General features: G+C 47.7%; 8 protein-coding genes across 14 annotated transcripts in view; 3 read left to right on the forward strand and 5 right to left on the reverse strand.

The window, feature by feature from the left end:
• Positions 1-268: 268 nt before the first annotated feature.
• LOC120705520 (2-hydroxyacyl-CoA lyase-like) lies at positions 269-4,401 on the reverse strand. Its single transcript, XM_039989904.1, has 2 exons — positions 2,613-4,401; positions 269-953 (listed from the first exon to the last, which is right to left on the reverse strand). The coding sequence occupies exons 1-2, from the start codon at positions 4,017-4,019 to the stop codon at positions 639-641; spliced, it is 1,722 nt and encodes a 573-aa protein (XP_039845838.1). The 5' UTR covers positions 4,020-4,401; the 3' UTR covers positions 269-638.
• A 136-nt stretch (positions 4,402-4,537) lies between these two features.
• LOC120705521 lies at positions 4,538-8,126 on the forward strand. The gene is made up of 2 exons (XM_039989906.1): positions 4,538-7,407; positions 7,575-8,126. Exons 1-2 carry the CDS (start codon positions 6,791-6,793, stop codon positions 7,903-7,905), a joined length of 948 nt encoding a protein of 315 aa, XP_039845840.1. The 5' UTR covers positions 4,538-6,790; the 3' UTR covers positions 7,906-8,126.
• A 5,694-nt stretch (positions 8,127-13,820) lies between these two features.
• On the reverse strand, positions 13,821-16,756 carry LOC120705522 (S-type anion channel SLAH2-like). 2 transcript variants are annotated; one of them, XM_039989907.1, is made up of 5 exons: positions 16,566-16,756; positions 16,310-16,434; positions 15,616-16,218; positions 14,756-15,526; positions 13,821-14,671 (listed from the first exon to the last, which is right to left on the reverse strand). In XM_039989907.1, the coding sequence occupies exons 1-5, from the start codon at positions 16,588-16,590 to the stop codon at positions 14,267-14,269; spliced, it is 1,929 nt and encodes a 642-aa protein (XP_039845841.1). In that variant the 5' UTR covers positions 16,591-16,756; the 3' UTR covers positions 13,821-14,266. The 2 variants fall into 2 exon arrangements, with proteins under 2 accessions (XP_039845841.1, XP_039845842.1); XM_039989908.1 differs by having other exon boundaries at positions 15,649-16,218; positions 16,566-16,755.
• Positions 16,757-20,627: 3,871 nt separating this feature from the next.
• Positions 20,628-26,033, reverse strand: LOC120705523 (U11/U12 small nuclear ribonucleoprotein 59 kDa protein-like). Of its 2 annotated transcripts, XM_039989909.1 has the most exons (10): positions 25,880-26,032; positions 25,517-25,719; positions 25,032-25,407; positions 24,833-24,916; positions 24,654-24,719; positions 24,226-24,298; positions 23,112-23,497; positions 22,924-22,964; positions 22,434-22,582; positions 20,628-21,271 (listed from the first exon to the last, which is right to left on the reverse strand). In XM_039989909.1, exons 2-9 carry the CDS (start codon positions 25,702-25,704, stop codon positions 22,504-22,506), a joined length of 1,293 nt encoding a protein of 430 aa, XP_039845843.1. In that variant the 5' UTR covers positions 25,705-25,719; positions 25,880-26,032; the 3' UTR covers positions 20,628-21,271; positions 22,434-22,503. The 2 variants fall into 2 exon arrangements, with proteins under 2 accessions (XP_039845843.1, XP_039845844.1); XM_039989910.1 differs by lacking the exon at positions 20,628-21,271 and having other exon boundaries at positions 22,469-22,582; positions 22,924-23,012; positions 25,880-26,033.
• Positions 26,034-37,330: 11,297 nt separating this feature from the next.
• Positions 37,331-43,821, forward strand: LOC120705524. 4 transcript variants are annotated; one of them, XM_039989913.1, is made up of 15 exons: positions 37,333-37,820; positions 38,681-38,802; positions 38,897-38,985; positions 39,060-39,098; positions 39,328-39,421; positions 39,736-39,781; positions 39,887-39,987; positions 40,488-41,046; positions 41,122-41,209; positions 41,737-41,928; positions 42,049-42,617; positions 42,726-42,864; positions 42,963-43,031; positions 43,119-43,238; positions 43,376-43,821. In XM_039989913.1, exons 1-15 carry the CDS (start codon positions 37,609-37,611, stop codon positions 43,487-43,489), a joined length of 2,553 nt encoding a protein of 850 aa, XP_039845847.1. In that variant the 5' UTR covers positions 37,333-37,608; the 3' UTR covers positions 43,490-43,821. The 4 variants fall into 4 exon arrangements, with proteins under 4 accessions (XP_039845845.1, XP_039845846.1, XP_039845847.1 ...); XM_039989914.1 differs by having other exon boundaries at positions 37,609-37,820; positions 39,739-39,781; XM_039989911.1 differs by having other exon boundaries at positions 37,331-37,820; positions 42,963-43,238.
• A 948-nt stretch (positions 43,822-44,769) lies between these two features.
• On the reverse strand, positions 44,770-47,287 carry LOC120705525 (reticulon-like protein B1). Its single transcript, XM_039989915.1, has 5 exons — positions 46,922-47,287; positions 45,836-46,016; positions 45,553-45,694; positions 45,397-45,466; positions 44,770-45,298 (listed from the first exon to the last, which is right to left on the reverse strand). The coding sequence occupies exons 1-5, from the start codon at positions 47,202-47,204 to the stop codon at positions 45,132-45,134; spliced, it is 843 nt and encodes a 280-aa protein (XP_039845849.1). The 5' UTR covers positions 47,205-47,287; the 3' UTR covers positions 44,770-45,131.
• A 10,189-nt stretch (positions 47,288-57,476) lies between these two features.
• On the forward strand, positions 57,477-59,403 carry LOC120705526 (probable membrane-associated kinase regulator 2). 2 transcript variants are annotated; one of them, XM_039989917.1, is made up of 3 exons: positions 57,477-58,851; positions 58,966-59,083; positions 59,195-59,403. In XM_039989917.1, exons 1-2 carry the CDS (start codon positions 57,717-57,719, stop codon positions 59,052-59,054), a joined length of 1,224 nt encoding a protein of 407 aa, XP_039845851.1. In that variant the 5' UTR covers positions 57,477-57,716; the 3' UTR covers positions 59,055-59,083; positions 59,195-59,403. The 2 variants fall into 2 exon arrangements, with proteins under 2 accessions (XP_039845851.1, XP_039845850.1); XM_039989916.1 differs by having other exon boundaries at positions 57,478-58,851; positions 58,966-59,403.
• Positions 59,404-66,974: 7,571 nt separating this feature from the next.
• The window catches only part of LOC120709105 (protein PAT1 homolog), a 5,406-nt gene continuing 4,088 nt past the window's right edge, over positions 66,975-68,292 (reverse strand). Inside the window, exon 4 of the mRNA XM_039994631.1 lies at positions 66,975-68,292. This exon is cut by the window's right edge and continues 1,334 nt beyond it. Coding sequence (XP_039850565.1) covers positions 67,512-68,292 — 781 coding nt within the window. The 3' untranslated portion in view covers positions 66,975-67,511.

Genomic DNA, 68,292 nt, shown 5'->3' on the forward strand with positions numbered 1-68,292 from the left:
CAGGTTCCATCTTAGAACTTTGAGATTGGAAAAAATCTCAACCGAAGCTCAGGATCAGCCGGCTCAGAAATTGTAACGGAAAACATTTAAGCTGGAGTGCGGGTTTCGCTGTTTTAGCACTGTCCTGTATACAGCTTCCTCATCACCACACGATGCTCGACTACGAAAACATAACATAGTCAACATTTCATTTCATCAAGAGCTGCTGTGTCGTTAAGTACACATACAGTGGCATATCTTGAAATGCCAATTTAAGGAATGGCAGAAATGTTGAAGCCTGTTGCAACTTATTACTCATTCATTTTAAGAAGGAAAAACACACCAGTTTACAAACTGTTCTTTTAGAGGATACTAGTTTCACATTTGCATCGTGGCTTGAGGACAATCATAATACATGTACATGCCATCAAAGATGGAACACTATCCACGAGAGCATCCATAGACCATATTTACCGGGGGAGTGAAGCTAAATTCCGTGAATACCCACTTCAGTTTCAACCGTCCAGCTAAGTTTACAGAGCACCTCACATCGGTACGCAGAACAAAGAACCAGTCGTCAAAAACAAAAGGGCTGGACGCTGGAGGGCATTGCTTATTAAGTCGCATCTGCATCTTGCTATGGTATGGTACAAACACCCTCAGTTCTTGTGCTGCATCCGGCCGCTCTCTGCACCCGCGTAAGGATCAATGATACAATTGATGACTGCTGGTTTCCTGGCACGGAATGATTCCGAAAGGGCAGATTTAAGCTCGTCTGGTGTCTCCACAAGATAACCTTTTCCTCCAAACGCTTCCATCATTATGTGGTAGCCTGCTGCTGGGACAAAAGAAGTTGGGGCAGGGTCATCTTTGAAGGGTCCAGTTATCTCATCAGAGCTTCTCCGGTCACCACCATAGACACCGTTGTTGTTGAAAACAATTACTACAACGGGCAACTGGTACCTCACCAATGTCTGTAAAATGAAAGGTGCAAAAGTAAATAATTGGGATTTCTTTTGTCTGGTACAATGTGGTAAAATGAAATGATAAACATTTTGTACAGCAAGTTTTGGAAAAGAGAATTTATTGAAGGGACTAGTTAGAAGTTGAAGTAGCAAAAAATCAAGGAAAAGAAAAAAATAGATAACGTAAACCAAGCTGGAGAGGAATAACTAAAAAGTTACCAAAAACGAAAAAGACATAAAAACAGTGAAGCAAAATTAACCAATAAAGGTGACCTAATTAAACAGAGGTTTGGTGCTTTGTAGTCAACCACACATAAGACTTTAAAACATCCTATGAAGTTTTACTAGTTATCCTAAGTATAGACCATAGTGAAGACCTGAATTTGGGTTAATTAGATGGCTAGTTATGACAAATTTACTTTGCTGACCATAACCCTGTCCAGCTAATCCATCAAGGACATATAAATAAGCACGCAAGCGATCAGATATTTTGCTTGATGCATTTCCATCAAGTTCTTTTGAACCACACATCTGCCAAATATCCTACTATTTTAACTAGTATGCAACAACACACATATTATAAAACTGCCATATAGTAGTCCTACTAGAAGAAAGAATAAAAAGTATCACCAAAAATTCAGAAGTGCATCTCCAATATCATAGAATGTGTAAACCTATAAAAGTAATAACCAAAACTATAGACATATTCTGGTTCAACTTCTAAATTTATCATTAAGAAGACACATTGAGCAAATTGCAGACAAAATTAAAAGAATGGCACAGGGACTGGAATGGTTTTGCCAAGCATTCATCAGATCATATTCCAAAATAAATAGATAAATAAATCATGATGCACAGTAATCTGAAGAAAAAGACAAGGTCACCATAATGAAAGCAAAATGATTTCATTGTTCAATTGGCAATACAGAATTACAGATGGATAACTGTCAAACAATGAAATTTTAAGCATGCGGCAAAATGTCTAATTTATGAGTAATGGTGCCCCCTGTGGTCCCAAGTCAAAATTTCATGTTGTGCCTGGGGCCAATGAGATTACAGAGGTATAGACAGTACAAAAATATGCGTATATGGTGACTGCATGGAGCTGGGAGTTTTAGTATACCAAAGCATCTACTACCAAATGTGCATTATAAACAACATATCCTGACAGACGAACCACTAGGATAATTCGATTGCTCATTTGTGGACAGCAGTTGATTGGTTATCCATTCGTTCATAAAAGCATATGCTACATTGAATACTTGTACTAACAGTATGAATCAGCAGAATTGCAAAAGATAGACTCATACACAATCCTTGCGTAATTTTCAGAGGGCATGCCATCTATGCATGTCCATTAGATTGATTTTCTATCTCCAAGTTATTATGCGTCACATTTACACCTGGAACATGGCAGCAGCGTCATAGTTCATATAAATTGATGATGGTCTCAGCAAGTATCTTAGCATTATCGACATCAGCAACATGACCCTGGCTTTCTCCAATTAGAAGAGTATTAATTCCGGCTCACAGTAACATGATGATAGCAAAATAGCAGCAGAAAAATAAGAAAGGGTGCTAATAGCATGTTACATAACTAAACCAAATGAGTCCTGAGATTTAACTACTTAATATTTCAATGTGGAAAGGGCTGTGCCACATTCATACCTCAACCTCCATTGCACTGAATCCGTATCCAGAGTCACCCTCCACAGCAACCACAAGGCGTTCGGGTTCGGCTACTGCAGCAGCAATACAGTACCCCAATCCGACCCCCATGGTCCCCCATGTCCCTGCATCCAGTCTTGTCCTTGGTTCATTCTGCACTAGCACAGCCCTGCCAACATCCATGGTGTTTGCCCCTTCTGAGACCACTATCGGAGCAGGGCTTCCCTCAGCAAGGATGGCATCCCGGATTATCCGCAACGGTGTCAAGAAATTGAACGGCACAACATCCTTTGCTAGCTGTGCCTCCATCCTAACAACATTGTCCTTGGTCTTCTTGGTGATGGCCTCAACCCATGGGTGCGACCTTGCCAAGCAGAATGGATCATCCTTGATCTCCCTATTGATGAGCTCAATCACCCTCTTGGCATCACCAACAATCCCCACATGTGGTTTCCGGAGCTCAATCTCCTCCTCGCAGACATCCACAAGTATGAACTTGACATCCTTGGACCACTTGGGCGGCTCGCCGAAGTGAAGCAACCAGTTAAGCCTGGCACCGACGACCAGAGCCACATCGCACTGTCCGATGGCGAGTGAGCGTGCCGCCGTGGCGGAGAGCGGGTGCGAGTCGGGCACGACCCCCTTCCCCATGGGCGTCGGGAGGAAGGGGATGCCCGTGGTGTCCACCAGCTTCCGGATGGCCTCCTCCGCGCGCGCGTACGCGGCACCCTTCCCAATGACGACAAGAGGCCGCTCCGCGCGCCGGAGCAGGTCCGCAGCTTTCCCGATGGCCTCATCTTCATCTAGGGGCTTCTGGTTGGGCGGGGATGGGTTGGAAGCGGCCGAATCGGCTGCTGCTGCTGCTGCTATGAGATCCGCGGCCTCGGATTGAGGGAGGGTCTGGTGGAGGACGTCGGAGGGGATGTCAAGGTAGCAGCCGCCGGGGCGGCCGGAGACGGCAGCGGCGAGGGCCTGGAAGACGAGGCGCGGGATGTCGGCGATGGTGGTGGCCTTGACTGCGAGCTTGGCGAAGGGCTTGGTGGCGGCGATCTGGTCGAGCTCCTGGAAGTCGCCCCTGCCGGCGTCGGCCTGGTCGCAGGAGCCGGAGAGCATGAGGAGCGGCCAGGCGTTGGCGGTGGCGTGGGAGAGGCCGGCGAGGCCGTGGACGCAGCCGGGGCCGGAGACGGTGAGGAGGAGCCCCGGGGAGCCGGTGAGGAAGCCGTAGGCGGCGGCGGCGTAGCCCGCGGACTGCTCGTTGCGGAAGGCGAGGAAGCGGACCCCCGCGGCGGCGGCGCGGGAGGCGAGGGAGGTGACGGGGATGCCGACGACGCCGAACATGTGGCGGGCGCCGGCCGCGGCCAGCGCGCGCCCCGCGAGCGCGCTGCCGTCGACGGTCTCGGCGGCCATCCCTCCCTTTTGCCTGGGATCCGGTGGTTGGGGAGTTGGTTGGCGAGCGCTGAGCACTGAGCAGAGCACGGGGGTGCAGCTGCAGGTGGTTATACTAAAAGGAAGGGAAAGCAGGCGTGCGGCGGCGGGCCGGCGAGGCAGCTGAGCACCTGTGCAGGGGCAGCTGTGCAGGGGCACCTGTGCACCGGTGTATCTGGAGCGGTGTGTCTGGGGATACAGGTGGCCGATTGGCGGGGCCGGCGAGCACTAGTGGAGACTTTGGAGGAGACGGAGGCGGAGGCTTCGGCGACCTCGCCGGTAGGGTAGGAGCGGTGGCCGAGTTGCGTGGAGGAGGCGCAGCGCAGCCGACGGCAGAGACGAGGCTTCGTCGTCTGGGCCCATGTGGTTGTTGACGGGGCCCATTTGCTGCCCACAAGAAGCGGCCCACGGCACACCCGGTCACCGGCGTCAACGTCATCGCGGACACGGTAGCCGCCGCCCGCGAGCGGATGCGCATTCTTCTCGCGTGGTCGGGGCGGCGTCTCCTCCTCCCTCCGCTGAGTGCTGAGTGCTGACTACTGAAATGGATGGCATCCATATTTTTTTAACAATGATGCATCCTTTGTTTGCGGAAACACGCCAGGGACATGGCGCGTCTGCTGCCGGAGCATTTTTCCGCTTGGTCCCGCTGATAGCCTCTCCAATCCCTCAAACGTATCCGGGTCAGAGTTCCTGCCATCAGCAGTTCCGGAGTCGAATTCCAAGATCAATTCGCCCCCACATCAATAAAAAGAATGCAAACTAATAAATTTCCAATAAAAATCTCATCCAGATTGCAAACATTTCAGGTTGCAAAAATCACTCAGCAAATGACAAACCCTCCCAACTCCCGGCTTATTTCAATTGCTCACGGCAGCATGCTGTTTAGCCAGGGGAACTCCTCCGCCTCCATGAAGATCTCGCCCACACCGGGGCCGGCGTCCACAAACCTCCTTCCGACCCTCCTCCTTTTTTCCCCCTAGGACATGGCAGATCGAGCGGAAGAAGCCGTCGGCGATGGGAATGAATCCCCCCGGCCAGATCTGCCTCCTCTGGCAGCTGCGGCAGTCGCGGCCGACCTAGCCTCCTCTCCTATGCTTGGATCTGCCTCCCCATCAACTTGGCGGTGGCCATTTGTCCTACCCCCGCCGGGATCTACGCCGGGTGCCGGCATGTCCGACGGCACCCCCGACTGGCTTCGCTTCTCGGCTTCCTCTGGTGAGGACGACTCACCCCGGTCGTCGCTGGCTCGTCTGAAGGGCAAGTAGGTCGCCTCTCCCTCCGACGAGTGCCCCAGCCACGCCTCCGCGTCCATGTCGCCGGCCCCGGGCGGCTTCATGGCGGATGCGCGGCACGCCTCCCTGCGGGAGGGGGGATGCTCGGCTTCCTCCCCTTCAGGTTCCTCCGGTCGCCGTCGTCAACTCCAATCATATCCCGGCGGTCGCTGATGGTGCTGGTGATGTTGGTGGCTGGGTCGAGGTTCATCGACGCTGGCGCCGACAGGTCCGTCCTCCCGGGCCACCTCCCCGCCCGGTGTCGGCTGATCTCGTCGGGCGCTGCTGGCCAGGGACCACGTCGCGGTGGCATGCCGGAACCCCTCCCGCTATCTGAAGTGCGGCCAGGTGGGCCACCGCGCCCGGACCTGCAAACGGGGTCGTGCCTCCCGGGCTGTGGGGGGCTGGCACGCTCGCCCCTCTTCTTCGGCGCGCCAACCACGGCGTGTGGCGGTGGTGAGATCGCACGGTGCTGGCCACTCCAAACAGGGTCGCTCGCCGACCTCCGACACCACTCGCTCTGCCCGGTCGCAGTCCACTGGTCGCGCACCCTCTCTACCTAAAGCTTGTGCCCCCTCTCCGCTGCGTGATGAAGGACCTCCCCCTGCCTCTGGGTCGCCACCTCCCTCCCCCAAGCCCATTGGTGATCCCTCCTGGAGTCCTCACTCTGAACTCTGCATTATCCCGCGTTCACAGGAGATTGATGATACTAAGGGACGCCTGGCGGCCTGTGCCCTGGTGGCTGTTGTTGGTGGCACTCGCCCATTGGTTTCCTGCTGGCAGGTTTGCATGTTGTTGGAGGAATTCTTTTCTGTCCAGCACGGGGAGTACAAGGTCTCTACCTTCGAGCCTAGGGACTTCTTGGTGGAATTCTCTTCGGCTGCTGATGCTGACAGAGTTCTACACGCCCATTATCCGGCTGAAGCTCCTTTTCAATTGGTCTGGAAACGCTGGAGAAGACAAGCCACTGCCTCTCTGCAGTCGCTGCGCTTCAGGGTTCTGATTGAATTACGTGGAATTCCAGCACATGGGCGGAACATATCCACTGTCAGGATCATTTTAGATACCTCCTGCTCCGATCTTGTTGAAGCGCCACCTGAACTCGTGGGTGATGATAGTAAAAAGTATTTTGTTGGTGCATGGTGTATTCATCCGGACCTGGTGCCGCAGACGAAGATGATTTTCATCTAGGAGCCGCCTGTACCGTATGTGGAGTCGGGACTGTTCTTACGTCCCCATGAAATTATTCACTCATGCCATGATGGGTTGTGGTACCAGGTTAATGTGCGCATTGTTGAAATCCAAGACTGGAACCTGTCAAGTGACTCCTCTTAGACCGTCCACAGCGAAAAGAGTAAATGAAAGAGCAAATACACTGTTTGACACTGTAGATACATTGTTTGGCACTGTAGACAGAGAGGGCGTGGAAATCGAGGAGGAGATGCTCCTTAGGATGCTCGGCCCGCTGTGGACGGCCTTATGACGATGATGTGTGGCCAGATAGCTTTGATAGTGATGATGATGGGCACCCTGGCAATGAGCCGCGGCGACGGTCCAACCCCTGGCCAAAGCGAACGAGGTTCGACAACGACGTTGGTTCGAGTTCTGATCCGTAGCTTGGCCCTGGCTGGGGACCGCCTTTCTTGCCGCGGAATCGAGCCACTGCCGTGCCTGTGGTGGGCACAATTCAGTGTGCGCCGGAGCACCCTTTGCTCCTACCGCTTCGGCTGGGCGGGCATCCTCGACAGTCTTCAAGGCTTAATGGGTCTCCTGATGATGTTGCGTTCCTTGATGCCACTCCACCAACTGACTCATTGTCATGCTCCTTCGACCCGATGCTCGCTGAGGCTGATGCACTTCGGGGTTCGTCGACTCTGGTCCCCGATCTGCTTGTTGGGGACTTGGTACTCCGGCAGTCTGTCCCTATTCCTGCTACCCATGGATCGACCTGGGACCCCATGCTTCTGGAGGATACTATATGTGGTGTCGCCTCACTCTCCTTGTCCGTGGTCGCCTCTGTTCATGACCAGGTCGCTCTGGATCAAGCCCATGTCGCTCTCGAATCGGTACGATTCAGCTTGTCACCCACGGAACCGGTACGTGATTGTGCCGATGTGCCCGTGTTTCAACCACCAACCTCCCCTTCCTGTCATAATGTTACGGTGGCGCGGGGAACGCGGGAGGCTCTGCCTCTTCATTTGGTTCCTTATGCTTCGCTCCTGGCTGATGAAACGGTCGCTAATTTCGCGCATGATGTTTGTAGGGATGCACCTCGTGCTGTCCTGGTCGCCTCGCCGCCAAGACGGCGCTCTCGACAACAACCCCAAGAATTCACTATCCGTCGCAGCGAGCGATTGGCACAGAAGTCTCATCACCGAGCTACAAAGCCTGCGGTTCAGGCACAAAACGTTATGATGAGGAAACTGGGCTTCACGTCGGACCTCCATCCCCCCGACGCCTCTGCTTTCCAACAATTCGAGCAGGCATTCTCCTCCTCCCTCTCAGTATCACACTGTGAGGCTCTTGATATTTTGCTGCCGACGGAAATGGGCACGATGGCAGCAGATGTCGCGACACCTGTACTGGTGTCTTAGTTGTGTGCTTGGTTGATCACCTGGGTCGCTCCATCTGGTTACCATGTTAGCTGAAAACTGTATGACTTGGAATGTTAGGGGGCTAAACTCTAGGGCCCGTCGTAATGTAGTACGTGAATTGGTCGCACAGGAAAACATCTCCCTGTTGTGGCGTTGCAAGAAACTAAACTTCAAGCTTGTTCGGAGAATGACATTCTGGAAATTTGTGGGTCGGGGTTTGATTTCTTGGATCTCCCTGCAGTGAACACTTGCCGAGGTATTCTGTTGACCTGGCGGCGCAATGTTTGGTCTGTTTCCGGTCCCTCCCTTAGACAGCATAGTCTAACTACGAAAATCACCATGCTGGATTCCGGTGAATCTTGGTGGATCACATCGGTTTATGGTCCACAAACAGACCAAGAAAAGATCATGTTTCTTGATGAACTCAGGGAGGTGCGCGAGGGGTGCACAGCAGCACAGGCACCTGGCTGCTCTAGGAGGACTTCAACCTTATTTATCAGGCCGCGGACAAGAATAATTCCCCACTAAATAGGAGCATGATGCAGCGGTTCAGGCAGTTCATTAATGATTGTGAGCTGCAGGAGCTCTATCTTAAGGGGAGGTTGTTTACTTGGTCGAATGAGCGTGACATCCCAACGCTGGAACGGCTTGATCGGGTTCTTGCTTCTGAAGGATGGTCTGCAACCTTTCCTAACCATGAGCTATCTGCCTTGGCCTCCGAATGCTCAGACCATGCGCCACTTCTCAAAACTGACTGCTCCCTTCCACATTGCTTGCGGTTTTGTTTCGAGAATTTCTGGCCTAAGTGTGAGGGCTACCTCCAGGTGGTGGAGGAGGCCTGGAAGTCACCCCTTCCCTGGCCGTCTGGCACGGCTGATGCCTTTCGCTACCTAGACTTTAAACTTAGAAACACGGCCAAGATGTTAAAGAGCTGGAGCGCTAAGCACGTTGGTGTGGTGCGCCTACAGTTGGCCATTGCCAAGGAAATTGTCTCAAGGCTAGATGCTGCTCAAGACAGAAGGGAATTGGCACCTCATGAGTCGGCCCTACGGCGCAAGGCGAAACTTTGCTCTCTCAGTCTTGCTTCTCTACAACGTACGATGGTCAGACAACGCGCCCTTATTTCTTTCTTGGCCGAAGGTGATGCCAACAGCAGGTTCTTTCATCTACAAGCTTGTCATAGGAACCGTAAAGGCCATATTCCCAAGCTGATAACCAATGATGCCATGCTCGTTAAGGATGATGAGATGGCCTCAGCTTTCTTTGAGCACTATGACTCTCTGTTGGGCACACCTGGAACTCAACAAAATCTAATAAACATTGAGGCATTGGGGTTGCCATCTCTTCGAGGAAATATGTTTGACCACTGTTTCAGTGAAGAAGAGATTTGGCAAGCGATCTGTGAGATGCCGGTGGACAAAGCTCCAGGCCCGGACGGCTTCACGGGCTTGTTTTACAGGACGGCCTGGCCGTTGATTAAAGATGACATCTTGAGTGCTTTCCAAGCCATCTGGTCGCTTGATGGTAGAAGCTTCTACCTGGTGAATCAGGCATATATGGTTCTGCTTCGTAAGAAGCAAGATGCGGCTACTGTTGGGAATTTTGGACCTATTAGCCTAATTCACAGCTTTGCCAAACTACTCACCAAGGTGCTCACACGCCGCATTGCACCACACAAGAATGATCTCATCAAATATAATCAGAGTGCATTTATTCAGAAACGTCTCATCCATGAGAACTACAAGGCGGTGCAACTTTCTGCCAGGATTCTTCACCGCAACAAAATTCCATCCGCTCTAATTAAGATTGACATTACAAAAGCTTTTGACACAGTTAATTGGTGCTTTCTATTGAGTATGCTTCACCACCTTGGATTCTCTAGGCGTTGGATTGACTGGATCTCTCTAATCCTTTCCACGGCAAGCACCAAGATTATCCTCAATGGTTCACCTGGTAGAAGAATTTGTCATGCGAGGGGCTTGCGTCAAGGGGACCCCTTATCCCCCCTTCTCTTTGTGATGGCGATGGAAGGTCTGAATCGCCTATTTGCCCTGGCGGATAGCAGACAACTTTTGAGACCGTTACATCCTAAGATATCTGACAGGACTTTCATGTACGCTGATGATGTCGTGCTCTTCCTCACCCCGCACCAGCAGGACCTTTCCCTATCCAAGTTAATTCTGGAAATCTTTGCCAGGGCCTCTGGCCTCAAAACCAACCCGGAAAAATGTTTGATTTCACCAATCCATTGTGACCTTGAGGCTACGGTCACTCTTCTCAAATTTTTTCATGGAAGAATTGATCCTTTCCCCATTACTTACCTGGGAATTCCACTTGGACTGAGAAGAGTTAACAAGACAGCGCTGCAGCCATTGGTGGACAAGGTTGCAAATTGTTTACCATCTTGGAAGGCTGGGCTTCTGAACCGTGCTGGTAGAACTGTACTCATCAAGAGCACTCTGTCCGCCATCCCCACACATACAGCTCTTGCGGTTAGTCTCTCCCCCTGGGTCATCAAGTGCATTGATAATATTTGGCGCGGTTTTCTCTAGACAGGTGCTCGCTCGGCAAAGGGGGGGGGGCATTGTCTCTTGGCTTGGCCTAGGGTCTGCCGTCCACCTGAATTGGGTGGTCTCGACATCGTTGATTTGCAACGTTTTGGTGATGCGCTGCGTATGCGCTGGCTTTGGCTGAGGCAAACTGAGGAGACTAGACCTTGGCATTTACTACCTGATGATCGTGATCCCGTTGTTGAGGCAATGTTTCACGCCTCCACTTTCGTGGTTTTGGGGGATGGCCAGAAAACTTTGTTTTGGAAGGATCGCTGGCTGCAAGGCAAATGTTTAGCTGAGCTTGCTCCATGTCTGTTTGCTGCAGTACGCCCCTGTGCCAAAAGGGTGAAAACTGTGGCACTAGCACTCAGTGGTGATAGTTGGATTTTGGATATAACTGGGGCGCTCACAGTTCAAGTTATTCTGGACTACCTGCTCGTTTGGGACTTGACAAGAGACATTCAGCTAACTCAGGGAGTTGATGATCATTTTTGTTGGAAGTGGACATCGGATGGGATTTTCACCACGTCATCCGCCTATCATTCTTTCTTCATCGGACAGCACCCGATTGATGGAGCAGGTCTACTGCGCAAAATGTGTGCGCCTCCAAAATGCAAGTTCTTTATCTGGCTGGTCTTACATGATAGATGCTGGACGGCCGCCCGAAGGAAAAAACATGGGCTCCAAGACAACGATGATTGTGCCCTTTGCTCCCAAGTATCAGAGACTATTGATCATATTCTAATTGAATGTTCTTTCTCAAGGGAGCTTTGGTTCAACTTTCTTCACAGGGTTGGCTGGGGCAGCATTCCACCCTCGACCAATAGCCTTGGTTTCGTCGCATGGTCGAAGGCGGCCAGGAAATGTGTTCAAAAAGATGATCGTCGCTGTTTTGACTCGGTGGTTATCCTCATTTCTTGGATCCTATGGAAGGAAAGAAATTGCAGAACATTCGACCGGTCTTCCAAATCTGTTTCCCAGTTGCTTTGTCTTGTACTTGATGAGATGGTCGCTTGGTTTTGGGCTGGTCACCATAGGCAAGAACCACTTTTATTGTTACTAGGTAGATTACCGGGTCGCGCTTTACCGACTGTGTAAGCTTCCTTTCATGTTTTGTGTGTGGGGTTGGGTTGCTAATCTCTGGAACCTTCCAACCCAGGGTCATGCCCCACCCTGTTGTACTACTTTTCTCTCCCTCTTAATGAAAAACATGCTCAGACACGGTCGCGAAAAAAAGATCTCACCCTCATCCTTCCCTGTGGCCCATTGCCTTGGCTGCTCAAGCAACGAGGATCTTTTCCTACCTCTCTCCACCACCCCCACAGTCGAGAGGGTGGCCAGGGCAGCGACCAAGAAGACGGCGAGGTGCCATGGCTTGCTCGTAAGGGAGGATCAGAGCGAAATGGGGGCGACCCGCACGCAAACGCAATGTGGGCGATGGGAGGGAGAGATTTTTTAGAGTTTAAGAGACCCACAGGGCTCCCCTCTTACGTAATACGAAAGACAGAAAGTGTTTACATCCAAGCGCAGAACAGGACGGATCTAATCGCCCCGCAGAGTTAGGGCCACAGCCCCCAAAAGAGAAAACTAGGTACTGAGATCACACCACGGCTATGATACGCGGATACTTCGTAAAACTCACTTACCGGTATCGGATACCCATACTCCACGGATACTCCCGGATACGTATCCCGTAAGTATCGGACTATTTAGGTATTTTCAAATAATAAAAATAAATCGGATACTCATGGGATACCTATCCGATACCTTCAAACCCTAACAACACCACTCAATCGCTTCGTATAAAAGTCCTCCGTTCAGCTGTGCCACCTTCTCATCCCCACTCGCGCAGCTGCAGGCCCGCAGCAGCCTCGCACGGCTCGTGCGGCCGCTAGAGAGGGAGAGGATGAGTCGCAGCCTCCGGAGAGGGAGAGGAGGAGCCACGGCCGCCAGAGTTGGCCGCTACACAGAGAAAGAGAGAGAGAGAGTGCCGGAGATTGGGGAAGAAGACGACCGACATCCATTCGTGGAACTTGACGAACAGGTAAGAGAAGGTTGGTTTTTTTCCTCTGCCCCTTCCCTTTTCTAATAATTATAGAACATATGAATATATGAGTTTATGATGCATTATAGTCCCTAGAACTTCTATTTTCTCACATTCTAGCTCCTGAAACTTTTTTTATTTTTTTATATATATTGGCGTATCCCCGTATCCTTGTTTTTGGAAAAATGGTGTATCGGAGTATCCCTGTATCGTGTACCGTTATCCGTATCCGGGCAACATAGCCCCATGGTGATTACATCAAGTGCAGAAACAGGTCGGCACGCCAACCAGTAGACCAAAGTGAAATTACAGCAGCACCTCGGTCAAAGCTTCAGAACTTAGCACTCCCTCCCATCGACGTAGCCTGATCCTTGAACAGAAAACCCTTCTTGTCAAAGCACCTTCGCAAACCTTCAGTTGCCTCAGCTATCTCCCAGCTCCAATCATGACGGCGCCAAAAGTACACCATCTCCAGGGGCATACCCTTCTTTACCCAGAAATTCTCCCAGGTCTTGTCGCGATAAGCTTGAGACTGGACAAAGCATGAGACATCTCGACCTTTGGGAGGGAGAGATTGGGTTCGAACCTTGGTCGTTTGAGCTTCCGGTTTGGATGGGAGGACTCTGACGGCAGCGGCCGTCGCCGGTGAACGGGCGGGAGCCGGAGCCATCCGAATAAGAGGTTTTATGCAAATATATACATACACGATCCTAAAATTTACAAGAGACCTGTAATCTGGTTCGTGGGTAACCCGGTTCGGCGGATCGCATCGTAGCGTGGGCTGGGGACATCTGATTGCAATATGATTCAATTTGGCGTGTTGCTCTCCCTCTCCGGCCAAAAACAGCTTCTTTGATCCAAAATGGTGTAAAGAATCCTTTTTCAAAGAAAAAGAAAACTGTGTAAAGAATTAGCAAGATGACGAGATCTGCTTGTGATTTGCATCCTCATTTTAAAATTTTCTGTTGTTGGGTTATCACTAGATTGATATTCACTCTGCCTTCGATTTGCTACCGACTCGTGGGATTCCTTCTTCCACTCTCAGTTAGTCCTCTTGCCGAGCTCGCGAGCACAGGGCTGGGGAGGGGTTGAAGCCTTCTTGTCTCACCTCCTTTCTCTTCTTCTTCTTCTTCTTCTTCTTCTTCTTCTTCTTCTCCCTTCACTTTCTGCTCCTCTTGTTTTAATGGAGCCATACAGGAGGCAGCCAATCCCCTACCCCCCTTGGGGGCTGTTCGGCTGATCCAGTGAATAGTGTTTTCTGCTGGTAGAATGAATAGTATTATGTGAGAAAAAATAAGCCGAGACAAGCCAAAATTAGATCAGCCGAACAGCCCCTTGATCGCCACTTTATTGCTTCATTTGGTTGCAGGTTGATCCCTCCTCAATCACAATGTTGCAGGTTGCATACAGCACTCCGATGCTTACCGCTTATGCCCAGGAACTAGGAGGCTCAAGCCGCCCTAGCCCCGCGCCCCTTAGATCCGCCACTGGGGCCCACCAGGCTTCCTTTCTGACACGTGGGACACTCATGCGGAGATTAAAGCGCTAGTATATACGATAGATCTTCCTCAGTAATACATGGTGTGCATGCAAAGAGTGAGTTCGTCCCTCATCATCCAGACACGCATCTTACACTAGTGGCTCTGCCGAGCGCACTACCCCGGCCCACACGGCAGCCAACAACGACACTGTCAATCGATCCACCGTATCAATTGATATCACTGTCATGCTTGCGGTTGCCCGGCGGCGGGTTCAGCCCGGCAGTCTACGTGTAGGACGTCGTGGCGGCGCGCGCGGCCTCCAGGTCCGAGGCGGCGGTGTCGAGCGCCGCCTGCTGCTTGGTCTTGGTACTAGCCCCGCCGCCGCGGCGCTTGCTCGCTCTCATCTCCTCTGTGAAGATGGGCTTGCGCCGGCGCTCCGTGATGGCGATGGAGATGTCGTTGGGGAAGAGGTCGCGGTGCACCACCGCGTGCAGCAGCGTCGTCAGGAAGAGCGCCGACACGGTCAGCGTGGCGGCCGCCGTCAGGGCGATGCACAGGCACTGCGTGAAGGCGTTCTTCACCTCCGACGCGTACCGGATGGACGCGATCGCCGCGCTCGTCATGGGGAACGTGTACGCCCACCACGCCAGCGAGAAGCTGAAGCCCCGGAACAGGTTCACCCGCACGGCCTGCACGCCAATCGATGGATGATACGTACTAGATGTCAGCAGCAGCTAGCTAGTCATGGAGCAAAGCAGCTACGAGGTACTGACGAGCGACGCGTAGAGGAACATGGCGATGAAGTAGGCGACCCGGGAGCCGTAGCCGAACTCGCCGGTGATCCTGGCCCAGGCCAGGCACGCCACGCTGGGCGCCGCGACGAAGAGGAAGAAGACCGGGTGGAGATCCCGGGGCAGCGTCTCGCTCGTGGGCAGCCGCTGGTAGAGCGTCACGAAGAGCACCATGTAGTGCGCCAGGCCGACGGAGAAGAAGAACATGGGGCCCTCCTTGAGGCCCATGATGCCGCCGAGCAGCGCGCCGACGAAGTTGCCGACGATGGAGAGGTGGTTGGAGGGGTTGGCGACGCGCGAGAGCCGCCGCTGCCCGCCGGAGATCCACTGGCCGTAGATCTTGAGCTCCAGGCACACGATGGGCGCCATGAGCAGGTACCAGAGCCAGTGCGGGAGGCTGGCCGCCACCGCGTCCGGCACGCCGATGGCCAGGAACAGGCACGCGATCCACGGCGCGAAGAAGAAGTTGACGCGGATCGGGTGGTAGTACTCGCGCCGCACCGCCTCGAAGTAGAACACCACCTTGCACGCGTAGAGCGCCGACACGGCGAGCATGAGCGCCACCGAGACGCACCACAGCACCAGGTTGATCTTGACGGTGATGTGCAGGAACCGCGTCGACGCCGAGATGGCGATCCGCTTCCACAGGATGGCCTGGCTGCTCATGCCCATGCACATGCCGAACGCCGAAACCGGGAACCGGAGCAGGAACGGCCACGTCTTGTCGGACGGCAGGATCAGCTCCTCCGAGGACTGCCACCACCCAACAACAACAACACGCCGGTCAGCCAGCTGCCACGTCAGCAGGAGCACGAGCAAGCTACTAGGAGCGAGGTGCTAACAGCAGCTACGGATGTGATCAGCAGCAGTAGTACCCGCAGCTTGTCGAGCTCGGGGCCTTCCAGCGCCGCGAAGAAGCGCTGCACTTCGGGCATGGAGGAAGACAGCCGCCGGCGGTTGCTCGCCGCGTCGTCTTCGTCCTCGGGAGGCTCCTCCTCCTCCTGATGCGGCTGCGCCGGCGCCGGCCGCCCGCCCAGGAGGTGCGTGGCGATCTGCTTCTCCAGCTTGCCGGACCACGTCTTGAACGAGTCGTAGCTCTTGTCCCTGCGCGCCTTGGGCCTCGCCGCGTGCGGTGCGCTCCGGCTCGGGTCGCCGTGCCCCTGCTGGGCGGCGCCCTTCGCCGCCCCCGGAGGCGCCGCGGGGATCGGCTGGGACCGGAACACCACCTTGTCAGGCTGCGCCAGCGTCACGGTGGCCACCGGGGCGCGCGGCGGCACCATCATCCGCCGCGGCGCGTCCGTCATGGCCTCCGTCCTGGAGGCGCCGAACCCGGTCGGCGACGCCGGCAGGCTGATCGACACCTGCCGCGCGCCCGGGAGCGACGGCGAGTACCCCGGGGACGCCGCTGCGGCCATGGCGGCGGCGATCATGTCACCGTGTCGCTCCTACGCACACACCAAAAACCGTTCATACTCCTGGTTGGTTTCGACCAGGTGCTAGCTAGCTTCGTGTATGGTCAGTGACACGAGGGCTTACTCTGAACACCGGCTCCTCGGCGGAGAGGCTCGACGCGATGTGAACGGCGACGGCGTCCGGGTGCACGAGCGCGGAACGTTGCGGCAGCGGCGCAGGTTCGTCCGTCTCCATGAACCTCGCGAAACCTGCATGCATGTTCATCGTCAGAGGAAAACAAAACAAAGGCTGGAGATCGATCGACACAAACGCAGACACCGTAGCTGATCGATCACTTGTCAGTGCAAAGGAGTGGAGTCATCATCACTAGAGTGCTTACGGGTGCACGCCGTGCATCTTGTCATTGCCGTCTACTTCCTGACTGAGCAGTGATCACTATGAGAAGAAAGAAGTTAAGGGGAATGTTACTTTGAAGCCAAGATAGATGAACAGGAATCGGCTAGTCCCGTGTAGCAGACAAGAGAATCAGCTGCTCACAAGAAGATGCAATGCAATACCACTTGTGTTTGTGTAGTGGACGCGCGTATATATAAGGTCTCCGAACTGAGTGCAGGGAGGAGCTAGATAGATAGACGGCATCGCCGGGCAGAATGTGCAATTGAATGCCGACGCATCACGAACCGTCCATATGTGTGGCGCAGGTGCCGCCGTGCAGGATATCCCGGCAAGATCTCGAGACTTGTGGCTCCGGCATTCCGATCGAGCGCAAGCATGGCAAGCGTTGGGCACAAATGGCATGGCCTTCCCTGAACTGCAGGCAACCCTGACGAGACCACGGCCTCTAGTTTTTGGTAGCAGATGCAGAGCTCTTGGGGGAAGAGAACTGTCGGGCAGGCAGGCTGAGACACATGCTTCTACAGGGAGTAGCGCTAGCGCAACTGGGCGATGGCTAGTTGTTGATAGGACGACCGTCATATCTGAAACTTATTGCTCGCCTTATCATTCACAGTAGCTAAGCTCTGAAAACTTCTACCAGCGCAGATGACAGTCTGTTTTCAGCTTTCCAATAAATCTTTTCCACAGGGATGCAAATCAATTTGCATCTGAATTCTATTCTTTTTTATTCTGATATAAGCGAGATGAGAACCAGTATTATTTGTTAATTATAATTCGGACTTCAGAGATGTGCTATAGAATTATAGCATCTAGCATGCTTTTTTTTTTTTTTTGCAGTGACATCTAGCATGCTGTGTTGCTAGGCAGGAACATCATCAGCGTGCTGAACATGTGCCCCGATCGAGCTTGTCCTTGCTCAAGGTAAAACGCAAAACGATAGATTGTTCAAGGGAGGCTACAAGTGGACAAGGCCATGCGCTAACTTTCTGAACTGAAAGCGATACCTGCCACACGGCCTTAGGGCAAAGGCTTCTGACTGAGCCACGCCACATGCCAATATGCCATGCCCGGTTGCTGTCAGGGAAACTCAGGCGGCAGCCTGAACTGCCTAGAAGCTCCAGAACCTGAAGTTTTCTGAACTTGTTTTCGCCCTCCCGTCTCGTGGGTTTCGTATCAACGCGAGGCCCAGGCGTCAGAGAGAAGCGTCGTTCCCGATGCGATGTGATGCAGTTGCAGCGATACCCAAGCGAAAGAATTCAAGGGCGTGTTCGAAAAAAAAAAAAAGAGAATTCCAGGGAAGAAGTAATCGTTGGGGATCAGTATCTTTTTGTTTTTTTGAAGAAGTGTTGGGGATCAGTATCATACCTGGAACACAGGTGCATCGGGGCGTTCGGTCGGGACGAGCAGGGCAATGCCGGCGGTGAGTCTGTTCTCGAGGGCGATCACCAGTCGGGGCGGATCAGCTAGGGCCTAGGGCTAGCGGCGGCGATCGCGGCCGGCGGGGTTAGGAGTGGCGGGCGACGGGGGCTGTGTCGCTGCGGGTGGGGTCGGAGTCGAGGAGCCCGATGCCTGGAGCACGTGTCAGCCTGGCTAGGGAGGTGGCGTCACGAATCACGATTTACCCGCGCGGGCATGCCCACGCCATGCTCAGGGTTGCCACAAGAACTACACGAGTATGACATAGTGGGCCCACGAACTAGCTCGGATGCTGTCTCTCTCCGCGATTGTGCATGCGTGCTAGGGTCTAACATATATATATTTTTTTGAAAATACTCTAGCATAGTAGTATACTATATGTCGCCTTCTTAAAGTATTTTTTAGGTCATATTTACCCCTACTATATGCAAGCTGCAAGATGATTTGTTTTTGTCCAACAAATGATATAGCATACATGTACTCCCTCAGTCTTAAATTATAATTCGTTTTGATTTTTTTTATGTGTACATAGTTTTTTTTATGTATGTAGACACATCTAGATATAAAATAAAAAATAATATATGCATGCATCCAGAAAAACTATAGCATGAATTGTGGTTTGGGACGGAGGTAGTAGCTAAGAAGTTTGAGCAAGGGTATCTATCTAGCTAATTAAAGCGGGGCATATATATTTTGGGGGACTCACCAGCTAGCTGCCCTTGCAAATCAATGTACAAATTGTTGGACCCCCAGGCCGCAATGGCAGGATTTGCAAGTACTAACAGCCATTTCCCTTGTGATATTTAACATAACCACCACACGCAGATTAATTAGCAAAGAGATAATTAAGTTATCCGGCAGGAGCGACGTGGCCGATCGATCGAGGCCACTCACTATCATGGTAAAGCCATAGAATATATATATATGTTGGCTGGGACTGGTTCCAAGAGCTACTACGTTGCCTATGAGCTAGATCCCACCTTCAACACCAGATACCATCACAGGAGTCATGATGAGCAAAAACATATATAATCCCTCCCATTTGTTCAAATACATACAAAACTTTTAGTTTTATCTTAACTAATTACCTTATTTTAAGCGTCATACATCTGGGAGTCGTTCACGTATATTATCTTGTGTTTTTCGCAAAACCAAAAAATTAAAAAGAAAATAAACATATTGTCCTCATATATGGCAGCTGGTATGACCAACAGACAAAAGATCCATCTGCACAGTGCATGCACGGTTGCGATCACACTCCAAAGCACGAGCATATGTGCGCGAGAGGTCTATGATAGGTGGAATTACCGATAAGCAAGGTCATTATATAAGTCTCCGACACCAGCATCAGCAAGAGGCAACCAAGGTAGCCACACACGCCATGCTACAGTAAATCACGGTAGGGAGCACTGTTCATCCAGACTCAGAACACTGTTACTCTTTGTGACTTCGCTTCATGAAGTCAGAGAAGTTGGATCAGCAAGAGGCAACCAAGGTAGCCACACACGCCAACTCCACCCAGCTACGAGGCCATGTCACACTCACAGCCACGCCACATCATGCGGGGGAAATTAGAGCCCAAATCCCAGCAAACCAATCGTTCCGTGGCCATTTTGCAAAGCATGGAAATCAAATCTAAAGTAGCTTAAAGGCCAAAAGACAAAAGCGCGCCATGCTTTTACGTTCTTCCCTTTAGTCCTTTTTGGAATCCATGGAGAAATGCCGTATGAATAACAATTAAAAGATGACGAAACAAAGCAGCACTCGCCCAACATCACAATAATATTAGCACGACTCAAGTAGCTTTCAACCCGCAACTAGAGTTATCTTTTGTAAAGAAAAAATGACAAATTTATTTTCTTTTGGCGAGGGGAATTCAAATTATATAGCATAGTTCGCCAACTTTCACTAATATCCATGTATTTGTAACGCTACAGCACTGCACGGAATAAAAAAGGATTAGCAATATGTCACAAAGGATGACATGACCATGCTAGGTGGGTTGCTTCATTGACCTGTCTCTTAACATCCATGCCTAAATGCAGAAACGAAACTGCCTTCAACAAAGTCAGAGGGCAACACTGTATACTCCGTTTCTTACAACTAGAAACCTATACTAGTGTGCCCACCAATTTCCAAAAGAGCAAACCGGCATTATTATCCACAAAAGCAGGGGGATATGTTGCCCTGATATCAAGAATCATCAATTTTGTCACCACAAGCTTTAGGATTCAGTGTTGGGAAATGCAATCACCTCAAAGAGATAGAGAATGGGAGGAGCAAGCAAGCATAACCAGAAAGGTGGTCTGCATATGCTGTCCTTATATTATCTAACAGATCTAGTACTCGATGCTAATGCCATCCAATTCATGAACCTCTTTGTTTCTTCTTAGGGTGTCCATAAGTTTTTCGTTGGATGCTTTTCATGGAGCCTTATGCCCATTGTACATGATATAGAAAAGCAAAGTCCTAATAAACAGGTCAGCTGTCAGTCATCTCCCCAGAATATGCTGCTGCAGGGAAAATGGGTATAGGTAACTCAAATGGCCGTGCACTTGCAGCCTTGTGCTATTTTTTTTGTTGTTGTTGAAAAAGTGCAAAAATAGCCATGCACTGAGGCACAAAAATGTTATCCATCTAATCAATCATTGACTAGACCAAGATATTAAAAACTCCATTCATCATTGGTACGCTAAATACAATGCTTTACCTTAACCAGTCACCTTTACCAAAATTTCTCATCAGTTCAGCAGAATACACAGATTGCACTAAATTCTACTATTTGAGAACCTACCACGTCAAATCAAGGGGGCCATTCTTTACTTGGACAAATCAAGGACTTACTTTTTTGGAGATAAAATGAACGATGGTGCCAACAAAAGTGTTATGGAAGTTTGCACTCATTGAGCAGACAATGATTGAGGCACCAGTAAAACAGTAGGATGCCTGGACAGCTGGAAGGAATGAAGCTAGCAAAAGATATGATCATGCAGACCAAGTCTTGTATGTTACAAATTTACCTTCAGCATCTTAAATCCATGAATATAGTTTACTCTTGAGCACTGGTGCCAGTCAATGCTCTTTGCTTCAGCTTCTTTTTCATTCCACTTTATCATAGAATAGAATCTGAGTCAAACACAGATCAACTGGTTATTGTACCTTCTCATTTGTACTTTGAGTCACCATTTACTGAGTTTAACTTGGAATCTATAAGTTGTCTTAGCAAGATGTCATAGTTTCTTCCAGAACTACGCATTGTTTTGTCCTCGGATCCTGGGAGTCACCAGACGAAAGGTGAATATAAAAGAATTATCAGCGTATAATAAAGCTTAGCTTAATTCATTATACAGTGATCTTGAAGTTGTTTTGACTGGTAATTAAAGTATTTTGCAGTTTAGAGAAAGGTCCATGTCAAGCCTAATAGAAAAATATAGCATAGTCTTACACTCCATGAAATTAAATCAACAATAGGCAAAGGGATATAAACAACGAGTAGCATTATGCTACATAATATTTACAAATCATTTTAGATCTAAAAAAATCTTTAGCTGTATTTAGTTTTTTACACCAAAAGAAAAGAACTGAAATATTGTAGCTCGGATGGTAAGTTGTTTATTTCTCAACATGGTAATTTAGTGCTCGAATCAGTTGTAGATAGTAGATACTTCTGTTTTCTTCCTTAATTACAAGTTTCTGCTTTAATAAGTTGGGAGCATGTCATAACCGCATATCATTAGAGTGGGACATTCTGTTTCAAGAACGAGATAGTTTTATGTTAAACATGGTCTCTATGAATTAGGATTTAGGAACTACAGACCTAATGGATTCCAGCTCAATTTTTCCTCCTTTTTTTTCACTCTCAGTAGTAATATGCCCTGAGGCTAAGTAATTTCGAGTCACATTCTAGTAGACAGCAGGTCGCAATGAACAGCTCAACAAGTCAGAAAAATAATTTCTTGCTGGCAATCTTCACATAAACAAAATGCCTCTATAACCATCAAAAAGAGAGTCCATGCTAGTATTTTCTTTCTTTTCCTTAACTAAGCCAGGATATCAACTGAGCATATACAAATTAAAATTTAATTCAGGACTTGACATCACAGAAACCACAGATGGAACATATAGTAGGTGTGGAAAATACCACATCCTGGAAAATGTATACATAGACCAAAATATTTTTTTCCCACATACACACAGATGGTTTCTATAGAAAGTTTCATGATAATCCATGCCTAAACCGGAAGATAATTAAGCATTAAAATGTTTATAGGACAAGCAGCTGAGTAAACTTAACCCAGACTACTGCAATCTCTTGCACCCATAACACTTCTACATCATTAATTGACATGAGATGACAGGAGGTACTGATACCTCTTGAAACCTCTCAAGGAATGTAAAAACACTTAAAGTTCTATAACTCAAGTACATAGCTTACCTCGCAGGATCCTTGAAAGATTCCAGTGGTTTTGAAGCAGAAAAGACTATTTGCAGAACTCAATGGTGATTTACTTGGGCTGCACTAAATACGATGCCCATACCTCATCAGATGGAGGGGGTGGTTGAACCCAGTGCCCAGGTATACGGCTGCAGGCAGGTGCAATATTCACAAGGAAAAGAATATATAAGATTTGATTAACACACCACAGCACTGAGCCATTCTGTTACTCCAGCTGTACATTAGTTACATGCTGTTATATAGGAGTAGAAGATATGAAGCTATCATAAGTGTATCAGGCTTGAAAGTGGAGGACACAACAATGCATCAATTTCAAACTAAAAGAAGCTGATGGTTTTCATCTCGTTATTATTAACTAAAAGAAGCCCACAAACCATAATTGCATAGCAACTTCAAACTAGTTACAGAGATTCTTGTTCAATGCATCTAGCTAGTTCGAAAGAAATTGCTTCAACACTAAAAGTCTCACCTTCCTCCAGGTCTCATGAAAGAATCCCACATTCTGCGGACCTATATAAAAACGAGTTATTACTGAGTAAATATATTGAGTAATTGCCCCTGTCATGAAGTGAAAGTGAAAATTATCAAGTTATTTACAGTCTTATACATGATTAACTAAGAAATACTCTCACAAAGTTCTTAAGTTGGCATAATTACCTCAATGAGTGTCCCCATATCGTAGCTGCTTCCATGATAATAATGATAGAACTCAAAAGGAAGATTGCTTACAGGGTCATGATGTCCATGCACTTTCCCCTCAACTTTATGACCCTCATGTTCTGTTTTCTGGCTTGCCTGGTCATTTTTCTCACTTACCCCTACATCTCCCAGATTCTTGTCTTCTGTTGGTCCATTTTTCAAATCCTCAGAACCATCTTCGTGATGATTTTCATTCTGTGGAACCTTCCTTGACTCCTCAGCAGTCAGAATAGCATCCTTAACAGCATCAGTCCGAGCAGCAGTTGCAGCTTGGCGCTCTTCTTCCTCAACTGCAGCCTTAACACGCTCGAGGTATTTATCATCCTCTTCAGGAAGAAAATGACCTACGACATAAAAAGAAATCCATATATTCATCTCTTGCAAAACACCAAACAAAACAGAAAAGGAAAATCAACATCATCGATGCAAAGAGTAAAGTTTGCAGTTTTGCAGAATCCCGTGAGCACACTGGCATTCCTAAAAGTTTGCAGTCTTGCAGAAGCCCGTGAGCAGTGGCATTAAAAGTTTGCGCCAGTGGGATCATATACAGGTGGACATATGTACGTTATTGCTGACGTGATTAAGATGTCCTTTTCTCTCAAAAAAAAGGAAAGGGGTTGCTAGGCATGTGCACTTTCAGCATGCATTTGCCGGAATCTGAACAATACAGCTGAGTCTTTAAGGTCAGAAAACAATGTGATAATGACACTCCATCTGTTTTAAAATTTTATTAGTAAAAGTCCATCAGAGAATTGGTATTTCACGATGTAAGTCAATTACGAAAATAAAGTATAATCACCACAATTTTTCCAACTGCCTATGCTTTTATGGCTGAGAGAGTGGATTTAAATGCTAAAATATTTGTTAACTAAATTAAACATGACACGTTATTTCCTAGATAATCCACCTCATTAATTTTATAATTTAGGGTCAGAAGGTTAGAAAATATATCATGTATAAACAGACAAGGTAAATAAAGAAATAGGTAAACTCCTTCTTAATATAATGAGGCGCAGCTCTCCTGCGTTTTTCAAGAGAAAAAAAAAGAAATTGGTAAACAGGAATATCTCACCTTGTTTCTTCATTTTTTGAACTCTTATAGAACGAAGCTCCTGAAGTTTCTCAACCATTAGGGCAAGCTCGAGCTGGAAGTCAGATTTATATATACAAAGTTAGTATATTCAGAATCAAGAATATTATGAAAACATCCATAGAATCAATATTAGCCATTAAATAATAAAGAAAGTAACTCGAACAACTACTCAATTATTCATGAACTGATTGCATAACAGCTCTGAAGAAACAGCTAGAAACTATGTGTATTATAGAATTAGAGGGTTCCTAAATTCATAAGAAAACAAGAGAAAGATCAAAAGAATAGGAAGGCATAACTTCATGGTTGCAGCAAAACTTGTCCATACTAACAAAGTAATAAAAGACAGTCCTGAACAAGCTAGAGAACATATTGTTCACAGTACACGATAGGCATGAAATTTGTACCTCAGATTCTAGGCGCTTTCTTTCCTCATTTGCTTTCTTTCTAGCAATCTGCTTCATGCTTTCCACCTGGTTTACAAGTACACAAATGAATCAGTTAATCATGGAGCAGCAATGGTGTCCTAATTCAGAATAACCCTAACAAGTGAAACAAAATTTCACAAAAATAAAAAGAAAGGCACCTTCCGTTTCGCAATGTCCTTGGCTATTTGCTTGGCCCTCCATTCATCAGCTTCCTGGTCAATTCTATCATAATCTGCACGCTCCTGTGAAACATCGAGACAGTGCATGTGCATGTCATCACATAGTTGGATTTTTGGCTGCTTTTAAGGAAGGCCTTCACAAACATATAAACCGTAAAAAGACAAGGGTGAGGACCACCTTCTGGAAAAGCTCTGCGACATGTTTTCGTTTCCTCTTCCTCCAGCTCTTATTTCTCTTGGCTTTCTGCAGCTTCTGAGTTAACCTAACCATTGCCGATCTTTCCTCCCAAGGACCGCTTTGATTAGTTGCAGAAGCAATAGGCGCAAGAAGATGCTGAAGTTGATGGCAAAGGTAATTAGCTGCATCTACTGCCATCGACTCATGAGTATCCTGACTAACCCCCATAGATCTAGCGAGCTCGACGAAACAGAGGTGCTTGTCTTCCGAAGAATCAGCAGACCCTGACGGTAGGTTCACCGAAGACAAGTCAGATTCTTGTGCAGCAGCATCACCGGGATTTCTGGTCGCTGCGATCTCCTCGAGCTCATTTATCCTGACAGTTCATCAAATCCATCGTCAAGACAAGAGCGTAAATAACAAAATTGCGTGACCAAGAGTGGCTTCCATCCAGGGTATCCCTTGAGGAAACAACAGGGACTCACAGTGCACTCGAAACCTCGATGGTCTCTTGGAGCTTCCTCACATGGTCCCGCACATTGTCGCGCTGCCAGAAGGAAACGGCAGGCGAAGGCTGGGGCGGCGGCGGCGGCGGCTGCTGCTGCCGCCACTGCCACGGGGGAGGCTGCAGAGGACGTGGAGGCGCCCCGAAAGCATTCGGCGGGCGGAACATACCGAGCAGCCGCGGCTGCGAACGAAGAATACGAAGTCAGCAAATTGCAGAAAGCACGGCGTGGCCCGCGAGACGTTCCCTGGTGGAATCGTTCGGAAGTTCTGGCGCTCGCTCGAAGGGATGGTATGGTATCATTAGAGGGAAAACTGAAACTGACGGAGCGGTTGAGCCTTACCGAGATTTTATTTAGGTGACAAGGAGGAGGTGCGGCGCTGGAGGAGGACGAGGTGTCTCCGGCGAGCGCCCCGGCGGCGGCGGGCGGGATGGGGGGGTCGGCTGCCTGCGCGGCGCTGCAGTTGGATGGATCGGGAAAGGGGGAGAGGAGTCGCAAGGCGGGCCCCAGCTGGGCTCATGTTGGTATTGGGCGGCCGAGCGGCCTGTGGGCCTTGCCGTCGCGTGATGGGCCTTTCTGCAAAGAGAGACGGGTGATTCGTTCAGGGGGCACGTGAGACGGGAGAACCCCCAGCTGGGCTCCGCCGTGCAGCCGTGCTCCTGCGAAATGCTGGTCTTGGGCCATCGGGGGTGGGCTGGGCCGGGTGGCGAGAGTCGTGGGCTGCCTTGTCCCTGGCGTCTATTGTATTATTATTATCTGGCAATCTAATGGGCCTTTCTGCAAAGAGACGCGGGGGGCACGTTGCGCGCTGCACGTTGACTTGTGGGGCTGGGCACCTCGCCCCACGAGGCGCGCTGTATGCATGCCGCGTAGCCCGGCAGCCAGTCATGGGCGGCCACGTAGCACTGGTCGCGGTTCATTGCTTTAAGCTAAACGAGTGACGTGGCCCGTCGATCAGTTGAGTTGGCTCTAGATCTCGGGCACCCACCCCGTGCAGGGGGAGGTCTATTCATCGCTTCAAGCGAAATTAGCTGGATCCGTCGCAGAGAGTTCAGCACGTCGTCCCGATGCTCAGGTCCCACGTTGGTTATAGTGGGCCGACCCCCTGCGGCCCAATTTCACGTTTCGTTTCAGCCATTCAAATTCCACGAGCTAAACGTTTCACTGTTTCATCGTTTCAGCCATTCCACAGCGAATTCGATAGAAACAGAAATCATGTTTTATTCTATCACAACATATTCAGAGGAACGTGAAATTGGAAAAGTAAACTAGGAACAGGTGAACAGGTTTAAACATCTTCAGAGAAACATTTGTACTATTAAAAACTTCGAACAATTTGGAATGTTCCGAAACTCTCAATTTATTCCGAAACATTCAAATTTATTTTCGGGACATTTCAAAAGTGTTCCGGAAAACTTTCAGATTGTTCCGAAACATTAAGATTTGTTTTCGAGACATTTCAAAAGTGTTCCGGGACATTAAGCCGTTTTTCAAAAGTGTTCCGAAACATTTTGACTTGTTTAGTAGATTATTCCCAAACATTCGGATGTTTTGGAAACATTTCAAAAAGTGTTCCCAAATATTCATATGTTTTCAAAAAAGGTGTTCCCGGATGTTTAGTAGATTGTTTTGTTTTCAGAATGTTCTGAAACTTTCAGCATTGTTCTGAAACATTCAGATCTGTTTTGTGAACATTTCAAAAATATTCTGGAAAACTTTCAGATTGTTCCGAAAATATTTAGATTTGTTTTCGGGACATTTCAAAAGTGTTCCGGAACATTAAGACATTTTCAAAAGTATTCCGAAACATTCTGACTTGTTTATTGTCTTGTTTTCTTAATGTTCCGAAACTTTCAATTTATTTCGAAACATTTAGATTTTTTTTGGGACACTTTTAAATTTGTTTTGTAAACATTTTAAAATTTTGTTTTCGGAACATTTCAAAAAGTGTTCCAAAATATTAAGATGTTTACAAAAGTGTTTCGAAACATTATGAATTGTTTACTAGATTGTCCTGTTTTCAGAATGTTCTGAAACTTTCAGTTTATTTCGAAACATTCAGATTTGTTTTGGAAAACATTTCAAAAAAAATGTTCCAGAACATTCAGATGTAAGCTGTTCCCGGAACACTCTGACTTGTTTAGTAGATTTGTTTTGTTTTTAGAATATTCCGAAACATTCAGATTTGTTTTGGGAACATTTCAAAAATATTCCGGAAACATTCAGATTTATTTTCAGGTCATTTCAAAAGTGTTCCGGAACATAAAGAAGTTTTCAAAAGTATTCCGAAATATTCTGACTTATTTAGTAGATTGTCCTATTTTCATAATATTCCGAAACTTTCATAAACATTCAGATTGCTTTGGAAACATTTTTAAAATGTTCTGCAAAACTTTCAGATTGTTCCAAAACATTCAGATTTATTTTCGGGACATTTCAAAGGTGTATCGGAACATTAAGATGTTTTCAAAAAGTGTTCCGAAACATTCTGACTTGTTTAGTAGATTGTTTTGTTTTTAGAATGTTCTGAAACTTTAAGTATTGTTCCGAAATATTCAGTTTTTGTTTCGAAACATTCCAGATTATTGGGGGAGGCTATTCATCACGCGCGCTACTGGAACGCGACCTATCGCAGAAGGGAGGCGGCGCTCTGCAGGTGGGCCCGTGCGCACTGTGCTTCTTCAACCTCCAGCTCGCGATGGTGGTTGGTGCCAGGGTTAGGGGAGGGGGGTTGCTGGGGTCCGGGGGGTGGTTGGTGGGGCAGGCGGCGGCGGGGGTGGTGGCGGGAGGCGGCGGAGCTTTAGGGTTTCGGATTGCTGGGGTTGGGGCGGGCTCCATGGCCGCCGGACCTAGAGGAGAGGGCCGGGGGCGGCGGCGGCCCGGCGGCGGCTGCGGTTCGGCCGGCGGAGGGCGAGGCGACGCGGGAGCGCCACCGGCCGGCCGGGGCAGGACCCCTGGTGGGCACTGCCGGCGGCGGGGGCAAAGAGAAGGCGGCACGGCGGCGGCTGGGTGGCGAGCTCGATTAGTGTGGCGGCGGTGGAGAGTGGCGGCGGAGGCCGCCGGAGCCGGGGGAGGCGGTCGACGGCGGGGGCGGACGGGGGCGCTCGGCCTCTGCGATTGGATGAAATCCAATCGCAAAGAGCGATGAATAGAAGTCCCCATATTATTCCGAAAAAGTTTCAAATTCCTCCAAAACATTCAATTGAGTGTTGTCATTCAAATTATTCAGGAACAATTTGAAATGTATCGATACTTTCAGTTTATTCCGAAACATTTAGATTTGTTCTGGAAACATTTCAAAAATGTTCTGGAAAACTTTCAGATTGTTCCGAAACATTCAAATTTGTTTTCGGAACATTTCAAAAGTATTCCGGAACATTAAGACATTTTTTCAAATGTCTTCCAAAACATTCAGACTTATTTAGTAGATTGTTCCCAAACATTCGGATGTTTTGGAAAACTTTCAGATTTGTTTTGTGAACATTCAAAAAATGTCCTGGAAAACTTTCAGATTGTTCTGAAATATTTAGATTTATTTTCGGGACATTTCAAAAGTGTTCCGGAACATTAAGAGGTTTTCAAAAGTTTTATAATGGAAATCAAAGTGTTGTAATGGAAACAAAAATGTTCCCTAAACTAATTTGTTTGGGAACAATTCAAATTTAAAAAGTTCTGTAGAAATGTTCGCCAACCAATTCAAATTGTTTAAAAAGGTTCCAAAAAAATTCAAATTTGTTTGTGAACAATTCAAAGTGTTCCGAGTAAATGGAGAATTCAGAAGCGTTTAGAAAAATTCACAGTGGTCCATAGAAATGATTACCCAAAAAGTTCCAAAAAAATGTTTGTCAAACAATTCAAATTGTTTTAAAAAATATTAAACGTAAATGTCTCAAACAAGGGAAACTTCTTTCTAAACTTTTGTAGAAGTTTAGAACATTTCTATAAGTGCCAAACTATTTGGAATGTTTTTTGAAAAAACAATCGGAAAAGTTGTGAATTTAAGAAACAAGGAGAAATGTTTTGAACTAAGCGGAACAAAATTCCATGTTTCCAAAACAGAAATTAACGTTTAGAAAAATTTCATGAATTGTTTTAGATACTACAGTTTGACCATGGCTAACTAATCAATCAAATTGAAAAGGCATGTAGCCTAGTGGTTACAAGAGTTTCGGTAGCACCTGAGGTCCTGGGTCCGACTCCTCATGGGAGCGAATATTCTGGGATTTAACGGTGTTGTGCATTCAGTGGTAGGCGACGTTTCCGTCGACAGCGAGACGCATGTGGTGACTTCGTTAATCTCGAGGATTTGTCGTCTCAGTATTCTTAGATGCTCATAGGGGTAGAGTTTGCGTATGTGTGTTCATATGGGTGTGAGTTTGTACGTGCGTTGTGAGTGTCTGAGTTGTACTCCCTCCATATAGGAAAAATATGTCGTTATGGATAAGATTTGAGTCAAACATTGAAAAAATAAATCGTGAATATTTTTTAGGTTATTGAGTTTAAAAAAATAAAAGCCATATGAATAGATTTGTCTTAAAAAGTACTTTCATAAAAATATATATATATCACTTTTCAACAAATATTTTTTTTTAAAAAAAATAAGTGGTCAAAGTTATCCTTTGGAGACATATATTTCCTTTATGGAGGAAGTACTGTGTAATTCTGTGTTGCTGTCCTAAACGACATCTATTTTCTATATGAAGAAAGTCATGTGTAATTTCAAAAAATTAAATTGAAACTAGATGATAGGATAGAATGGGCTCATGAAACGAAGCGAAAAGAATATGCCGAAACCATCAGTGAACTCGCGTCCGGGAAGGATAATTGCCAATTGGGCTTCTAACAAAGAAAAAAATAAAAAAACAAAACGGACGGGCTGCCACGTGCGCTGCTGCTTCTGCGATGGAATCGCGTCTGGTAGCACGCGCGATGAATAGCCTTGCCCCCCTGCACTGCAGATAATAATAATCATCATCATCATTGGTATTGGTGGATGAACGCGAATTATTTTATATTGATGTGTGCGCGTACGTGACAATCACACAACAACAGAAGAAATGGGGGACCCAACCAGGCCAGTTGTTGCGGAGCTTTTCCCGTTCGCTAGCTCTCCGACGCCGCCACGGCGAACGGCGGGCCTAGGCTCTGGGATCCCTTTGTGCATCTGTCGGCCATCCAGATTGCACTCTGCTCCATCTAGTTGTCCCTCTCCACAACCATCCGAGAGCCCCTGCTTCTTCCTTCCTCTTGCCACGGCTCGGGACGACTAAGGGGCGAACTTTTGCTTCGCTACCCGTCCTTGGCCTGTGTCTGCAGAGGGGAAGGGGGAAGGGGAAAGGGAGGGCGGGTCACCAGATCTGGTGATAGAGAGGGGTCTTTTTCCTTCCTGAAGACGGGAGGGGGTAGCTTCACCGAGTTTTTGTGACGAGCGACCATGGATGGGGAAAGCTCTGCCGGACCTAGCTCCAGTGTGACAGAGCTGCTGGGAAGGCTCAAACTCACCGCTGAAGAAAGTGACGCTCTGGCAGTGGACGACATTGACCTGGAAGGCTTGGCGACCTCAGATCGAGCCATCATTGGTAAGGTCCTGTCATCCAATGTCCTCCATATTCGGACTATCATGTCGGCACTTCGGCCGGCGTGGGGTAATCCCAAGGGATTGGAAGCAAAATCAGTGGGGGACAACATCTTCATTGTGGAGTTCGGTTGCAAGCAGGATTTGGAACGAGTTTTAGATGGTTCCCCGTGGAATGTGGGCAAGAAAGCAATGTTAATTCAGCAATTTGATCCGAACCTAAGGCCATCAGAGGTGGTCTTCGACAAAATGGCAATATGGATTAGGATTTGTGATCTTCCCTTTGGACTCATGAACAGAAAATGGGGATGGGAGTTAGCCAAGAAAGTGGGCTCTGTCATGAAACTAGATGTTGATGCCCATGGAAGAGCATGGGGTCCTTATCTGAGAGCCAAGGTGCAGGTTCATATTTCAAAACCCTTGCTCAGGTGCATTACTATCTTCTCAGAAAAGAGACAAACGACTGAAATATATAATGTAAAATATGAGAAGCTACCAAATTACTGCTACTCATGTGGAATTATTGGACACTCCTCGGTTGAGTGCCCGACTCCGGCTGAACGCGATGCGAATGGGATGCTACCGTATGCAAAGGATCTGCGTGCACTGGATGATAACAAACAGAAGAAGGGGGTAGAGGATTGGCAACCCATTTTTGCTGGCCGGAGCATCAATTCTAGTGGACAACGTGATTCAGGTGAGGCCCATCAAGGACTGCAGGGCCCTGGTAGCCAGGGGAATATGGGAGGATCGACAACAGGGGGGATCGAGACAAAGGGGGTGAGGACAATGCTCTCTCACCATTGAAGCGACAAACCTGGAATGGTAAAAAGGAAGTGAAAGGAGTGGGGAAGGAACTGTCTATAAATTTCTCAAGTGGCCAGGGTACTAAGCGTAAACAAGCAAGAACACCCCAACCTCACTCTGGTAAGGAGGACCAGATTTTAATGGCAGAATCCGGTCACAATGCTATGGCACTCATTGTTGCTAGCCCATCTGTACAGTTCACTACAGCAAAATGGTGTCTAGATTTAGATATTGTTTTAGATGGAGAAGATGATGAGATGGCAAAAAAGATGAGGATAGCTAGTAGCTCAGATGCGGTTGGATCGGCGGAGGCTCCTGGGCAGCCCCACCGAGAGCCATGAATCTCCTAAGTTGGAACTGTCGGGGCTTGGGGCGGGACTCGGTAGTGGGGGAGCTTCGCTGGCTAGTGAAGCAATATCGTCCCTCCCTTATGTTCTTATCAGAAACAAAAATGAAGGAAGAAAGGGTAAAACCATTTATGTGGTCGCTAGGATATAATGGATGTTTGGCTGTTAATTGCCAAGGGAGGAGTGGAGGCCTTGCTCTTTTCTGGTCCACTGATTTATGTGTGAGTCTGCAATCTTTTTGTTCGAACTTTATTGATGTGCATGTTAAAGAGGCGTCCGGTGTGATTTGGCGAGCAACTTTTGTTTATGGGGAACCAAAAACAGATCGACGTCATATTTTTTGGGATCGCTTGCGCTTTCTCAAGGCCCAGTGGCAGAGACCGTGGGTCTGTATTGGGGATTTTAATGAAGTTTTAAGTAATGATGAGCATATGGGACCAACTGATAGGGGTGAGACTCAGATGAGGTTATTCAGAGATTGTTTGGAGGATTGTCAACTTGTTGACTTGGGTTTCTGTGGGCCAAAATATACCTGGAATAACAAACAACATGGAGATAGTAATATTCGTGTACGTCTGGACAGAGCTGTTGCTAATGGCCATTTTTTACAACTCTTTGATGATACCCAGGTTGAAAATATTATCACAACTTCTTCTTACCACTTTGTTGTACATTTATCTCTATCAAAGTATTCAGATAGAAGACAAAGGGGAACAAGGGGGCACAATTTTAAATATGAAGCAGCATGGTGTAGGGCTCCAGATTACATGGAAACGGTGGAGAAAAGTTGAGCAGCTGGGTCAGTTGGACCAAGCAGCTTACAAACAACCTGGGACAAACTATCCAATTTGGCAGGAACTTTATTTCAATAGAGTAGAGACTCGTTTGGGTCTCCCCGCAAGGAAATCAGGAAACTTGAAAAACGTCTGATGAGGCTGAGAATTAATAGCACCACCAGGACTTATTCCCAAGAGGAAAGAGATATTGAGCGAAGGCTCTGTGAGCTGTTTGAGAGAGAAGAAATAGTGGCTCGGCAGCGTTCTAGAGTTGATTGGCTTCAAGCGGGGGATCGAAACACATCTTTCTTCCATGCAAGGGCGACATCTCGAAGGAGGGCAAATAAAATAAAACATCTTTTGAGGCAAGATGGGAGCAAGTGTGAGGACCAATCAGAGATCAAGGAGATGGCCAGGACATTTTATATGAACTTGTTTACAACTGAACCACATGCTGATGTAAACACGATTTTAGAAGCAATCCCACCACGTATTGACCAGGACACTAATGAGATTCTTTGCAAACCTTATTCTAATGAGGAGATAAAGGAAGCGCTCTTTCAGATGGGACCAACAAAAGCCCCTGGTCCAGATGGCTTTCCCGCCTTATTTTATCAAAAGCACTGGACCATGCTACAGGATGACATATGCCAAGCTGTAAGAAATTTTCTAGAGGGAGGAGACATACCGGATGGTTTGTGTGACACAACAATCGTCCTTATCCCAAAGGTGTCCAAACCTGAATTGTTATCAAACTTTTGACCAATCAGCTTATGCAATGTTTCGTATAAAATTGCATCAAAAGTATTAGCTAACAGACTGAAGGGGTTGCTGCTGAGTATAATTGCAGAGGAGCAAAGTGCTTTCGTTCCTGGAAGGCTAATCACAGATAATGTGCTTATAGCATATGAATGTATGCATTCAATCAGAAGGCAGCGTGCTAAAACCCCTTTTTTCTCTAAAGATCGACATGATGAAAGCATATGATCGGGTTGAGTGGTCTTATCTGCAGGGAGTTCTCCAAAAGCTTGGCTTTGCACAGAGCTGGATTAACAGCGTTATGCGTTGTGTTTCCTCAGTCCGTTATTCAGTGAAAGTAAATGGAGAGCTATCCGAACCTTTTATACCAACAAGAGGATTAAGGCAAGGAGATCCAATCAGTCCTTATTTATTTTTGCTATGCGCTGAAGGCCTCTCATGTTTACTGAAGAGAGAAGAACAAGCTGGTCGTTTAAAAGGGGTGAGAAATGGTCTCTTGGGGCCAGCTATATCACATCTTTTATTTGCTGATGACACTATTTTCTTTACACGTGCAAATGAAAATTGTGTTAATACCTTGAAATATGTTTTGCAGACATATAGCTCGGGCTCTGGCCAAAGGATCAATGTGCAGAAATCATCCCTATACTTTGGCCTTCACTGCCCGGCTGATATTAAACAAAAGGTAATGGACTCTCTAAATGTGCATAATGATGTACTTCAGTCCACTTATTTGGGCATGCCTTCCTTTGTGGGTAAATCCAGAATGAGTGTTTTCAACTTTATTACAGAAAATATGTGGAAACGTGTCCAAGCATGGAGTGACAGACCTTTGTCTAGAGCAGGAAAGGAAATTTTGCTTAAATCTGTGGCACAGTCCATACCAAATTATGTTATGAGTTGTTTTCAGCTTCCTGATGGTATTTGTGAAAAGATGAGGGCAATAATTTCAAACCATTGGTGGGGTTTTGAGGGAGGCAAAAAGAAAATGCATTGGCGATCCTGGGATTGGTTGACAACTCCAAAATTCATGGGAGGAATGGGTTTCAGAGATATGAAGATTTTCAATCAGGCAATGTTGGCAAAACAAGGTTGGCGGTTGATAACAGAACCTGATTCTCTTTGTGCAAAGGTTCTTAAAGGGAGGTACTATCCAAAATGTTCCTTCTTAGAATCTGGTCCCACAAGGTCGTGTTCTTTTACATGGCAAAGCTTGATGTTTGGCAAGAGGCTTTTGGAAAGAGGCATCCTTTGGCGAGTGGGTAACGGAAAAGAATCAGAATTATGAAGGATAGATGGATCCCCTGATATGACGTGTACTCCACTTCATCCTATGGTGCAAATACCTGATGAACTTAAGGTGAATGCTCTAATTGATGAATCAACTAGGCAGTGGAATAAGGAGCTAATACGCATATGCTTTAGCTCTGCTGATGCGGAGAGTATTCTAAGTATTCCTTTGAGCCACAATCGGATTCCTGATTATGTGTCATGGCCTCTGACAAAGACGGGCATATACACGGTGAAATATGCATATATCATGGCCAAAAGTGAGGCGGTACATCTAAAGGCTAGTATTATGGGCAAGGGAGAATCATCAGATCAGGTGCGTTCTGTAAAAGAATGGAAACACCTATGGAGTATTAAAGCTCCGCCCAAGATGAAAATTGTTTTACGGCGTTTTGCACATAATTGCCTCCCAACTGGACAAAAGCTTAGAATCAGAAACATCCCAGCTTATGATCTCTGTTATCATTGTGGGAGAGAAGAAACCGTGGAACATGCCTTTCTCACATGTCAATATGTCATGGAAATTTGGAAGGAGTTAAAGAAAAGATGTGATTTCAGAAGATTGCCCAAACCATTTGGATCCCCCAGACAGTGGATTTTTGAAACTTTGGCTAATTGTTCGGATAGAGAGGCCACTATCATTGTCATATCCTTTTGGCATATTTGGGAAGCTAGAAATGCTGTCCGAAATGGTGAAAATGAAGTGCATCCACACTGTATAGTTGAAAAAATACTTGCATACGTGGATATGGTGCTGCTGCATATGTACGAACATGTCCTTCCCAACAGGTGTGATTTCCTCAAGCCTAAACATTGGGATCCACCGCCGGTAGGATGGGTTATGATGAATGTAGATGCAGCTTTGTTCCCAAAAACTAATCGAATGGGTTTGGACATTGTGTGCAGAAATCACAGAGGGGAGTTTCTGGCAGCGTGCAGACAAGGTTTTGATAAGATCACAAATCCTGAATTAGCGGAGGCTATTGCTTTCAGGCAGGCAATTCTCTTCGCTTCTAGGCTCCCATATAAGCAAGTTATAATTGCAATAGATTGTCTCTCTTTGATTAAGAAGCTCCGGTCAAAAGCCATCGACTGATCTTTTACGGGAAGTATCACTCAAGATATCAACAAAGCTGCAAGTGCCTCATCAGTTGTTTTCTCTTTTATTTATGTAAATAGATGGTGTAATGAGGTAGCTCATGTACTTGCTAGATCTGCCAATCGGCTCTCTCAATCTGTATGGTTCTATGTAGCACCAGAGTTTCTCTGGTCTTCCCTCTGTAACGACCAGTTCAATTAATGAATGTTACCCTCTATTCAAAAAAAAAACAACAGAAGAAATGATGGATGAAAGTGGAACCAAACAAATCAAAAGCTACTTGTAGTCCGCTGCAGTTTGGATGGTGGTGCCAATGCAACGCAATGCAACCCCGGCGGCGGCGCGCCATGCATGCACCAAATGACCAAATGGTGCTGACGGTGTCACAGTTATGGCATGGTGTGCGCGCGTGCAAGCTGCATCAGCCGCGTTCATGCATGCATTGCATGCCAGAAAAATGGCCGTGCAGGCTCCAGCGGCCTCTGCATCTGATGAAACGACTGCATCGCCGAACCGGACGGCGACGGCATGGTTGGTTTCGACCGAGGGAGGGTGGCGGTTCAAGTCCCGAGCTCTAGTTTTTTTAATTACACAGTACAACTCAGACACCCACAATGCACGTAAACTCACACCCTTATGAACATACGTACGCAAATCCTACCCCTATGAGCATCTTCGAAGACTGAGCCGGCAAATTCTCGAAATTGACGAAGTCACCACAGGCACCTCCCGAGCTCTAGCTGCTCGACTGCTCCCCGCCTGCACAGGAGGATATTCAGAAACCAAAAGATTATTGGGCCACAGAGAATGGCACGAACACCTTTACGGGGTGGTAACGGATCATGGCCCTAGTGGCTTCTTCACAGTCCAACAAAATTTTTAAATTTTTTAGTTTAAAATTATATAAAATTAAAGTCCGACTCTTAGATTTTTTTAATTTAAAATATTAAAACCTTTGCCCCCTACCTGTACGTGCATGACTCCTCCAAACACAGAGGCCTCGACCAGAAGAGTGAGTGCCGCCACCTTTGCAATCAGATCCCCGTGCCGCGGCCTGCTCTGCAGCTGGGCGGTCCGCGTGTACCCGCTATATCACACGTACGCGGGCCGCGTGCCGGTGCCCCATTGCACTATCATCACCGAGCGCAGCAGCGGGAGAGGACGGAAGGGCCGAGAAGGCAGCCTAGGTGGTGGCCTGCTGCTGCGGGCTGCGGCAAGAGCAGAGCATCCCCCCGCCACTCGCGCTTCCCCCTCCGTCTCGCCTCGCCGACGCCGCACCACCCGTTTCTTTCCCTGCTGCTTGCTTGATTTCCTTTCTCCCACCACCACCACCTCCCTCGATCGCTTGATTAATTTTAGCCTGCAGCCCCCCCCCCCCCCCCCCCCCCCCCCCGGATCGCCGAGCCAGCCAGCCAGCCATGGAGGGGAAGAGCGTCGTCATGTCCGCGCTGGGCATCGGGATCGGCGTCGGCGTGGGGCTCGGCCTCGCGTCCGCGCCCTGGGCCGGCGGCGCCTCGGCCTCCGCGCGGGCCGGCCTCACCGTTGAGCGCGTCGAGCAGGAGCTCAGGCGACTCCTCGTCGACGGCGCCACCAGCAAGGTCACCTTCGACGAGTTCCCCTACTACCTCAGGTTCGCTCGCTCGCTCGTCTCCCTTGTGCGCATGCGATCGGTTCTGCACCAAGCAAATTAAAACCAGGAGGATCTAGGTGCGTGCGCTTGTGTTGTGTGTTGGCCGCTCTCACCGTCACACTTCAGTGCTTCTTTCGTCAGACTCTGCTCGTGCTCGACCTGCTGCTGCGTTGCGTCACCATGTTCAGTTTCGGATCTCCCTCTTTTTTTAAAAAAAAAATCCTTCTCTTATGTGATGTTCTCCTGCACATACTAAATGAGACATACTACAGATGAACTGCATATTTTTTTCTGAAAAAGAAAATGAAAAATATACAGGGAAAAGTGCGTGCCCACCATCTTCAGTCTCTGGCCTTTTAGCAGGGGAACTCTGCCTCTGGACGCTGTCGCTCAAGATAGTGACCCAGATGGATGATTCTCCAGCAGCTACTATTCTACCAGATCATCAATCAATTTGACCTATGAACAAACAGATCTCACTGTTGGCTCGGTGTAATTGATTGTACAGCTGCCACGAAAGGTGGTGACGAAAATGAGCCCCCGTTTAGGAAAAAAAGTCAGAACAGATATGCCATTTTTTTTAATTCTCCCCCCTTTACCGGATGAGAAAAGGTACCATGGTATGGTATCAATTTATTGATCCAACAAAAGAAAAGGAGACTGATTTGTGTGAGGCTGGACAGCACCCAGCAGAACATAGTGATGTTACTGGATAGATGATGGGCTGCGCACGGAATGAGCTCTGTTTTTTTCCCCTTTGGCCTTTGGCTTGCAGTGCATTTTTCATTTTCATTTCATCATCTCAGCCCCTCTGTGTGTGTTTTTCGTTTTGCTTCATCACTTCCAATTCCAATTTTCAGTGAGCAAACACGTGTTGTGCTTACAAGCGCAGCGTATGTTCACCTGAAGCAAGCAGACATCTCCAAGTACACCAGGAATCTTGCGCCGGCTAGCCGTGCAATTCTGTTGTCAGGCCCTGCAGGTAGATTGTCTCTTCAGTGCGAAAGTGAACAGTTGTTCAATCGTTTCGTTTATTTCTGCTTCAGACTAAGTTAAGACCAAGTTCCTGCTTGAAGAGCTTTACCAGCAGATGCTCGCCAAGGCGCTTGCCCACTATTTCCAAGCAAAATTGCTCTTGTTAGATCCTACAGATTTTCTTATAAAGGTGAGTTCGGCTGCCACGACTTCCTGTTGTACACAAAATTTGTTAAAAGTTCTAATGCAGTTCCCTCGTTACAGATCCATAGCAAATATGGCACTGGTGGCAGCACAGAGCAGGTAAGACCTTTAAACATTATGTTGTTACTTTCATCTTGTCACATTTCCATACCATCAGCCTTCACATGTAGTAAATGTTAATAGAAATCACTGGTCTTTTTTGGTTTCTTATTGTTCATACGGTGTGGTAATATGTCTGCATATCATTGCCAAGCTTGATCTTTTTGAGCTCTTGACAGATTGTGTCATCTTTAACTAATCCCTAACTTGAGATTTTTCTTCTTGTTAGCCTTTTAAAAGATCAATATCTACAACAACCCTTGAACGTGTGTCTGGATTGCTTGGATCTCTTTCAATCCTTCCGCAAAAGGAGCAACCAAAAGGTCAGCTCCAATGGTCTATTTCAGTTTTCGAACTGAATCTGCACATCTCAGTTCAGTGAAACTTCAATTAATGTATTTCATTATTCTGAACATCTGAACTTCCATAGATCAGTTTTAAGATAGTTGCTTAAAGTCTGTTAGCTTCCATTTGTTCTGAATGCCACTGAAAATATTGTTCTTCTCTTCCAATATTAAACTGAATTCACTTGCATGTGTAGAGTGTAGAGTGAAGAAGGAAATGACCAGAGTGTTGTTATCTTTTTTTCTTTTTACAAATTTAGCTGTATATTTGATAACTTCCTTGGCTTTTGTAGCAGGAACTATCCGTAGACAAAGCAGCATGACAGATGTGAAGTTAAGGTGTGAAAAAGTTAAGCCTTAATGTATTCATATAAAAAGAAAAGTAGGTTTTACTGTAGAATTCGTTTACTGTTTTTATATGCTCTGCCCAATGGAATTTTCCAGGAGCTCCGAAAGTATGAGCAACTTGCCAAAGCTCAGAAGAAATGCATCTACTTCATCCGATATGAGTAGCCTGGCATCGCAAGGTCCTTCAACTAATACAGGTCATAAAATATTCTTTCTAAATACTTATAGTCGCACAGGACTGAAGCTATGTCCCTGAATAAAATTCTTACTTCTCCTGTTCAGCATTTATGAGCTGGCTGAGAAACTATGTTAGCATTAACTTGGACCATGTTTTTTCTTGAAGAAAAATTGCCTCAACATTGTCAAATGTGTAAATCTTAATAGAACCTTCCTGGCTTTAGCTGCTTACGTGCATGGCATGTCAACTAGTGGGAGTGGTATTAATTTATGACCTGCAAGGTAGACTTTCTTGATCCATATCAGGGTTGTAAAGCACAGATTGATTAGTGGTAGTTCATTTTTGTTATTTTGTCAATGCACCTCCTTAGTTTTATTGCCTTGTACGTTTCAATTTATAACAATGAAGGATGAATATTGAGAAAACGTACAAATTTTACTGCAGCAGTTACCTTCGTAATTTCTTGTGTTGCTTACGCATCTTTTCTGTTTTCATGATCGTGTTTGATAAACAATGCAGCTCCTCTCAGACGTGCTAGCAGCTGGAATTTTGATGAGAAAATTTTAGTACAAGCAGTGTACAAGGTTCTGCATTCAGTGTCTAAAAAGTATCCCATTGTACTCTACATAAGAGATGTCGAGAAGTTTCTTCACAAGTCCCCAAAAATGTATCTCCTGTTCGAAAAATTACTAAACAAGCTTGAAGGGCCAGTGTTGGTCCTCGGATCAAGAATTGTAGATATGGATAGTGATGAGGAGTTGGACGAGAGACTTTCAGTTTTATTCCCATACAATATTGAAATCAAGCCACCTGAAAACGAAAACCACCTTGTAAGTTGGAACTCGCAATTAGAAGAAGACATGAAGATGATTCAGTTTCAAGATAACCGGAATCATATTTTGGAAGTCCTTGCAGAAAATGACCTCGAGTGTGATGACTTAGGATCAATATGCCTATCAGATACAATAGGCCTTAGTAGGTATATAGAGGAGATTGTGGTATCTGCAGTTTCATATCACTTGATGAATAACAAAGAGCCGGAGTACCGAAATGGAAAATTAGTTATATCTGCAAAGAGGTAGTTAGCATATTGGTGTAGTTGTCTATTGATCTTTCCATTTTTTCCTCGGATTGTGACTCTTTCATGGCACAGCTTGTCTCATGCATTGGAAATTTTTCAAGAAAACAAGATGAGTAGTAAGGACAGCATGAAGCTGGAACTGACTAGTGATGCCTTGAAGGTTTGTTCAACTGATGTACCTCTAAGTTGATTATTATTATATTATTTAAATCGCAGATATGCACTACTAAACACACATGACTGTTGACTCTTGTAAAGATTTATGTTACAGATGTACCCCACTAAATATACACATGATGATAAAAATTATGCTATTAATTCTACCCTCCAAGGTTTTGTTATCTGGTTTACCTACATTTTGAAGAAGGCTGCTAGGTTTGTACTGATGTTATAATAAGTTTTGTTAGGTAATTAGAGTGAAAAAATACCAAGTAACTTCTAGTTACAATAAAATGTTGCAACTAAAGTTTGGATGGACACCAAGAATGATGCAGCCGGTGTCTGGATTGATATGTCACTGATTTTTTAAAAATCTTTTACCATTTAGTACTTAAGAAATTGGCTAGGTTTGAGTACTCTTTGGCGTGCCTTTATAATAGTTTAATTTGTCCTTGAGTACTGTACTTTTACTTGTTTAATAAACATTCACAAATTTATGCATTCACATACCATACCTCAAATATATAGGCTGCTGAAAAAGGAACTGCTCCAACTGCTGCCAAATCAGAAACAAAACCTGCAACTTTGCTGCCACCGGTACGGCCTCCTGCAGCTGCTTCTACTGCCCCTGGCACTGCTGCTGCTGCCTCTGCTCCTGCAGCTGCGAGCAAAACAGAAACAGAGAAGAAGGATAATCCACCTCCAGCTGCAAAAGCACCGGTAATAGCATTTATCGTTGCATCTTTCAGTAAATAGTATTAGTGTCTGGTTTGTGTTATCCTGTGCATAGCTCGAGAAACTGATTTACCAATCTGTAATTTCATTTTGTTTTCTTATTAGGAAGTGCCACCAGATAATGAGTTTGAAAAGCGTATCAGACCTGAAGTGATACCTGCTAATGAAATTGGAGTCTCATTTGATGATATCGGTGCCTTGGATGATATCAAAGAATCTCTTCAAGAACTTGTCATGCTGCCTCTTCGACGCCCTGATCTCTTCAAAGGTGGTCTTCTTAAGCCTTGCAGAGGTATATTACTTTTCGGTCCACCAGGAACCGGAAAGACAATGCTGGCAAAGGCTATAGCAAATGAAGCTCAAGCAAGTTTTATAAATGTCTCGATGTCAACTATCACATCGAAGTGGTTTGGGGAAGACGAAAAGAATGTCCGCGCATTGTTCACATTAGCTGCCAAAGTATCGCCAACTATCATCTTTGTTGACGAAGTTGATAGCATGCTTGGGCAGCGGAACAGAGCTGGGGAGCATGAGGCAATGAGGAAGATCAAGAATGAGTTCATGACACACTGGGATGGACTCTTGTCAAGACCAGATCAGAGAATTCTTGTTCTTGCTGCAACCAACCGGCCTTTCGATCTTGATGAGGCTATCATTCGTAGGTTCGAGAGGAGGTCTGTATCTTGTCCCTGCTAGGAAGTAGTTATGTTTGTCCATCCTTGAATTTCTAACAGAACCACTCCGATGTTCTATGGCTAAGGTGTGTTCTCTTTATTTAACAGAATCATGGTCGGGCTGCCGTCAATAGAAAGTCGGGAGCTGATTATGAGGCGGCTTTTGTCAAAGGAGAAGGTTGATGAAGGTCTGGACTTTAAGGAGCTAGCGACCATGACAGAAGGCTACAGTGGCAGTGATCTTAAGGTCAGTACCTCGATATCATAAGACATGAATGCATCTCATCCACACACAAATAGAAATGAAAGAAAAACTCCTTGTTGACTCACATTGTTCTGTAACAGAATCTATGCACCACAGCAGCATATCGCCCTGTCAGGGAGCTGATCCAGAAGGAAAGAAAGAAGGAGCTGGTAATCAGATCACTACACACAAAAGCTTTCTATTCACGAGGAATTGTGTGCATTCACTATGTTAACCTTTGTTCTCAATATCTTCAGGAGAAGCTGAAGCGTGAGAAAGGAGGAACTCCATCGGAACTTACAAAGAAGAAAGAAAAGGAGGAGCCAATCATCCTAAGGCCACTAAACATGACAGACTTGAAGGAAGCAAAGAACCAGGTGAATCCATGTTTTTATCTAATTCAAGTGGAATGTGAAAGCACATGCATTGCAGCACATAGCACTCTTCAAGGAGAAACTGAATAGCTGGTAGCTTGAAGTTCAGTTGTTAATACTCCTAAACTCTCAAAATGCAGGTGGCTGCGAGTTTCGCTGCGGAGGGCTCCATAATGAGTGAGCTGAGGCAATGGAACGAGTTGTATGGTGAAGGTGGCTCCAGAAAGAAGGAACAATTGACATACTTCCTCTGAGCAAATCTGAATGACACAGCAGAATGTATGGACATAATTTGAAAGAGTAGAATAGAGCACAAAACAGCCATGAGGAAATAGGCCGAACATGTGTAACAACATGATGAGAAATGGGGAGTGTTAGGGGGCAAGAAATCAGGCCGTAGAAGCTGGTTTCTGGTGTAGAACTAGGAAAAACAGTTCTATCTCCACCTTAAATTCCAGTTGCCTGTGCTGGTTGTTGTAATACACCAATAATGAATCTGCGGCGCAGATTCTTCCTTTTTTTCCCCCCCTTCGTGTTTGCCTGGTCACAATAATGCTTTTCGCATAGGTTCTGGTCAGCCCCAAAATGATTTTGGTCTTGCGTGTGCGTGTGAACCTTTGTAGAGCTCAGCCGGTTCCAACATTCACTTTTCTGTTTGTTTGATGCAAGCCCTAATGTCAGACAGGTGAGGGCTCTTGCGATCTCGTGAAATTCTATGCCCATTACTCCATTAGGCCGGCAGTACCTCCGATTCCGAATTTGGCTTGGTGTGCACCGGTAACCAGATCCGAGTTCCATTCCCATAAATACCCGACAGAGGTATTCCGAATTTAGCTCGATGAAACATAAAGGAACACTTGCAGATGAGGTTCCAGGAACACTTACTAATAAGCTAAGGGAAAAAGTCCAAACCACTCCCGCTAAGAAACTAGCAACACACCAGCGGCGTCCAAGAAGACAATGCATAATTTTTCGTTGTTCGTCACCAGAATTCCCTGCACTGAGCGAATGCTTCACCATCACCCTTCCTCTTTAACTGCTCTCTTCCTTCACACACGAACCATTACATCAGTGTGGTCCTCATCTTGGCCGCGGGCTGCCTGTCCCTTCAGTTACCTCCGTGTGATTCCTCTCTTGCTGACCAGAACATTTATGAGCCAAAAGACTTGCAAGTTCACATACAGGAAGCCGGGAAAGCACCCGCTAGTTTATAATGTCCCAATAAGGTGCTATCAATCGGTAACGGATCTGACCTTTTCTTCTGTTCAGTGATCTGAAATGCTCATTTGCTTTTGTTTTGAGACCGTTCCAAGCAGGGCATGTCACGTTTGAGCCCAACTCTCCGAGAGCAACGCTGGTTCCTACAGCCAAAGCATAGGCGCGGTCTGATCAATAACCTGAGTCCCAACGAACCACAACACACCACAATATCCCAACAAGCCAAAGAACCACAACAAAAGCAATGCCCATCACATCCTAAAACAGAGCAGATTTTTTAAGAAACTAAACCCAAGCACTAGCAGCACAACAAGGCTTCTTCACCAAAACCATCGTAAAGTTTAAGTAGATGGTATCTAAACCCAGCAAATATCCATAAATATAAGCAAACTCCAAAAAACAGCGTCATGGGTACAGTACGGGCACTACATCTTACAACACAGATCAAAATCAAACAGCAGTACAAGAAAATCGTATGCTGCATCAGCATCACTGTTGTAGGGCAAAGCTATCCGGCTAACCCCCATCAAAAGACCAAACAGGCAGCCGTAATAACACAAGGCGATATGTGGCATATTGGTGCTCGTACAACAAAAAGGGAGTCTTGATGCCTCCTGACAAACTCGAACCACTTGCTAGCATTCCCTACCCAGAGTAAAGACCAAATCACTTGTGTTTCTAGTGCTTCTTGTCTTTGGCGGGGCCCCTTGGTACTTTGCTCAGAACCTTCTCATCAAACACGGCGTACTGCTTCTTGATTTCAACCCACCCCTTCTCGCCATACGAGTCAATCTGATCCTCATACTTCTCGTAGAGGACAGGGACTGTGTGCAGCACCACAAAGACTGTTTTGCATAAGAGAAGAGGATCAGTGTCAGGCATGTAGATAGATAGAAGAAGTGTTAGGAAACAAGGTTCTATTTGAGTTGCTTCGATCCCTTACCAATGTAAACCAAGGTCAAGAAGTTGCAGCAGCTCCCAAGAACAGAAAGCAACCAAAGCCCAGCAATCACCTAAAAATTGCATGAAGAGCAAATGAGACAGGCATATATTCTGTAGCAACCATTGATCAGCACAGGCAATGACATAGTAGACTTACCATAACGAACTTCTTTATGTCCCGGCCAAGAGCAATCTGGCGAAGATTGGCGAAGGCCCTGTTGATCTCATAACGAGTAGACAGTGCAATGTTGACAACCAGATCTTCAGGAATGATCACCTCTGGGATCCGTGGGGGCGATCTGAAATAAAGGTCAGGATCACACATCATTAAGTAATTCTACATCCATGTAACTTGCCATGAACAAACTTTGTATCTTATAAGCATGTGCAAACACATTAAGATGAAAATCAGTAGAACACATTAAGATGAAAAATCTTACTTGTTGATGAACGAGGAGGCGTTAGACCAGAGAAACAGAACACCCAAAGAGAATATGAGACCATGGCAAACGAAGGTCAGAAGATGGTAGCCAAGCAATTCAAAGAGGATCCAGATTGCAGTGGCACCACCAAGCACTCCAGCAGAGATATTCCTGTTCCTCCACAGGAACACATCAGCAGCTGCAACATATAGAACAGTAATGAATACGGCAGGTACAATAGTAGATAATCAGGTGTTCAGATTACACAATTCCTATTACACCTCAGTCACCAGACAATTCAATTGACAAAGAAAGACGTTTGCAAGTAAAGAAGTGCTCTGGTTGTCAAGTTTACGTTTAAATACGTGGTAAGGTGCAAAGACACAGTGCAATAAGATTGTATCGCACCCTCTCTAAGGGAAGTCCTTTTAGTCTTAGACAAACATAATGTGAAATCAACCAGCTGATTGTTTCTTTTCCAAACAAACTTCAAGTTTTCAGCATCTTAATGCAAAGCAACCAAAAGGCCCCTAAATTATTGAACCTCATGCAAGTGTAACACCTCCGAAATGCTCTGGTCAAAACAACAAGACATTCATAAGAAAGTGATTCCCATCATGTTAAACAAAATACCATAATACTGCCGTTACTGAAACTAAAGCAATCAGTATTCATGTTGCCTGACCTGAAATTTCAAAAACATCACAAGCCCAGACTCAGACAAGCTCAGCAGTAACAAGTTTTCATAATCAGAGGGAGTATAAAGTGTGAACTCGTTCAGATCAGATCATGTAGGCATGTAGCAATATGCAATAGAGCTACATTGATCGAATTTGAAGCGAGAGTCGCCTCATCAGCATATACTGGTCGCCTCCATTTGTCAACGGTAGATAAGACCCCCCATCTGATACTCTGCGCCCACCGATCCAAGCAAACCGCCCTTTGCTTAAACCCTACTCCCAGCCGAGAAAACGCAACCTACCAGATCTAGCCCGCAACCCAAGTCCTCAAGCCCGTAGAGATCCCCCGCAACCAGATCCGATCTACCGATTTCAAGTAAAAAAAAAAAAGCAGCATTATTCAGAGCATGGAACAGAGCCATACGTTTGCCTCCACCGAGGGCCTTGTGGATCGGCTGCTCGCGGCCGAAGAGGCGGAACACCTTGGCCTTGGCCTCGGCGGCTGCCGTGGCGGCGGAGTCGGAGAAGGAGGGCTTGACCTCGGCGGCGGGCGCGGGCGGCGCGGAGGGGCGCGGCCGCTCGTCGTTGTCGGAGTCCGAGGACGAGGAGGAGTCCTTGCCGCCGACGTGGAGCTTGTCGGCGAGCTTCTCCATCAGGGTCTCGTGCTTGGGGCTCGCGCCGCCTTCCGCGTGCGGCTGCTCCGCCATGTTCGAAACCCTCGCGCTGCTCCGGGGGACACGGGAAAGCCGGAGGAGCGTGCGTGATGCCAAAGTGGAGGAGAAATGGGGGAGATCCGGTCTCATTTCTGTGCTGGGGGTTTTTATAGGGGCGCCAGGGTTTAGGGATTGCGGGGAAATCAGGGCCGTCCGATTTGGATTCGACGGTGGGAAGGGGTTGGGCGTAGTGGTTTGGGCTGGACGACGACTTGGTGGGGACGGTGGCTGCTTTCGGTGCTCCCTTGCTCATGGTGTACACGGATTTGGACTTTTTTAAGAAGAAAATCATCTGGTCCCATGTGTCAGAATTCACCAAAAGGTTTTCATGAATACTACTCCCTCCGTTCCAAATTATAAGTCGTTCCAAAAATTTTGGAGAGTCAAAGTTTTCAAATTTGACCAAATTTGTATGACAAGATAATAACAATTAAGTATCATTAGATTCTTTGTTAGCTATATTTTTATAGTGCACCTATTTGATGTCATAATTTTTTATATTTCTCTCTATAATTTCAGTCAAACTTTGAGATGGTTTAACTCTCCAAGATTCTTGGAATGATTTATAATTTGAAACGGAGGGAGTAACTATTAATTTTTCCTCTAATTTTTACCAAATCACTACTCCATTTTTAGTAGAGTTGATCTATAGTACGGATTAGTTTTTGCCATGGGTCTTGTCACTGAGACCATCATTCTGTTAATGTATTCGGAGCATGTTATGAGCATAAAAAAGGATGAGCAATTTTATGATTATGGGTATCCTTTATTGTTTATTATCAATGGCCTTATTTGCAAAGGCTAGCGCTGGGGTGCACGAGGACTAGTAGGTGTAGCAGAGAAGAGGAGGGGAGGAGGACCAGCCGCTATCCGTGAAAAGGTAGGCGGAATCAACGTGGAGGGCACCTCATCACACCTGCATCACTCAGCTTTTCTGCTGGACTGGGCCCTCCGCTACAGCATTCGGAATCTTTTTGCCGTTTGAAGACCAAGACGATTCTCACCGGGGCCCACAAGGTATCAGCGAGAAATTCATAAATTTTGTACTCCGATCTCAACGAATCGTCCCTTTTCCTTTTTTACTAAGGCTTTAGTTCCCTTAAAGTTCCAAAAAAATTCCAATACTACAATAATTTCAAACGTTTGACCACTAATTAGAAGTCTTAAGTGTGAATAACTAACAAAACTCATTCCATAACCCCCCGATATAATTTCGAGACGAATCTTTTAAGCCTAATTAGACCATGATTGGACAACGTCGTGCTACAGTAAATAATCTCTAATGATGAATTAATTAGGCTCGTTAGATTCGTCTCGCGATTTAGAACCCATCCGTGTAAAAAGTTTTATAAATAGATTTCATTTAGTACTTCTAAATGCCAAGATTTCGTTTTCAAAATTTTTGAAAAACGAAACTAAACACAGCCTAATATCAATCGATTACACAAGTTGTTTTACTTGTATTTTGGATCATATGTACTTGAAAGTATAAACTAACTTCCATCTCATGCACTAACCCCTTCGGCCTTCCCAAGCAAGAAGAATACTGTACGTATTATTCAGCTGGGTGTAGCCAGCTTTTGATTTGAGAAGGGGCACAATTCTTTCTGACAAAAAAGGACGTACGTCCTGTTCTGTACACAGCCATTTCAAAATAGATGGGTGGGCTCACGTGGGCTGCATCCGCTCAATCGAGGTCGAGGGCCTCCTATCCGCTAGTATGGTAATGGGCCTAAAACGTTACCTAGCATAATTTTGCCAAGTCGGTCAGTTCCTTTCTCTCTCTTTTTCTTTCCTTTTTTTTTTTGAAGCGCGAACGGAACTGAATCCAACACCGACACATCTGTATATGAACCGGGCAAAACCTACAGCACGATCGGAACAACCCACATCGACCTATGACCTATCCATCTCCGCAGTAGCCGCCGGCCGTCCCCAAGAAGAGGAGGAGGAGCAAGAATCGAAGATGGTGCCGGCGGAACACGCAACGGACGACGACGACAGCAGCGATGAATTAGGCAAGAGCTTGTCGCCATGTCTACCATTGATCGTGTTTCAGCATCATCAAAGCTACCAGCACGAGAACGAGCACGGCATGCTCATGTTCAGCGTCTCGCAGAAGCGCCTGCTGCCACACGCCGCCGACATGGCGCCCGACCTCGTAGCTGCAGGCAGCAACATGTTCTGGACCTCCCCGCAGGGCTGGATGCTGGTAATAAAGTCCACCATGTCCCCTTCGTCCTCGGCGGCGTGGCTGTGGAACCCTCGCACCGGGGACAAGATCACTCTGCCGGATGTCGAACGTGACGACGACGGCGGCGGCATCGACATCCCAATGGACTCCAAGTGCCTGCTCACGCGCAAGGACGCGACCCATCCGGAGTGCTTCGTCGTGCTCTTCGACCGCAGGCAGCCCAACATGTGGTACTGCAAGGTCGTCGTCGACGACGACGGCCGCCGCCGCAGCTGGAGGCGCTACACCTACGACATCGGTGACAACGAGGTACCGAGCAAGGACGACCCTCCAAGCAGCCCTCCTACCAAGGATGTCATCTCCAGCATCGCCGCGGTTCGTGGGGAGCTCTTCTTCATCAGTTCGCATGAGGACATGTGCGCCATCATCTTCTCCTCCGCTTCCGACGACCCCGAGTTCCAGTACTTCGATGCCGCCATGGTCGACTTCCCGGAAGGGATGAGCTCGGGGATCACCTGGCTGGTGGAGTCTGAGGATGAGCTCTTCCTGGTCTGCGTCTGCTTTGTCGGCTTCGGCGCGGGGAACATTGCACGACATTGGGGATGCTGTGATGCTCTTGGAGGATACAAACATGGCAGCCTCCTGCCCAGCAAGCCCCCTAGGGCTCAAACCGAATCAAATCTACTTGATGAACAACTTCGTGGCAGATGATGCGGATCTGTGCATCTTCGACGTAGAATTGGAGATGCAGGAGATTACTCGGGTCCACCAACGTGATGATTTGATTCTCTACCGCAAACCTTTCTGGATTCTACCACCTTATTATTACTAGTTGAATGTTCAATGGGTTTAGGTTTTACAGTAGTTTTGGAATTCCTTTTTTATTTTTTTTGGCGAAACGGAGGTTTTTGAATTCCTGATTGAATACGTTCGTTTTTTTCTGGAGGAGTTTTGAATCCGAATTAATTAAAACGGATTTGAAGTCCATAGTTGATCAGATCGCAACGCATCCTACGTTCTTCTTATTCGAATGATCGCGGACGCCTGGTCCTGGGGATGCTGCGCGGGCGCCTGCGCCGCCGCGGCCGCGGGCCGGTCCGCGCCGGCGTCCGAGGTGCGCGAGCTGTTGTCGCCCGTGAACAGCGACACCAGGGGCGCGTCGTGTTAGATAACTAGGATCACACAGTGCACGAATCGAGTAGGATTTCTCTTTTTTTCTTCACATCAAGTGCAAGAGCCCCTAGATCTATTGCATAAATAATAAAAGAATGAACACAGTGAGGAAGTAGAGAGAGACCATCACCACCAGTGCTTGAACTCGATCCGGCGGCCATCTCTGGTTCGCTGATGATGATCTGCTCTAGGGCAGCGACGAGCGGTGCAGTGGCGTCGTGGGCGTAGCGTCGAAGTCGAGGGCGATGGCAGGGGCGACGGTGTCGACGGAGTTAACTGCAGTGGGGGCGGAACTTCCCACTGCTCCAGCGCCCCCCTAGTAGATCGGCTTAGGGTTTCTGTGGGTGAAGGTGTAGGCGGCGCGGCGAACCTTGTGCAACGTGCCCCGGCCCCTCACCCCTTTTATTTTGGCGCTGTGCAGCGGGGGCCCACCAACCATTAAGGGTTGGGCGCCCCCGATCAGGGCGCGGATTAAGGCCCTAATAGACCGTTGGGTCTATTAGGAAGGAGATCAATCCAATATTCTCCCCCTTGATCTCACTTTGTACTTTAACTTTATACTTTAACATGAAACATTTTTCCTTTAGTTGTTCCATCACAGATTGATAAATAGAGCATGCTTTATCGTCACGGTCCAAGACCGATAGACTCAACAGCTACCATATACATCACTGTTTTGAAACAAATTCTTTATGTTTTGGGCCCTTTTGTTTTTCCAGAAATCACAGGCTTTCCCTCAAACCCATGCCGGCTATGTGTTCCATGAACACATTGGGTGGTAAGTCTTTAGTGAGCGGATCCGCAAGCATTTTCTTTGTACTTATATGCTCGAGTGTAATAGAGTGATTCTGGATTTTCTCCTTCACAACATAAAACTTTATGTCAATGTGTTTGGCAGCACCACTTGACTTATTGTTGTGAGCATAAAACACTGCTGGTTCATTGTCGCAGTACATTCTGAGTGGTCTTTGAATGCTGTCTACCACTCTTAAACCGGGTATAAATTTCTTTAACCATTCAACCTGCCCTGAGGCCTCATAACATGCTACAAATTCAGCGTACATCGTCGATGATGCAGTGACGCTTTGTTTGGAGCTTTTCCACGATATAGCTCCCCCTGCGAGTGTGAACACATAACCGGACGTGGACTTTCGGTCATCGATGTCCCCCGCAAAATCCGCATCTGAGTACCCTTCTATCTCTAGGGAATCGGATTTTCTGTATGTTAGCATGAGGTCTTTTGTGCCTTGCACATATCGTAATGCTTTCTTTACCATAATCCAGTGTGCCTGTCCTGGATTACTCTGATATCTGCCAAGTATCCCGGTAACAAAAGCTAAGTCAGGGTGTGTACAAACTTGAGCATACTGTATGCTTCCTACAGCTGAAGCATATGGAACCGCTTTCATTTGATCGATCTCATACTGGTTCCTGGGACATTGAAATTTCCCAAATCTATCGCCCTTGACTATTGGAGCAGGTGAAGGCTTGCACATATGCATACTGTATTTCTTTAGAACTTTTTCTAAGTATGCCTTTTGTGACAGTCCTAATACCCCCTTTGTTCTATCTCGGTGAATTTCAATTCCCAAAACAAATGAAGCTTCACTGAGATCTTTCATATCAAAATTTGAGGACAAGAATTTCTTTGTCTCCAGTAGCAGACCAACATCACTACTAGCAAGTAGAATGTCATCCACATATAGGATCAGGAAAATAAATTTTCCACTTCTGAACTTTGCATAAATGCAATTGTCGTCCTCATTTTCTTTAAAACCAAATTTTCTTATGGTTTCATCAAACTTTAAATACCACTGTCTAGAGGCTTGCTTTAATCCATAAATGGATTTCTTTAAGCGACACCCCATATGTTCTTTTCCTTTCATGATAAAACCTTTTGGTTGTGCCATATAAACATTTTCATACAAATCTCCGTTAAGGAATGCCGTCTTTACATCCATCTGATGTAACTCTAAGTCATAATGTGCCACCAATGCCATTATAATTCTGAAGGAATCTTTACACGAAACCGGAGAAAAAGTTTCGTTATAGTCTATCCCTTCTCTTTGCGTAAAGCCTTTTGCCACGAGTCGTGCTTTGAACCTTTCTACATTCCCTTTGGAGTCATGTTTTATCTTGTAAACCCATTTACAGCCTACTGTTTTGGCTCCTTTAGGAATTTCCTCTAAGTCCCAAACACCATTGGAACTCATTGATTTCATCTCATCTTTCATAGTTTCCAGCCATTTGGATGAGTGAATACTTCTCATGGCTTCTTCATATGAAGCGGGATCACCCTCCATATGAACCTCTTCTGTATTATAAACTTCATAGTCGCTAGAAATAGCCGACCTTCTTTCTCTTTGTGACCTTCTAAGGGCCACTGCTTGTGGCACATTTTGTGCCTCAACTTCTGGCACATTTTCCATAAGGGGCTGTAGCACCTCCTCCTCATGTCCAACCACGGGTTCAGGCGGTTCCTGGATGACAGGTTCCAAACCTTCGCTCACTGTTGGTATGGGTGGAGTTGCGACAGGTGTTGACACCGTAATAACTGGAATAGTTGGCGCAGCAACAACTGAAGAAGGTACTGACGTCACTATTTCAGGAACTTTTGGTGCAGCATCAACAGGTAGTGAGAAAAATGGCTCTTGAATCATAGGAGTAGGCACATACACCCGCTTCTCCTCAAGGTCAATTTCTCTAGGTACCATGCTCCCCCTTATCATTTCACTTTCTAGAAAGACAGCATGTCTCGTTTCTACAAACTTTGTATGTCTGTCTGGGCAGTAGAAACGAAAACCTTTCGACTTTTCAGGATAGCCTATAAAATGGCAGCTTACAGTTTTGGAATGAGCCGCATCAGCCGCTCCCTTACTTAATGATCCAGGAGTGTATTTTTGCAGAAGGGTCAATGAGTACATGGAGAAAAAAATTGAAAAGGCTAGATTTCACTCAGTCATATCGATGGGCACAAAGGAGCAAAGATTTGAGGTATCATGCAGGGACAGGACCGGACAGGGTGTCCGCAGACAAAGGGTAATTCAAGAAGTTTTGATAACCATTGACGGGAGGGTGTTCTGCCGATGTCAGAAGCCAAAGGTGCATCACTTACCATGCTCCCATGTCATCGCGGCTTGTTCTGTATCTGGGTTAGATGCTGCGTCATATGTTTCTCAATATTTCACAAAAGAAGCTGCAGCACAGACTTGGTGTCATGAGATATACGGCATCGGTATTCTAGGCCCATTCACTCAAAAAAATCCCCATCCAATTCTCATCCCTGATGCAGCTACGAAGCGGGGCATAGGCCGACGGCAGACACGTTGTATCTGGAATGGAATGGACGAGGCCGAGGCTGGAAAGAAGAAAAAACATTGCAACTTATGTGGAGCGGACTGTCACCCTTACAAGAAGTGCCCACAGCTTTCAGTACCCAATGCTGCTGCCGAGGCTGGATCTTCCGGAAATCCGACGGATGGATCGGCTCCACCTACAAGAATTCGCCGCATCTAGTTGTGCATTTATTTGTGTGTACGAAATTAAGTATATTGTGTATGTACTATGCCTAAATGTCTTGTTTAACTAGTTGGCAGTGCGTATTTCTATAGAATTTGGTTGTAATGAACGTAACCTTTAATGTAATATCTTATGTGGTATCTTGTTTAACGTTATATTTATATTTCGTTCATTGTATCAAATTGGTTAGCCCCAAATGCTAGGACACATGGTTTGTCGCCACCTATAACACAAGCCACCACATAATGTGACACATAGAAGATAGCTAAATAAGTACACATCCATGATACTCAAGAATCCAAATTATTTCAGTACAATTTGCTTCACAATCTAGACCGATGAACAATATATGTTACACATTATTTCATGAAATCATCTAGGTAGTCACGCACAGGGGGAGGAACATCATCTCTTGGAGGCCATGGTTTGGGGGGCATGAAGTCATCTAAGTCGTGATCCCAGTTAACAGAACTTGGTGCTGGAGGTGGTGCAGTTTGACTTGACGAACCTCTTGACTTTCCCTTTCTCTCTTTTATGGTTCTACTTTCATGTACAGGGGGAGGAACATCAGGTGTTCGAGGCCATGATTTGGGGGGCATGAAGTCATCCATATCGTCATCCCAGTTAACACAACTAGGTGCTCGAGGTGGTGCAGCACGACTTGACGAACCTCCGGTCACGTGTTCTTGCGGAGGCCGAGAACTATGACCCGAAGATTTTTTCCACCTCCTTCGTCTAGTTTGCGGCATAACTCCACCGAAGATACATACCAATTTTTTGAAATTTGGTATCGATTTGTTAATCAACTCCGTGTCCTCGGGGTAATCCTAGCATATAATTACACAATAATTTTACTATTTCGTAAATATGGATTACAAATAACGGACGTGATTAGAACTGAATAAGAGTTACCTTAATGTGCATCTCATACACCTCTGGCCGCATCCATATCTTACAAGTAGTTTGTAAGAATCCAATAGCATGTTGATGATTCGCTAGTTCACATACCCTCATGTATATCTTCCTACGTTCTAGCAGGTATTCCTTTAAATCTTGCATTGTAATACCTCGAAACAATGTCAAATATTTAAACTCAACTAATTTGGACAACACCATCTCTATCGTACCATCCGCTAATGGATCCAACTTCTTACTGATTACAAGACGTGTCATGATCTCAGGAAATATACTGGATTTTTCTTCGGTCCATGAAAATCCAACAGAATTGGAGGCAGACATTGCCTTATGCTGCAATAACAGTAAGGTACTGTCATTCTAAGTTTACTATTCTATATTTCACTATCCAAAAACTAAATTTATTCTAATTCATGATTATTTTAGAAACAAGTCCTTAATAGTTGAGAAATATTGGTTACCTGCGGTTTGGATCCAAAATCCGGCAGGGCTTCGCCGGTGGAATTACCTCACTCACCCTCCCTCTCCCCTCTCTGGATCTCGTGGGCAGAAAATGATGGCGCAGGGGGAAGAGGCGGAGTTTTATATTAGTGGTGGGAGCCTGCCGCCCGGCTTGTCTTTTTTGTAACTTTTAGAGTAAGATGAATTTGACCATAAAATTTTGTATATAGATGAGGTAAGTTGAGAAGCACATTCATGATTTTTTTCAGAATTTTTTGAAACTTTTTTAGTAGGTTTGCATAGATTTGTACAAGATCTTTGGTTTGCACCAGATACGTTCCCTTCCAAAAAAGAGGAAATAACAAGAACATGAGAATATAATGGCACCGGAGAGAGAAGTAGAGGAGGAAGACGCGGTAAATTCACGCTTGGCTGCCTTGGCATGATTGCGCAGTCGCACAGAAGGTTACTGCGACGTGCATTCCCCATCCATACCAAATGATTTAAAGACGATCAAGTGTTGATGAGCCTCACAGGTCCCAGCGCCGGCTAGTGCTTGCGCTCGACTGACAAGTAGTATGATTCCCGTCAGTCCGTCAGAACTCGGAACGGCATGATGATCTTCATGAGCTCTACTCCTCCTGTGAGGTTGTAATTGCGAAACCCCCCCTCCCCGTGCCCGATCGGGCAAAGGCTGCTGTTATCCGTGCGAGGCATTTGCTGCTGTTGCCTCCTCTCCTCTGGTCATTCCATTCGGCAGCTCATTACTGCAGAAAGCCTGTGGGACGCCATGATCATTGGTCTATGGTTCAGGCAATGAGATGGAAGGCATCATATCGTGCACCTTTAGCTCAAGATGTCTCACGCCATGTCAGTTTGTCACCCAGGCTATACGAGCTCATGCAGGGATCATCAGGGATGGAGAGGGATGGCCCGTGCCCGTCCATTCAGTCCGCTCGACGGCTCGACCAGACGCATTCCGAGGCAAATTCTATCGTTTGCATATTCCAGAACGAGATCTCACTTGGGCCCTGTTTAAAGCCGGCGCAAAAAAATTTTGCGTTGGAATTTTACTAATTTGAAGTACTAAATGAAGTCTATTTATAAAATTTTTTATACAGATGGGTTGTAAATCGCGAGACGAATCTAATGATGCTAATTAATCCATGATTAATCAATAATTAGCGGATGGTTACTGTAGCACCACTGTTGTAAAAACATGGATTAAGTAGAATCATTAGATTCGTCTCGCGATTTACAGCCCATTTATGCAAAAAAAAAATTATAAATAGACTTCATTTAGTACTCCATACATGTGTCGAAATATTCGATGTGACAATTTTTTTTATATTTACAGGGTTTATGGGTGGGAACTAAATAGGGCCTTGATCTGCTGACTTTCAGTTTTATACCAGGTGGTAATTCTTGAATTGTTTTGTTTTACCAGCACTGACCGTGGTCCCCTGCCCAGTTACTTCTCTGCATCCAGCACAGCAGAAAGGGCCAGCAAACAGAAAGACGAAAAACCAAAACCCAGCAGAGCAGAACAGAGCACAGCACCCGCACACCACCCCCAACAGTCCACGCCAAACGTGCGTAGAACCCACCGCGCTGCTTGCCCATGCCGTGCCAGGTGATCCAAGGCGTGCGTGCGTGCGTTACACACCCCGCTACACGTCCAGTGCCAACAGAATTTGGAGCTTTGCTTTGCAAAATCTGAAAATCTTGAAGTGATCAACCCCCTGTCTGTCTCTCTGCGTTACGAATCAGCGCCATTGCGCCAACCAGAATTTGGACTCTTGTTTACCAGAACAACTGAATTTCGAATTCTGGAAGACTAGTTTTTTTTTTTAAAAAAAGAATTCCAGGGAGATACTCTACGCATGAATGAATGGTTGGATTGGAATCCATGGCGATGGAAGTCGGAGAGAGAGAGATCACGGGAGCCCCACGGTCTGGGCACTGCACTGAAGCCCCCCGCACGGGAAGGACCCCCATCCATCCAAAGCGGCCGAAGCCGCCCTCCCCGTCCAACCCCCCACCGGCCCTCCACCATCACCAGGACCTTGTCCTCTCTGCTCCTCATCAATCCTCACTCCCCTCTCATCCTCCTCAAAAGGCTCCCCCAAAAAAGAGTCTTTTTTTGAGCGCCGAGAGTCAAGTAGGGAGTGGTTGCGCTTGGAGCCGAGTGACTCCGTGAGCGAGTGAGCACAGGAATCGACTGAGCTCTCTGTGCCACTGCGCTGCGCCTGGGCGCGCGCGCCATGGAGTCCTTCAGCTTCCTCAAGTACCTGCGCGGCGGCGTGGTCGCCGGCGCCCAGCGCGCGCCCGTGGCCGCCACGACCATAGCCGCGTCGGCGTGCGAGGACGGCGGCGGCGGAGGTGGTGGCGCTTGCGGCGGCGGGGACGTCGAGGACGACGCGTCCTTCTTCGACCTGGAGTTCGCGGTCCCCGGCGACGAGAGCGCCGCGTCCGATGCGGAGGAGGAGCGGGTGGAGTTCAACTTCGCCGTGGCCGGCGAGGACGTCGCCGCGTCCGGCGGGGGCGAGGTGGTGGCCGTCGACGCGGTGGCCGCGCCGGCCGGCGCGGAGACGGGCGAGGCAAAGGACGGCGCGGAGGCGGAGGAGGAGACAGCCGAGGAGGCTGCGCCAGCCCCGCCGCCGGCGTCTCTGCTCCGGCCGGCCACCAAGTTCCGCGTGCTGCTGCTGAAGCTGAGGAAGCCCAAGGTCGCCGTCCCGGCAGACGGCAACGTCAGCTCTCCGGCGCCGAAGCAGGCGAGCCGGTTCCTGATAAAGTTCCGGGTGGACGACGCGCCCCTGGTGTCGCTGTTCACGGGCGACAACAGCTCGCGCACCTCGGACGCCGGCGCGGACCGGCCCGCGGCCGCGGCGGCGCAGGCGCCCGCGCAGCATCCCCAGGACCAGGCGTCCGCGATCACCGCCGAGGAGCGGCGGTTCGCCAAGGAGGTGGTCCTCAAGTACCTGAGCAAGATCAAGCCGCTGTATGTGAAGGTGTCCCGGCGCTACGGCGAGCGCCTCCGGTTCGGAGGCGCCAGCGAGGGCGAGGAGACGGACGCCGAGCCCGACCTCCCCGCCCCGTCCCCGTCCCCGACCGCGTCGTCCCAGCCCGCAGCGGCGCCGCAGCCGGTGGTGGTGGCCTGCGGCGTGCGCGCGCCCCGCGCGAGCGTGCCCGCCGGGCTGAAGCAGGTGTGCAAGCGCCTGGGGAAGAGCCGGTCGGCGTCGTCCGCCGTGGCCGCGGCGCCCTCCCCGCCTCCGCCGCCGCCTTCCCCAGGGGCCGGGGCGGCGGCCCCGCAGCGGCGGGACGACTCGCTGCTGCAGCTGCAGGACGGCATCCAGAGCGCCATCGCCCACTGCAAGCGCTCCTTCAACGCGTCCAAAGGTACAATACATGCACGGACGGCCCCACCTCCCAGCGAGACAGCACCATTATCCTAGTACTAGATGGTTAATTAATGGCTAATGGATTGTACTACGTGGCAACAAAACACCGTAGGGTCGGAGTCGCCGCTGCTGCGGACCATGCCGGCGGCGGGCGAGGCGAGGGACGGCGGCCGGGCGGCCGACAGCAGCGACGGCGCGTGATCCAGCGACACAGCGACTCTCGAGCAACGGTGACCGCCGAACTCTAGTAGTAGTAGTACTAGTAGATGGTTTGTAGCGTCTGATGGTTTGTAGTGCTTGGTGTGGCTTGTCCTGACGTGGCCGAAAGATTTTGTCTTTAGGGCCGCGCCGAGCTCCTGCCTTCTTTGCATGATCCCGCCGTGTAGTTGGATCATTGGATGGATGATACTGTCTGAAGTCTGGTGGTCAGCACTCAGCAGCAGTGGTATGCAATTCGTGTGTAAAAAAGAATAATGTGTAATGGCCATCGCCCATGTGAAAAGGGAAGTCGCTTTCTGTTCTACTAGTAAATTGCTTCTCCTTGATGGAAGGTGTAGGGCTCCATCCCGTGCTTTGTTAAGAGTTGTTGATGCTGTGTTCGTGCAACCTAACGCTGCTGGCCGGTCCGGGTGAATCGGCGGTAGGAGTAGGACTAGCTACTGTGTGCGAATCGGGTTGCCATTTGGCGCAGCGCGTAGCACGGCATGGTCGCTCCTCTGCGATGCACGGCGGCATGCAAATACCCACACGAGAGGTACGTACGAGGCGGCTGCCCGTCACGCGTGGACGAACGCCGGAGTTTGGCTGCGCCATCGGTGACGCCTGATTGTAGTTGTTGCAGGGCCGCATTGACTTTGTTAGATCTCTACTATATCCATCTAGATGGGGGAGCAGGCAGTAAATGGATGTCTAATAATGCGATGCGAGGAGGCTATCTACTAGTACGTAGCCCCTGGCAAATCGCACCCAATGGCAATGGCACAAGGAATCCAATGCCGATAGACGGCCAAGCCACTAGCACCAGGGGAGGACGTACGCTGGATTCAAATGTCCAGATTGAAACTGAAAGCAACAGCAGCCTTGGCATTCCCTTGATTGCTACCAGGACCAGGCGCCACACGTCCACACCGTGCTCTCCTCCTCTCTTCTTGCTGCATGTTGGGCGTACGGGGCGGCGTCGCCGTCGACGTCGAGAGCCGTCGCCGCACCTGCCTGACTGATTATTAGCAGCAGCAGCAGCACCACCACCACCACAGCGAACGGCACATTCCATTTGCTCCGAAACCACGGTACTACGTATAATTGCGTTGCGTGGGCAGGAACGATGATGGATGGTCCATGAGCGTGAGCGTGATCGCGGCGAGAGGGATCGGAGGAGAGGACCGACCCAGGCGCGGTGTTGGCTAGCTGGCCGCCGTGCGTGTACAGCGGCGATGATGCTAATGGCGGACATGATTAATTAATTAGTTGGACCAGCCAGATAGCGGCGCGCCGGCGGACGCCCCGACCCACTCGACAGGGGCTGCGGAACCCATCGCCGGCCTCGCTCATCAGGCCAGGAAGAAAGAAATCTCGTGGATTGGATTGGATTGGCGCTGATTCTGATTCATTCCAGCAGACCAGCGGATATCTTCAATCTTCAATTCTTCATCAGTCTACAACACACACAGGTCGTAAACAAAAGCGGTCAATGGCCCAACTCAGGCGCGCGCGCAGATCATCATCGTATCTTCTTCGATCCGAAAACCCCCATGCGTGCATCTTCAACTGCTCCGTTACGTTAATGGCGAAACAAACAAACAAACACAGCTAGCTAGCTGTACCATCATTGAGTTGCCTGCATTTTGCATTGGTATGTACTACACGTAATACCCGTATCGAGGGTTTCCATGTGGCACGCTACAATCCCATTCCTAGCTGTTGCTAGCGATGAAAACGGACGGAAATGGACGGAAAAACCTTATTTCTACTTCCATTTCTATATTTTTTGGCGGAAACGGGATCGGGTTCGGAAAATACGGGTACGGAAACGGGATCGGGTTACGCGGAAGTACGGAAACGAACCAATACGAATGTTGAACCGGAAAAAATAACACGATCAAATATTCTCGAGTATACATTAACAAAGTCACAAAATAATATACACGTACAAAGTTATTAGTCCAATATTCACTAGTATGCCATGTGTTAACATACATACTTAGTGATTGGTATATTTTTTAACATATCAATTTTTAGACATATCTTATGTAGATTAAAAACGGGATGAAAACAGAATAAATACGGGTCAATTCCATGTAAAAACGGAATTCCTCGGAAACGGACGGAGAAACCTCATTTCTACTTTCGTAAATACAGAAACGGGATCCCACAAATACGGAAACGGACGGACAAAAATAAAAAACGAAACCGGTCGGAACGGGAATATTTCCGTCCGTTTTCAACCCTAGCTGTTGCTGCTCTACTGTCGTCTGTCTACTGTACCCCGCCTGGAACTGCGATGCAATGCAAACTCCATAATCTTGCGCTACTTCGCAAGATGAAGCTAATGAGGTCTTTGACCGCACAATTAGAGAATGATTACTGTAGCATTACTGTAGCCAATCATGGATTAATTATTGTCATTAGATCCGTCGCGAAAAATTGCACCCATCCGTGAAATTTTTTGGAAAAAGTCCATTTTTGACCCCTCAACTCTTCACAAAGTCCAACTTTAACCCCCAAATACGAAACCGAGCACAACAGACACCCCAACTTCTAATACCATGCACCTTTAGCACTTGTGCTCGTTTTAGATGGTTTCGTGCTGACGTGGAGTGGGTTTGACCCGCCATGCTAGCGTTGACCCGCCACGCTGGCTCTCTCCTCTCTCCCGTCACTTTCCCTTTCTTCTTCCCCATCTCCACCCAACCCACACCCCCTCCGGCCGCCGCATTGCGCCTGTGGCCGGTGCCGCCCCCTGCTGCCCTTTGCCAGGCACGCGGCCATGACGACGACTGACGGTGGCGTGATGCAGTTACAATGCGCGCACACGGCGCGTTGTGCCAGAGCACGAGCGTGCGGAGGTCCCGGAGCTTGGAGACCATGATTGCCGCGACCCGTGCAGAGATGGCGTTCTCGCTGTTGTGCAAGCGCTCGACCGCGTCCGCGAGCGCCGCCGGGATGCTGCTGCCCCTGCCTCCCTTCTCCTGTTCCTGCGTGGGGAGCAGGCGGCCCACGGCCTGGCGCCGCCGCCGGGTGCTGCAGCCTCCTCCCTCCTCATCTCGCCGCGCGGGGAGCAGGCGGCCCGCAGCTTGGCGCCGCCGCTGGGCGCTGCAGGCCCCGCCCCCTCCTCCTCTGGCCACGCGGGGAGCAGGCGGTCCGCGCCCTGGCGCTGCAGCCCCCGCCCTCTGCCCGCTCCACCGCCATGGCGCGAGATCAGCCATCTCCGGCGAGCTACTCGGCATCGCCTCCACGCGAAGCATCCTCCCCTTTAAAGTGTGTGCGAGGCAGAGAGGATGGTGTGGGCGCGAGGAATCGAAGTGGGTCGTCTCACCGGCGGCGAAATCGACGGCGGCGGCGAGGGAACTCGGTGGTGGTGGCGGCTAATGGAGGCCAAGGGGCTGGGATTTGAGCGGAGGCCAGCCGTGGCTTTTAAAGGGGAGGGAGAGAGGAGCGAGGTGCGCTCGGGAGCAGGATGCCGCGCTCCCGGCCGGTGCTCGCCGGCGACGTGGTGCCCGCCGGCGAGAGGCGAGGAGGAGGGGGAGAAAGGGGAGAAGAATGAGCCCCGCTCCGCTTCTCGGGCACAGTGCCTGCCTTTGCCGCCGCGCCCTCGCGCCTCCGCCACCGCATGTGCCGCTGAGCCGCCTACTCCGCGCCGCCTCACCGTCGAGCGAAGATGGTGGCGTCGGGAGTGAAGAAGGGATAGAGAGAATGGGTATGACATGTGGGCCCGGCCACGTCATGGCTTAGTTGCCAAAAAAAAAGAAGCAAAATCACTGCCATGTCATCACAATACCACCCAGAAGGGGTCGGGGGCCAAAGTTGCACGGTATTAGAAGTTGGGGTGTCTTTTGTGTCCGGTTTCGTAGTTGGAGGTTAAAGTTGGACTTTGCGAAGAGTTGATGGGTCAAAAATAGACTTTTTCCAAAAAACATTTACAAATTAACTTTATTTAGTTGTGCATGTACGAAGATTAGCATGAATTACTGTTCATTAGCACAAGTAACCAAACGAGGGGCAGATGGAGTCAGCGCTCACTCCTCAGCTCCTCCTGGTCTGCCTAGACTGATTGGAGTAGAAAAACACTACTATGCAGTAACCCAAAACATGTCATGGCGGACCTTTGTGCTGTGATTGGCGACGAGCTGCTGACCTGATTTGATCTGAATATCTGATAGATGATGGTGACTCCAATTCCAGTGGCTACTCTACACTTTACTAGTCATGATTTCGGAGGGTCCCAGGCTGCCGGATTTGTAAAAACGGAATAAATACGGGTTAATTCCATGTAAAAACGGAATAAATACGGGTTAATTTCATATAAAAACGGAATTCCTCGGAAACAGACGGAGAAACATCATTTCTACTTCCGTAGATACAGAAACGGGATCCCACAAATACGGAAACGGACGGACAAAAATAAAAAACGGAACGGGTCGGAACGAGAATATTTCCGTCCGTTTTCAACCCTAGCTGTTGCTGCTCTACTGTCGTCTGTCTACTGTACTCCGCCTGGAACTGCGATGCAACACAAACTCCACAATCTTGCACTACTTCGCAAGATGAATTTAATGAGGTCTTTGACCGCACGATTAGAGAACGATTATTGTAGCATTAATATAACCAATCATGGATTAATTGTCGTCATTAGATTCGTCGCGAAAAATTGCACCCATCCGTGAAATTTTTTTACAAATAAGCTTTATTTAGTTGTGCATGTACGAAGATTAGCATGAATCACTGTTCATTAGCACTAGTAACCAAACGAGGTGCAAATGGAGTCAGCGCTCACTCCTCAGCTCCTCCTGGCCTGCCTAGACTGATTGGAGTAGAAAAACACTACTATGCAGTAACCCAAAACATGTCATGGCGGACCTTTGTGCTGTGATTGGCGACGAGCTGCTGACCTGATTTGATCTGAATATCTGATAGATGATGGTGACTCCAATTCCGGTGGCTACTCTACACTTTACTAGTCATGATTTCGGAGGGTCCCAGGCTGCCGGATTTGTCTCTAGGCATACAGAAACCACCGGCGCCCCCCTACACAAATAAACTCTCTCAAGTGTCGTGCTCCTCTTTCGTCTGCTTTCACCCAAACCTACCTTTAATAGGTAGCACCATCATTTGTAACTATTTCTCTCTCAATCAGCAGGAACATGAAAAATGAAACCGCATGGCTCGTCACTGTAGGCTGTAGTGTAGCCGGAACATTGCCAAACTGTTGAGGCCATCAGGGCCTGTTGCCGTCAGCATTTATGCGTGTGGATGTGCCTCTTGAGCCTGAGACGCTCTGGTTGTGCCCCGGGCCGGGCCTGGCCTCGCTCTCATTGTACTGTACGCGAGCGAGGACGAGGAGTCAGTCCATCACCATGTGCGAGACGCAGACCTTGTTTTGCTTCTCTCTCTCTCTCGTTGCGCTCCACACCCAAACCTACCTTAGCTTGCTTGCTCCTCAGAGATGTTCAGTCATCTAGTTGCTCCACACCCAAACCTGTTTTCCTCTTCATTAGCCTGAGCAATGAAGCTAGATCGCTTGCTAATCTTGCTGCATGGCTCTAGCACTACACACTACACTTTGGTTGGGACGGCAGGATATATGCAGCATTATTTCTTTATATCTGTTTTTCAGGTAGTAAAACGGAGCAGAGCAGCTGATCTCGATACTTTTTTTGCGTCCACTGCTGGCTGGATAATGTGAAGTACGTGGATAATATCCCCGAATTTCGGATTCGGGGGACCGGCCGGGGCGTGGAGGCCGGTGGCCACTTACCACACGTGAAGTCTCGGCAGTGACAGCACATGGAAGGACGATGGATGGTGATGGGAATCTCTCTGCTCAGCTCAGCCTCAGCAGTTGGCTCCATTGTACAGACAGGGCCGGAGCACACACAATCGGGGTATTCGTGTGGATACAGCATCAGGCGCACGGTACACGACACCTCGCGTCCTCGCCATGAACATGAACATGAACATGAACAGGGTCTCTCTGGTTCACTGTCCGCGCAGCTCAACAGTACACCAGCTACAATGTTCGGAAAGAGATCATTCAATTCAAGTGCAGTCTCCTGGGAACGATACAACAGAATGCGAGCACAGCAAGTAGACGTAACAGCGTTGAAACTCGAACGGTGATCGATTTTTCTATTGGATTCAGAGATCTTGCCAACGTGGTGGCGCCGAGTGAGTCGCCGTCCCTCGGATCCTTGCCAGCAGCCATCCGCAGCAAACTACTGTAGTTAATTCTAGCACAACTGCTGCTTATCTTAGTCTTACTGAGGCGATAAGCTCGTACCACCATGCATTTGCACGTCGAGTAAACAAGTACTACTGCTCCACTGCGGAAAAAGACAAGGCATAGCAACACCTCCAGCGCTGCTGCATCGCTTTCCCCAATTAGAACCACTTCTCTGACAGGGAAAAAAATTACCATCTAACTACTGCATCTCGTAATTTATGTTTCATAGGGATTACTGGCTGCTTCATCCAGTAAACGATATGCAGAGACAGACGCTGGACGCACGAACATGAGGCTGTAGATGTGAAGATTCGCTCGAGTCTTCACTCAAACCAGAGCCATGTGCAACCGGAGTACCCTTTCCGTGCGCTTGTCTTCGGCCGCTGCCGTCTGCAGTGCTAGCAGAGGCTGTCTGCCTGTGCTCGCTGCGTGCTGCCCAGATCGCTGCAGGGACACACGGACACACATGTCCTGTGACCCGTGTCCGCTCTCCCTTCCCGGGCACCAGCAGCAGCACGGACCCGCTCGATCGGGATGGCATGGCACGCCAGAAACGGACGGCCATCACAGAAACTCACCAAACTTTTTTTCCAATGAATGATACGGTAAAAAGTTGAAGGTTTTAAGAATGTGAAATGCAGGGCACTGTACCTGGACATTACTTTTTTTGAATAAGGATCATTAGCATTACTAAAGTACATGGATTAGCATTGCCTTCAAGTAGAAAGATTGGGTAGATTTGGGCAAATCTTGAACGGGGCCAGTCTTGCGATCTACGCAAGACATCGAGTGCCCTCCGTTCATGAAGAAGCTGAGTCTGTATTGTCAAGGACATCGGTGACGGCAGTTCCAATACAGAGTCTGTATTGTCAAGGACATCTGGTGTCCACGTTTTGTTCCTACGGCCCGCAGAACATGCAGCTACGCCGAGCAAACGTATGGAGTACTCATCCGCAGGACGGAGCATGGGCGTGGCATCGGAGAAAGAAAACTTACAGAGGACAGCACAGAGAACAATGACGCTGCTAACTCTGTTGCACATTGTGTCGCACTGAAGTATAGTGAGAGCATGTAAAGACCATACTCCCTCCGTCCCAAAAAGACCGTAATTCTTTGACTCTTAGAAACTGCATTTGACTGCTCGTCTTATTTAACTTTTTTTACAAATATTATCACTTTTGTTATGACTTATTACATCACTAATAATATTTTAATAATATTTTATTTGTCTTATAATATATATAAAATTTTTGAATAAAACGAGCAGTCAAACGCAGTTTCTAAGAGTCAAAGAATTACAGTCTTTTTGGAACGGAGCGAGTACCCTGCTAGTACTGCAGTATGGAGCAGTATCCGATTTGCTGCACCGGAAATGCAAGGTGACCGATACAGACTAGCCTGGGATTGAGTGTGTCGCAAGCATCTAAACTCTGAAGAGAGGAATCTGAACAGTGCCAGGATGCAGTGCATCAAACATTCAAACGTGGAATTCAAACAATAATTTAGCAGCCAATCCTTGCACGATATCGACAGTGCGGTATGCCGAGCTTCCTCCCAAAAATTTCTCTTTCCAAATTACTGTATCGAGCAGCTGTTGAGCAATTCTTCAGTTTGTGCGGACCGCTAAAAAAGTGCCATACGAGTTATGAATGGAAAGGCTTCCAAGAACCAGAGCATCAAGATGTCATACAGAGCTTTTGATGTGTTAGCACCCGAACATAAATCATCAATAACAAGGATTTATAGTGGTAACATTCAAAAAGCTCATTACAAACTCGACAGCTTCACAAGCTCATGTGCATGCCTAACAACTATTGCAAACGAAAACAACTACACCTTGAAACACTTGCTTGTGATGGACATTGCCTTCAAGGAACGACCTGTACAGCTGCTAACCTAGAAATAGCAGGAGTTCAGTTCTCTCCCATGGGCAACAAAACACAGCCCTCCAGAAGGAAAGTATCCTGCTAATTCAACTGCGGTGTGATACAACAATGCAGAGAAAATACTGCAGCTTAAGAGAGTAATCAATTCAAACCTTGGACATACATCCATATTACCACCAGGATGCCCCATACTCCACCCAGCTCAGTTGTACGGGTTATATCTCTAGTCTGTCTTCTGGTGGGGCAGGCGAAAGGAATGTTCAATTCACTGGGCAGGTTTATACCATAGAAGAAAACCATATCTAATGCTTCAACTTGTATCTGCTGACCACCTTAACTTGGGACTGTTTCAGATGCCATGGTTCCACCAGGAGCCCTTTGAGAACTATGGCCAGTGACCGGCACGGCCCGTTGGGCAAACTCAAGTAATAGTGCTCGCTGTTGCTCATCGGTATGAGTTAGACTGGCACGCAGAAGCTCAATTGGCAGCTCCCTTCTTATCGCTGTTGCAGTGTGCATTGTATGAACGAGGCTGTCAAATTTACCTATGCAGTACTTTGTAAGCAGCCCAAAGAAAGCATTAAACGATGCTTGCCACAGGGCTCGGTTTGGAACGCTGTAATTTGATCCAGCAAGCTGCTCGGTGAGAAGCTCTGTAGCCCTATCCAGGACAGACTTTATGATGACAGTGGCACCATCGCCAGCAGCGTATCCAAGGGGTCGAAGAGGTGGATTCTCTGACGAGCATACAATTGCTGCAAGACAAGCACTGAGGCCACTTAAGTCCATCCCACGAATGCATGCAGCTACAGCATTCGCTAGTTTAGTTACTGTCTCAGCTGAGCCATCATCAGAGGGCAAATTGCCAAACACAAACCTCAGATGCCGGAACACTGCCATGCAAGCTATCCGTGCAAGATCGCTACCGGAAACCATGAGGTTAATATAGCGTGAAAGCAGTTTCCGACCCTTGGGTAGAGAAACAATGCGAAGAAATACCAAATCATCATTTGCTGACAAATGTCTATTATTATTTGCACCTAGTGGATCAACCAACTGCAGCGATTCTGCCAGCTGACCAAGCAGAGACTGCCTTCTGTTTCTAAGTTGTAAA

Source organism: Panicum virgatum, chromosome 5K (genome assembly GCF_016808335.1).
Source record: "Panicum virgatum strain AP13 chromosome 5K, P.virgatum_v5, whole genome shotgun sequence".
NCBI classification, from domain to species: Eukaryota; Viridiplantae; Streptophyta; class Magnoliopsida; order Poales; family Poaceae; genus Panicum; species Panicum virgatum.

Excerpts from the sequence above, each read along its gene's own strand:
- LOC120705523 (XM_039989909.1), bottom strand. The coding sequence starts at position 25,704 with ATGTTCCGCCCGCCGAATGCTTTCGGGGCGCCTCCACGTCCTCTGCAG. Across the intron at positions 25,408-25,516 it reads ATCGAGGTTTCGAGTGCACT|GATAAATGAGCTCGAGGAGA; the intron begins GTGAGTCCCTGT and ends ATGAACTGTCAG. Across the intron at positions 24,720-24,832 it reads AGGACATTGCGAAACGGAAG|GTGGAAAGCATGAAGCAGAT; the intron begins GTGCCTTTCTTT and ends CTTGTAAACCAG.
- LOC120705525 (XM_039989915.1), bottom strand. The coding sequence starts at position 47,204 with ATGGCGGAGCAGCCGCACGCGGAAGGCGGCGCGAGCCCCAAGCACGAG. Across the intron at positions 46,017-46,921 it reads GGCCCTCGGTGGAGGCAAAC|CTGCTGATGTGTTCCTGTGG; the intron begins GTATGGCTCTGT and ends TATATGTTGCAG. Across the intron at positions 45,695-45,835 it reads GCCTCCTCGTTCATCAACAA|ATCGCCCCCACGGATCCCAG; the intron begins GTAAGATTTTTC and ends CCTTTATTTCAG.
- LOC120705526 (XM_039989917.1), top strand. The coding sequence starts at position 57,717 with ATGGAGTCCTTCAGCTTCCTCAAGTACCTGCGCGGCGGCGTGGTCGCC. Across the intron at positions 58,852-58,965 it reads CTCCTTCAACGCGTCCAAAG|GGTCGGAGTCGCCGCTGCTG; the intron begins GTACAATACATG and ends AAAACACCGTAG.
- LOC120705522 (XM_039989907.1), bottom strand. The coding sequence starts at position 16,590 with ATGACAAGATGCACGGCGTGCACCC. Across the intron at positions 16,435-16,565 it reads AAGATGCACGGCGTGCACCC|GTTTCGCGAGGTTCATGGAG; the intron begins GTAAGCACTCTA and ends ACATGCATGCAG. Across the intron at positions 14,672-14,755 it reads TGTTCCTCTACGCGTCGCTC|GCCGTGCGGGTGAACCTGTT; the intron begins GTCAGTACCTCG and ends ATTGGCGTGCAG.
- LOC120705520 (XM_039989904.1), bottom strand. The coding sequence starts at position 4,019 with ATGGCCGCCGAGACCGTCGACGGCAGCGCGCTCGCGGGGCGCGCGCTG. Across the intron at positions 954-2,612 it reads TCAGTGCAATGGAGGTTGAG|ACATTGGTGAGGTACCAGTT; the intron begins GTATGAATGTGG and ends TTCATTTTACAG.
- LOC120705524 (XM_039989911.1), top strand. The coding sequence starts at position 37,609 with ATGGAGGGGAAGAGCGTCGTCATGTCCGCGCTGGGCATCGGGATCGGC. Across the intron at positions 39,099-39,327 it reads CTGGTGGCAGCACAGAGCAG|CCTTTTAAAAGATCAATATC; the intron begins GTAAGACCTTTA and ends TCTTCTTGTTAG. Across the intron at positions 42,865-42,962 it reads ACAGTGGCAGTGATCTTAAG|AATCTATGCACCACAGCAGC; the intron begins GTCAGTACCTCG and ends GTTCTGTAACAG.
- LOC120705521 (XM_039989906.1), top strand. The coding sequence starts at position 6,791 with ATGACGATGATGTGTGGCCAGATAGCTTTGATAGTGATGATGATGGGC. Across the intron at positions 7,408-7,574 it reads GCTTGTCACCCACGGAACCG|GGATGCACCTCGTGCTGTCC; the intron begins GTACGTGATTGT and ends TGATGTTTGTAG.